At 37.4% G+C, this 72,089-nt stretch overlaps 4 protein-coding genes and 1 pseudogene across 4 annotated transcripts; 1 reads left to right on the forward strand and 4 right to left on the reverse strand.

Moving 5' to 3' along the window:
• Positions 1-3,519: 3,519 nt before the first annotated feature.
• On the reverse strand, positions 3,520-5,818 carry LOC112006579 (probable E3 ubiquitin-protein ligase ARI5). The gene is made up of 2 exons (XM_024038864.2): positions 5,669-5,818; positions 3,520-5,408 (listed from the first exon to the last, which is right to left on the reverse strand). The coding sequence occupies exon 2, from the start codon at positions 5,386-5,388 to the stop codon at positions 3,679-3,681; it is 1,710 nt and encodes a 569-aa protein (XP_023894632.2). The 5' UTR covers positions 5,389-5,408; positions 5,669-5,818; the 3' UTR covers positions 3,520-3,678.
• A 5,074-nt stretch (positions 5,819-10,892) lies between these two features.
• On the reverse strand, positions 10,893-12,417 carry LOC112017602 (L-type lectin-domain containing receptor kinase IX.1-like; annotated as a pseudogene).
• A 7,847-nt stretch (positions 12,418-20,264) lies between these two features.
• Positions 20,265-21,695, reverse strand: LOC136071189 (uncharacterized). The gene is made up of 2 exons (XM_065782188.1): positions 21,051-21,695; positions 20,265-20,924 (listed from the first exon to the last, which is right to left on the reverse strand). The coding sequence occupies exons 1-2, from the start codon at positions 21,693-21,695 to the stop codon at positions 20,265-20,267; spliced, it is 1,305 nt and encodes a 434-aa protein (XP_065638260.1).
• A 26,352-nt stretch (positions 21,696-48,047) lies between these two features.
• LOC112017603 (L-type lectin-domain containing receptor kinase IX.1) lies at positions 48,048-50,401 on the reverse strand. Its single transcript, XM_024050062.2, has one exon. The coding sequence runs from the start codon at positions 50,364-50,366 to the stop codon at positions 48,273-48,275; it is 2,094 nt and encodes a 697-aa protein (XP_023905830.2). The 5' UTR covers positions 50,367-50,401; the 3' UTR covers positions 48,048-48,272.
• Positions 50,402-68,239: 17,838 nt separating this feature from the next.
• LOC112017610 (L-type lectin-domain containing receptor kinase IX.1) lies at positions 68,240-70,488 on the forward strand. The gene has a single exon (XM_065782194.1). It carries the CDS (start codon positions 68,263-68,265, stop codon positions 70,426-70,428), a length of 2,166 nt encoding a protein of 721 aa, XP_065638266.1. The 5' UTR covers positions 68,240-68,262; the 3' UTR covers positions 70,429-70,488.
• The last annotated feature ends 1,601 nt before the right edge of the window (positions 70,489-72,089 follow it).

Raw genomic sequence — 72,089 nt, forward strand, 5'->3', positions numbered from 1 at the left:
ATGGATTTTGGGTGGGGTTGGATAGAGATAAAGCCACTTCGGCTGGTCCCAAATCCCTACTTCAAGGATAAGCAAGGGCATGGAAGTTACCCAAAATAAATAAATAAATATGGATTTTGTGACTCAGGTCTCTCTCTCCAAAAATGCAATTTTCTTCTAATTTAGATTTGGGCCACGATTTGAAGAAAGAGATGGACCCTTTAACAACGGAGAGGGATATTCCCCTGTCAAATTTTTAATATTTACTACCTTCCGAGTAAACAAATCCGCCACTACCATTAAAAATTTACTGTTTCTTTCCAAATCTTTTTCTTTGGGATTCTATTTATGTGTGTAAATTATATTTTTCCATTTTGTGTTTTGAGTTTACAAGATTCAAAAAATTTGTAGACCTGAGAAAAAGAAAAGGGCTTGGTTCACAGCGGTGGCCTTTTTAATTTCTTAGATTGGTTGGATTTGTAATTATTTTAAATTTCATCAAATTGATTTGTAATTGGCTTCTAATTTCTTAGACTTGTAGGCAAAAATAAATTTGGGCTTCAAATTTTTTTTTGTTGGGCCACGATTTGGGCCGCAGATGGGCCCAAATCTGGCAGAGCTTAATGGGTCCTGCGGGGCCCGGAAAAGAACCCGCTTAGTAAACGGGCCGGATCCGGGCCATGGGTCTTGGCCCACAGGTTGGATCTGGATATAAAAAAATCCGATCCAAACCCGACCCGTTGCCATTCCTATGTAAAACGTAGCCTTACAATGACTATGACCTGCTTTTCATTCACTAAATTTCTTAATTTGTTACTTTGCGACACAGTTCAACTCATTCCCACTTAGCATTATATTAATATCTTTACTTCTCAAAATGGTGAGATAGCTCACTTTGCAGCCAGATGTTCACTCACATTTTTTATTTCCTAGTTTGCTGGCCCTCATAGTCATCTAAAAAAAAATACTATAGGACCATTTTTTTTGTTTTTTAAACTCCTTTCATTATTGTAATTGCATCAAATCATCAACCATAATATAAGAGATGACATAAGAATGAATTGCTGCAAAAGCAGCTTCTGAACAATTCTGTTAGTGGGCCTATTTAATTGAGTTTTATAGACCTTTTTACAAATCTGTTAGGCTTATTGATTATTTAATTTAGCTACTGAACCGGTAAACCCTTAAATCTATGATGTACATACAATCAGATTTTCCTCATTTGTTATAACAGATAAGATCCCTTACCACCATACTGATATTTTGTTTTGGGAGGAGTAATCAATTAAAATATTTTTAAAGACGGCTAGTGCCATGATACATAAATTGGAGATGGCCCAGAACAGAGATTGCCTGATAAAATTGTCAGAACAAGTGTTTAATCCTAAGGATTGGGTCTGCATGTGTAAACAACAAACTGGCAGTAGTTATACTACCAGCAATTGGTAAGAAATAGTAAGTATATTTGCTACTGTGAATGACAGTGAGTGAAAGATCCTGTCCCTCATCTGAGGCCTCCCCTTTTCTTAAATTGTTTCATGGGAACTTTTACTTTTTATTTGTTTGTTAATTCAGAATTCAGTCAGATAATGTAAAATATAGATTATTATGCTTTAAATTTGAAACTGTCAACTTTCATTTTTCATCTTTTGGTTTTTTAACATCTTTTAGGACCTTTTTTGTGGACATTTACTGCCCTGATCATAGAAACTATTGCTAATGTTGAATTGCAGGTTCTCCTTGCACCTGCAAAATCAATTGCTTCTAATGCAGGTGTCGATGGAGAAATTGTTGTAGAGAAGACTAGAACTTGTAATTGGCAAACTGGATACAATGCAATGACAGGCAGATATGAAGATCTTCTCTGTGCTGGAGTTGCAGATCCTTGTCAGGTTTCAAGGTGTGCACCTCAAAATGCGGTGTCAATTGCTGGTGTAGTTCTTATCACTCAAGCTGTGTTGGTGGAAAAGATAAAGAAACCTAAGCCAGCTATGCCTCATGTTCCAGGCAAAACTCCTTAAAGAAAAGATTAGATGGAAAGCTAGTTGAAAGCTGAGAAAGGCCTGTATGTGTCACATTGGTTTGAAACAAAAAATTTGAATTTTCTTGGTTACTTGAGATGATGATTAAAAAAGCTTTAGAGTTTAGAAACTGAGAGGCCGGACAAGTCAGCTTTCAATCTGACTTTTGGATTGTGAGAGTATTAAAAGCCATACATAAAGAAAGGGATTTCATAACCAGTAGCTGTCAGCCTATTAGTCTTTGTAATCTCACTCAACACATGTAAGATTCCTTCATTTTTTTTTTTTTTTCAATTTTGTCTTTGGGTATTCTGTTTTTGGACTTAGTATAATACTGCAATAATAATGATGAGGGTATCTTAAAGAAATTTCTTTATTCTTTTTCCTTGATCTTTTGTTCAGAAATCTCCAAAACCTATTTCTGATTTTCTCCATATGTATGTTCCAACTTTGCTGTAGAAGTTATCACTAAGAACAATGCACAACTGGGCTACTAGGTATTGTTACAGATGTGGCAGTATAATTAATTTTGGAATTAAAGCAATATACTTCCTCCTTGATAAATCCAATTGTCTGCCAATGTTGCAACATCATCCAGAATATTGCGTGTGTGTATACACAGCATACAAGTGATTTTATGCCAAGTTTGTTGATTTGAGTGTTACTCCAGACGGGTAATTCTGTCCAAATGAAGTTTTAAGTAAATTCTAACACAATCTCACATCCAAGAGGGTGTAATCAATAATGCATTTACAATGCTTTGCTTGCATCTTATTTCATTGTTCTAAATACATAAGCTAAGTAAGGACTTGTCTTTCACAGTATTATGTCATGAAGTACAACCTACTGCTAATAGTTGAGAATGCTCGAAAACCAAGTTTCAACCTATACTATTGAAGAATTTTGACCAAGCCACATTTATGTGTATTTGTTTTACAATCTCAATTATTTTTTGGCAGAGTTGCCAGTTATATATGTTTAAATTGTGTGTATATTTTGAAAAGAAAAGAGAAAATTCTTCAAATTCCTATACAAATATCAAACAAATGAATGCATTTACAATGCTTTGCTTGCATCTTATTTCATTGTTCTAAATACATAAGCTAAGTAAGGACTTGTCTTTCACAGTATTATGTCATGAAGTACAACCTACTGCTAATAGTTGAGAATGCTCGAAAACCAAGTTTCAACCTATACTATTGAAGAATTTTGACCAAGCCACATTTATGTGTATTTGTTTTACAATCTCAATTATTTTTTGGCAGAGTTGCCAGTTATATATGTTTAAATTGTGTGTATATTTTGAAAAGAAAAGAGAAAATTCTTCAAATTCCTATACAAATATCAAACAAATGTAGGGTTTAAGGTAACTAAAAAATGGACGGATGCCCATTTTGCAAGTTCACATTGTATATGATCAAGATGTGAAAATTGAAACCTTATCAGGCAATGTCAATGATCTTGAACATAATGATCTAGTGACATAAGACAAGAATTACTACAGATTCCATAAAAATGATAAATATAAAATAAAAATAACTATAAATCAATCCAGAATGTGCTCGATTGATTACAAAAAATACTCAAACATATACCTGAAGTCATACGAAAATTGCTTAGTATTGTTTTTGGCTGGAATTTTTTGTTCAAAGAAACATATTCTATTGGATATTTTTGATTAATGTCTCCTCTTACCCTTAGTGCTTTCTCTCTTTATTGGTGTCCTACTCTTTATCTTGCTGCAATCCTCTTGAGAGCTGCAAGCCTTTTGAGAACCGCAAGCCTCTTGAGAGCTGGCATCTTCTAGGCCATTCTCCAATGCCTTAACTAGATTCTCAAAGTAATTCCTTGTCACTGTGGTAAGCCCGGATAGCTTTGCTCGGAAATTGTTGAATTCTTTGTCTGGACACTTTTTGTCACGGTAGTCATGTATATCCTTCTCTGCACAATGATGAAGCCTTTCCAAATTAGACTCTGCCTCCCCTTGCAAGTACTCAAAGAGCCCCCTTTTTGATTTTGCTTTCTTGTCTCCATCCTCAGGAAGGTAATACCCATATGCATATGTCCACTTAAGCACTCTCCTACATTCAATTATCTGCAGCCAGGCCTCTGTAATGAACCTAAGCTCAGCTTCAGTTGCCCCTCGTAGGTCACTAAGTCTTGCCATGTAGTCCTGTTGCATATGCTTTAAATCCTTAACAGCTTGTTTCCTTGATGATTCGTTGCCTGCCCATCTCTCATAATAATGAGTATACTTTTCCAAATGCTTTTCAGCTCTTTTTCTGATATCTTCAGCCTCATTATACTTTCCCTCTACCTTGTTCTTCTGGAATGTATTACAAGCATAGAATCCACCTGTCATTTCACCATGCTCCTTCCATGTTCCAAGGCACATCCAGCAAAACTCATGTCCACAAGGTTTCCGGCATGTCATGTGCATGCACCCTTGGTTCTTCTCAATGGGTTTTCCACACTTTGGACATGGCTTTGTATTGACTAACATCCATGCTGTATTCTCAGCCTCAGAACTATTCTTCAATTGCCACTTAGCCACAGTCTCACAATCCACTGGCCTATGCGCATCATCCATACAATTCCAACAAAAGCTATTGCTACAATGGCAACAAACATCATAGTACTCTTTGTCACCTCCTTCACAAAACTCCACCGCGTACTCACAATCCGCCCCTGGACACCACTTATACTTCTTATTAGCATTACACTCAACATAAGACCTTAACAAATACTGTGAATACCTCTCCTTATCTTCCTTTTTAGCAAACAAATCAATTGAATCACGATCCACCACAGCGTTACAGCGCGGTTCAGGACATCTCAATGTCAAACATCCAACCCCATCCTCAATCGCCACACTCACATACTTCTCCCAACACTCCCTACAAAAGGGATGACCACAACTAACCCAACCCATCATAGAGACGCGTACATTCTCATAACATATAGAACAAGTTAGTTCAACTTTTCTAAGTTTCTTGGGCAGCAAGAAAACCGGTTTTTCAAACAAACCTACTTTTTTTCTAATTCTCTCTTCATCAGCAAACCACTCATCTTGAACGTCACACACGCTCCATTTGTACTGAAGTAGAAGCGCCGTCGCAGCAGCTTTTGATATGGAAAGAACATTGGATACCTCGGCGATCTCGTTCTCTTGACGTTGTTGAATATCTGATTCTTTCAATACAACGTAACTTTGTTTTGCCTTCTTGTTACTTCTTGACTCGCCGTCATAGTCTCCAATAGCTATGTTATCCATTTTTTCCTCTTCTCCTTCTTCTATATTGTCATCCTCGTTGTTGTAGTCTTTGTCACTGTAATAGTCATAGTAGTCATCAGCGTCACTGTCGTACACGTAATCCTCGGAGTCCATGGCAGCTGCAGCAACAAAAACTAGAAGGGAATTAATATTAGGCAAATTATTTTTTAAATAATGAAATTTTTTTAGTAATCTCTCTCTATGTGCAATTAGGCAAATTAAATCAAAAAAAATTCTTAACAAATATAAACATCAAATAAACCAAACCACAAGCCAACCACTATTATCAAAAATAAAAATTGTAGATTTTTTTTTTTTTTTCAAGCCATAAACAACCATACATACAACTCAACTAACGACAGAAACACAAAACAGAGCTGAGAGAGAGGGATACCACTGGTCGTCAAGTCCGGCTAAAAGGGGACTCGGAGGCGATGCAGTGTTGTGTGGAGACCAGCAAGCGGCGTAACGTAAGACCAAATTTTTTTTATGTATAAACGGCAGTGACTTTGTGAGGTTTGGGTCGATTCTCAAAGTTGGGAAGTTTGGGTTGTGTTTTGTGTATTTATTCTGATTTTGGAGTCCTAATTTAATTAGGACTAGGAAGTAGGAATCCTAATTTACAAGGGGTTTGACTTTTTTTTTTTTTTTTAATTGTTTATGGGCCAAAAAATATGGGCTGAGTTTTTTAGAACTGATAAAATTAGGACTAGGAAGTAGGAATCCTAATTTACAAGGGGTTTGACTTTTTTTTTTTTTTTTAATTGTTTATGGGCCAAAAAATATGGGCTGAGTTTTTTAGAACTGATATTCTTAATATGTATTTTTTCTGGTCAAAAATCTTAGGGGACCGGTGATTAAAAGTTTTTTCTAATTTTTAAGGTTTTTTTTTTTTTAATATAAAAAATTTATTTTAATACTGCTATTTGGGGAATTTTTCAAAAGTCAGCTCCCTAGCTTCGCCACAATCTCTAGTGATACCCAAGTTCTTAATTAAAAAGAAAAAGAAAAAGAAAAGGTACCCATGTTATACATGCATGGATGTGTTCATTTAATAATGAGAATTAATATACCAACATAAGCTTGAAAATAATCCTAGCTTAATTATGTGTGTCTATAAATATTCATAATCACACATGCATGGTATTCATTATAGTCTTATAGAGACAAGAAGCATAAGAGCAATGAAATAAAAGGATTTATCAATTATACCCACAAGGGGAAGCTTGGATTTGATGAAGGATTATTTATCTGGAAAATTTCTAGAATAATTGGGAGAGAATTTAGGTATTTTCATGGTATTTTTATTAATATTTTTGAGTAGGAGGGATGATAAATTTATAGAACGAGAACAAAAATTTGCTCATACATACTATGAGCTTCAGGGTCAAAGAACATGGTATGTGTGAGCATGTGCTTTGGTTATTTTTTAGGTTAAAATGATAATGCATTAGAAATTAACTAGTCAAAGTAATTATTTTGGCTAGTTAACCCAGATGTAAATAGAATTCAATGAAATTTTCTAAATTATCAATCACAATGACTTAAAAGTTACTATCACCTAAAGAAGTACATCTTATAACTCCTACATCTCCCAATGTAGAATTACAATCTATTGACATATGCTTTCATGAAAATTTATGCTTGAAAGCTTAATGCATAGTCACAAATCACAAGGGCATATATATATTTCTTTTATTTCAAGCCCACTATTGTACACATTTAAAAAAAAAAAAAAATGCATCACCTTTGTTCAATGATTTTTTGCATGAGATTTCTCTTAATCTCAATTCATTTTTATTTTTATTTTTATTTTTTATAAAGAAACACACAGATTGCTCTACACTAGTAGTGAAATGGTTATTTAGAGCCCGTTTGATACATGTGTTTAAAAACTGAAAATTGTTGTTTAAAAATTTTTGTGGAAATACGTATGGGTGAAAAAGTGCGTTGAAATGCGTAAAATGTTGTTTGAAAACTAAAAATTGTTGTTTAAAATTACTTACCAAACACCCCCTTATACTTTTCTCTTAAGATTTTTTAGTATTTGCGATCAAAATATGTGATGTCGAAATCAAGATTTTTTTATCAAAACAAAGAACAGATCACTCATATTAAGCATAGAACAGATCACTCACATTAGGATGAGCCTTTTGAATCCACATGTTCTTAGACGTAGAAAGGGAGTTGGAGTTCCTTGAAGGATTGGATTGAAGATCAACTCTAGAATTAGCAAAAAGATTAAATGTCTTTACCAATTCTTGAATAAGTGTCATAGGATCTTATGCTTTTGACACTGACATTGTTTGCTTAGTTGCTTGCCTGCAACTTGAAACAATTTGGGTGAGTATACCTAGCTCCACCACAGAAATGACAAAACCATTAAGGATGAGGTTTGATTTTCTTTTTAGCAATAGGGTGAATAGACTGTTTTGGTTTGGTATCACTCAAGTCAACTCTAATTCTTCTAGTAGCAAGAATTTCTTCCGTATGAGCTCCCTCTACCGGTTTAGGAATAGACTTAGAAGAAGATATGATAAATTTTGTAGAAGAATTTTTAGAAGACAAACCACCTTCAATATACCCTAAACTAGTTTTATTAGAAGAGGATTTTTGAGCACTCAGCATCTCATCAAGTTTAGAGCTAGAAGACCTACCAAGTTGTTCTCTAGTGATACTTAAGTCATTTCTAGTTCTTTTAACCTTTTCACCCAAAAAAGATTTTTCAATCTTAACAGCATTCAACAACTCATTAGTACTGGTGTGTTTGAAAAACATCATGTCACAAAAATCTTATAAACAAATAATACGAGTAAAGAGAACTAAAAAAAACAGTCACAATTACAAACAAAAGAAGAGCTTTCACATAAAACCGAAACTAAATACACCCAAAGAATTCTCTCTTAAATACAAAGATTAGGATTTCAAATTGTAACAAGCGCTAGCTAAATATTTATATAACACTTTAATTGGGTTAAGAACTGCACAAGCAAAAAGATTCAAATGCCAAAAACAAAAGAGAAAGGGTTCTGCAAAGACTCTCCAAAGACGTGTGGGAATAGCATTCCTACACTTAAAAATTTGGTTGAGTTCATATCCTTAATGTAACTTTAATTCGATCACAATTACTGACCAAAAACTAAACCACATGACTGCAAACTTTCGCTTGAATTTGGTTAAACGTCACAAATGAAGCTATCTAAAGCTGAAAATAGCAATCAATTTCAAGCAATGTTTGAACTAATGCAAATGGACTGACTTATTGATCATGTCTATTGAACAATGCCAAGAAGAATTTTCCTCTAATCAACAGTTTCACAAACAAAATGGATCAGAATGTAAATGTACATTTGATCCTTGGTCATTGTATCCCTTATAAAATAAAAATACCTTTTGATCCTTTGTCAAACAAAAACTGATGATGCTGCAACTGCAAGCCTAAAAATTTGAGATAAATTATGCGCATGCTCCACCCCTTGATTTACTATCCATGCTCTTATCTTTTATTATCAAACTAGTTGCGGACCCGCACATTGTGTGTGATCTTATTAAATTTATTTATTAATTATTTCATTTTAGATTAATTTAATAAATAGTAATGTAATTTATAATCATATTTTAATTTATTATAGGGATAATCACAAATGTAATATATATATATATATATTATTTTTGTCGTACCAAATCAAAACAATATAATTTTTTTCAAGAATTCAAAAGGTAAGTTAGTGAAAATATTAATTTTTTAATAAAATTTATTTATAATATTTTGTGTATCATTAAAAATTATATAAAATTTGAAAATTTTCCTTTAGTTTTAAACAAACTTTCTCAAACCAGAAATTTTCTACCATACAATCAAAAACACCGAGAAACTTATCTAAAAAATTAATAAAACTCAACAAAACTACAATTCAAAAAAATAAAAATAAAAATAAAAGATTGCAACTCTTTTTTCTTGAAAAACAAAAAACAAAAAAAACCAAGAGTACAATTCCAAAGGGGAAAAAGTAGAGAAGTTTTTTTTTTTTTTTGAAAAAGGAAGTATTGTGTTAATGTTTTCATAATCTAATCTAACATCTAATCCAACATATGAAAAATGAATAGATAAATAAATAATTTTAAACACAAAATATAATTTTTTTTCTTAAAAACTCAAGAACACACTAATGGAAAGAAGATAAAAACAATATAAAATATTCTAAACATTTAAAACAATTACTTAAGCATCTAAGAACATCTATAATAAAGCATAACAATTTGCCACTAATATATTAAACTTAATATTTACAAACAGTGAAAAGAAACTACATAATGTGGTTTGGATTGCAAGTTTTGTTGCGGCACGTTTTGATCTTCATTTTTTTTTTTTTTTTTTTTTTTTTTTTTTTTTTTGGCCGGCATTTTTGATTGGGGGACAAAATTCACTGTTCATACATGTTCATATACTGTTACGTAGTTCACGCACACACAATATTAATTAAATATTTACACTTTAAAAATTATTTTGCTACAGTGTTTTCAGCAACAATCAGTTTTCAGCAACTTTCAGCAACAATAAGTGCTATCAAACGAACCCAAAGACTATTGTCTTCAATTACACTAACTATTCTTCATCAATTTGTCTAGATATCTTGTTTTTTTCCAAATAAATTAAAATCTAACAACATAAAATATGACATTTTATAATATGATTTTCCCCAATTAGATCAACATCAACACCATTCATTAAAAGTATTTAGTGTTGTAAATAAAATGATAAAAAAAAAAAAAAAAAACTTGATCAAGGAACACATATGAATTAATTAATAATGGACAATAAGGGAACGAACCTTTAGTGGGAGATCATCCTATGGGTAGTGATATATATATATATATTTTTTTTATAGAAAAATTTTAAAAAGTAGAATTCTAAAAAACAAATATTCATCAATCTAAGTAGAGATACAAGGAAAATAAAAAAAAAAAATCCAAAAAAATGAAAAAAAAATTGAAGAGAGAGAGAGAGAGAGAGAGAGAGAGAGAGAGAGAAATAACTTTTTTTTTGGTATGGGAAATATATGCATAGAATGTGATGAGTGGAAAATTTATAGTAAAATGATGGGAATAACAAGAGCAAAAAAAAAAAAAAAAAAAAAAGGAAGATGGAGAGGGCAAAATAATATGTAAAGTTAAAACCGCCTAAGATGAATATATATAGACAATAATTTTCTTTGATTTTTCATTGATTTATTATATATATTATAATATAAAAATTAAAGTAGATGAATATGCAAAGTTGAAACTGCCTAAAATGAATTTGTAAAGCCAATATATTTATATAGTAAAAAAATCTAAGGTAAAAAAAATAAAAATGAAAAAGACTAATTATGTGGCTAATAACGTTGGGATGAGGTGGCTCAATAAAGGCGTAGTAGCAATAAATGCTACACTTCAACTTTTAAATATATATAGATATAGATTATGCGCATGCTTACTAATTCTTGAATCCAGTGACCTTACCGTGCATTCCATAATTGAAAAAATCTTAGTAACTTACCCACGCTTTCAAGTTTATTAACAAAAGTATGATTCTAAAAAAGAAGAAATTATTACAAAAGTATGAATAATCATACATATTAATATGAAACTGAAGTTAACTCCACATCAGCTTTGCCTGAATTTAGAAGAGGTTTACTAAGGCCAACTGACGTAGATGAATTAGTAGAACAACTACTACACGAGCACAATGGCTGACCTTTGATTGATCCCAAGTGACTAGTTGGTGTATACGATAATCTACACATGTGCATTGAAGGCTCATCATACATTGGCAGTTGGCACCGGCAATTTTGATGAAAGAACGGGAAAAGGAGCTTCAAAATTAAGTACATTTATCACTTGCCTTATAGAGGGTCGGATAGTGGGATCAGGATGGCAACACCACAAGCCAACTACCATCAAGCACTCCATTTGCTTCTCATCAAATTCCATACTTAATCTTTTATCAACAGCTTCAAGGAGTTGGTGTTTTCCATAGAGGTCCCACACCCACTCTACAAGACTTACCTTGCTTGGTTCGGCCTGTAGTTGGATTGGCTTTCTTCCACATGTGATCTCAAGGGAAACCACCCCAAAACTATAGACATCAGATTCCTTGGAAGCCTTGCCAGTGATAGCACACTCCGGGGCTAGGTAGCCCATAGTGCCTGCCAAAACAGTAGTTTGTGAGCCCAACTCATGGTCTACAATCCTTGCAAGCCCAAAATCGCCTAGTTTGGCATTGAAATTTGAATCCAACATAATATTGCTTGACTTTATATCTCTGTGCACCACACATTGTTCCCATTCTTCAAGAAGGTACAATAGTGCAGAAGCCAATCCAAGAGCTATTTTATACCTCACAGACCATGTTAGCATAATCTTTGCTCCAAATAGATGAGTATCAAGGCTTCCATTAGCCATGAACTCGTACACAAGAAGTAACTTACCTTGTTCATGGCACCAACCAATGAGTTGAACCAAATTCCTATGTCTTAAATGGCTAATGGTCTTCACTTCTAATGTGTACTCCTTTTTACCTTGCCTTGATTTTGATCCTTTTGAGACTCTTTTAACTGCAACTCCTGTATCGGATTCTCTTAACAAACCCTTGTAAACACATCCGAATCCTCCTTGTCCGAGCTTCCCCCCTTCAGCAAAGTTGTTTGTTGCACGGATAAGTTCATGGTAAGTGAAACTTCTTGGGCCAGTTCCTTTTTCAAATTCATCATCGATAGAAACATCATCAGCAAAATCTTCTGTGTTCACATTGGCCCCTTTTCTCCAACAAATGAACCAAAGTAGACCTAATGCACAACTCACTCCAACGAAACTCACTCCTAAACCAATGATCAACGCCAATTTGTTTTTCATGTTCCAATTTTTTGTGTTCACATTAGCCCTTGTTCCCGTGTTGTTTGTCTGAGAAACCCGATCTACAAGCTCTGAGGTTGAATTGAATGACCAAGAAAGTACTGTATTTGCACCTGTTGCCGCGGATAAACCAACACTAACCCATTCCGGTAAAACAGTACTCAAGTCAACACTATATGAAAGACTAGAATTCCCGCTAAAGACTGGATTATCAGTGATGATGCTGAAAATATCAACAGTGAGTTGCATAATGCTCGTACCCTTGAAACGACACCTGCACAAAGAAAAAAGGACCTAACAGAGAGCACCGGTGTGGAGCCGACCAAATACCCTCCGAAAGTCAAGTTAGAACTTCTTTCAACTCTAGAGTGCTAGAGAGGGGTTAATTATGCGTACCTCGATTTGTAAAGGTATTGGGGCTTTTATAGTAGTAGGGGCTTTTATAGTAGTAGGGGGTTGACCTTTCTTCCTTGGAGCAGAAGTCTTTTCCATATAGGAATCCTTATGAGTGTAGATTGCGGAGTCCTTTCCTTATTGGAATCTATCATTGAGCGTGGTGGCCAAGTAAAGGTTTTATTGGAACCGTCGACCTCTTACCTGTCGGCTTGTCTTGTTCCCTACGTCAATAAAGGGCCGTCAGCCTTTTTGAACATAATTAGCCCTTAAACTTTTCTCGGATTTCCCTTACTGTCAACGTGTCTTTTTCCGTCAGCGTATTAGAGTCCTCAACGTCCGTCGTGACTGGCCCGTCAGCCTGAGCAGAAGCTGACGGGTTAAGCCTATGGTACTTGCTATGATTCTTCCTTATCAGTTGCCCCCTACTCTATATCTCTGTCAGCTATAACTGATGGGTTATGGAGTTTTCATTCGTCATTACCTGCTGCTTTGACCAAGGGAGAGAAAATAATTAAAAGCTGACACCCCAGTATTAAATGCTAGGACACGTGGCGTGCTCGGGTTGGTTCCGCGTCTGGATGAGGGCGTCGCTTCGTCTTCCGTGCATTTGCCATATATATATATATGGCCCACCTCTCCCCATTTTCACTATTTCACTTTCACTGATTCCTGGAGAGCACATCCATCGCCTATATTCCGTCAGCACTGCCAACATTTCTGTCGTCACTTCTTCAACCGTTACTCTTAGAAAACTTGTAAGTTTCCTTTCTTTCCTTGCACACTATTTCAATTATTTTCTTTAAAGTGAGGCCGTCATCCTAGGTGCTTAGTTTACACCCGTCACTTGTAGGTAGATGTCGAGTGACGCGTCGAGTGACCAGTCGTCGGTCCACGAAGGAGCGGGCTACGACGAGGTGTTTGGTTCGGGCTCAGGTAGTGAGTCTGAGAGTTCCTCCTGGTCGTCAGAGAGGGAGACGTCAGCCCATACTCCCGTCGAGGAAGTAGGAAGTCAGGGAAACGGCGGCCAGGAGGAAGAAGTAGGTGAGGAGGGTGAAGTTGGAGTAGGAGAGGGAAATAGTGACGGGGATGAAGGTGACGAGGAGTCTTGTGAAGGGGCTTCTGGAAGTCCTGGAGGCCGTCGTCCCTTCATCCTTCCCAAGGACTGGGCTGTGAATAAGTTCCTTCCAAAGATGACACTTAAAATTTTTAACGAATTATGCACCCGTTTCCAAATCCCCGACCATATTCCTATCCGTCTACCTAGGGAGGGTGAGAAATGTTATACGGGAAGAACTGCAGATGTTGGCATGTATGATGCCATGTTTGCCACCGGGTTGAGGCTGCCTCTGACGGCTTTACACCGTCAGCTGGCTGATTTCCTTGGTATATCCGTCAGTCAGATTGCTCCAAACTCGTGGAGAATCTTTATTAGTGCTGAGGTACTGTGGGGTCGTCTAAGTGGAGGCCACCGTCAGCTTTCCTTGGATGAATTTTTCTACTGCTACAGACCCCGGCACCTTTCTTCTTCAAAGGGGATGTATCATTTTGCCGTCAGGGAGAAGGAGTTGAGGCTGGTGTCTGAGATGCCAGATTCTAATAGAGCCTGGAAGAGTAGGTTCTTTTTTGTGGAAGGGACGGACTGGGTGTGCCGTCAGGAAGAGTGGGAAACGATACCCTTTGGTTGTTTTGACAATACTTGGGGGTTCGTTAGGGAGTCAGGTTTTAACCGTCAGCTTTTATCCTCGTCAATTTGCTACTTATTTCAATTTATTTTTGAAAAGGTACTAACGTAGCCAATTTATTCTTTTTCAGCTTTCATTCGTCCATCAATAACCGACGAGCAAGAAGATTTTATTCGTCGGGTTTTGGAAATACCTATAGAAGAGCGATCGTGCCGGGACTTGATTTCCCTCGACACTCTTCATACGTACTACAGGGGTCCCGAACCGACGCCTGAAGCTCGCAGATTGGAAGAGTTTTCCCGTCACCGTAAGTTCCTTGACCTATTCGCTACGTCACTCTTTGTATTTTTAGTCGTTAGCTTCCCTTATGCGTTTTTTGCAAAAATGGACGTAGCTAAGGAACAGATCAGAGCTGCCGCTGCCCATTAGAAGGAGGAAAGGAAGGCAAAGGGGGAGGCGACATCTACGTCTACCCCCCAAACCGTCGCTAAGGGTTCCCAGAAGAGGAAAACTGATGGGGTAGTCATTCGTCCGTTGAAAAAGCCAACCGTCACTCCTGGGAAGTCGGGCCATGGAGCAGGGAAGGGTGTTATGACCTCTTTTGGTCCCGTCCTGCAGGGACCCCATAGCCTGCTGACGCATAAGGATTTTGCCGTCGAGACTATTGAAGCCCTCATAAGACCGAAGGATATAGATCCTTGCGCTCAGCTGGGGACGGAAGAACTGGGGTCGTCAGCTTTGTTCGATCTCTCGCGGGTAAGCCGTCAGCTTTTTTGACTGACGTGCTTAATCTTTCTTTTTTGATAACTGACGGTTGTATCTTTTTCTAGGCCTTGGTTCATGTGAAGGCGCTACAAGACCGGTGCGTGGCCAAGGAGGGGGTCATCACTCGTGTTAGCAAGTATAATGCTAACATGCGAGACCAGCAGGCTCAGTATAAGCAGGCGGTGCGCACACTTGATAAGTGTAATTTTTACATGATTTTTATTATCCTCTTATTTATTAAAATTGTTAGTTTTCCTTTATTTCTTTTGATTTGATTTGATTTTTTTAATTTATATTTATCTATTCATTTGTGCTTTGAAGGAATGAGAAGAGCAAGGAATCAAAGGAATTTTGTACAAAATCCAAGTCCAATTCGGATTAGGATTCCAGCCTGCACATCAGTTAGTATTTTCAGTATAACTTTGGGCTCAGATATCCAATCGAGATGATTCAAGTTGGGCTGGAAAGTTAACTTAAAGGGATAGAGTCTTATTTGTTCCCTTTTGGTCCCACTCCAAGCCACATACTAAAGCCCAATTAGGAAGGCCCAAAAGGTTAGCCCAATTAGTTAATTAGATATATAGAGAGAAACATACAGATTTTATATAGAAGATGAACTGGTATGTAAGCGAGTGTTGGACACTCTTCAATTCTCTCTAGAACAAACTCATATATCTGATTGAGAGACCACACATCTTGGGTGTTAGTGGAATTGGAGTGAAGATTCAAAGTCTTCTCAAGTACTTCTAAATTTTTGGTTTTGAATTTCACTGCTTCAAGGTACACAATTTTATTCTCTAATTCTGAAACTTATATGGCACATGTTGACAATTGTGAATGAAGTAGATCCGTTAATATAATTTTTCTGCTGCCTAGACTCTTATTTCCATCAAATGGTATCAGAGCGGTCTTCAATTTCCAATCTATTTAACATGTTTTATGAGTTTGGAATTAGAGATAATAGTTTCATGATGTTAGAAGATTATATATGTATTTAATTTTTTGCATGTTTGTTGAAACTATGATTTGATAAAAATTGATATTGATGTTATGTTGCTGTTTAAATTTGAATTTAAGTATGTTAAATTGAACTTTAAGGCTATAACATATTTACATATTTAGCTTTACTTTACTTTTATACAATAAAGTACTCACATATCTACATATTTAACTTTACTTTTATGTTATTTTGTTACTGATTATATAATATCTTTGTGTTGTAGGTAACAAGGGCTTTACATGCAAAGTGGAGTTAGGCCAATTAAATTCAATTCCAATTGGAGCAAGAAATCAAAGGAAATTTGTACGAAATCCAAGTCCAATTCGGATTAGGATTCCAGCCTGCACATTAGTTAGTAGTTTTGGTATAACTTTCGGCTTAGATATCCAATTGAGATGATTCAAGTTGGGATACAAATTTAACTTAAAGAGCTACAACTTTGTAGTTTACCAAAAGTCCGAATTCTGAATTTAAATGGGCCAAAATCGTCGGTTAAATGAAGCCTAAAAATTTGGAATTTTCTTCAAACGGGAATTCAATTTGTAATAGGATTCCTTGACCTATTTAAAGGCTCTTTAGGGCAAAAAGAAGAGAGGAGAAACCTGAGAGGAAAAGGGGGCTGCCGCATAGAAGAATTTACTTTTGGGAGTCTTTATGAAGAGGAGGATCTGAGGACAAAGGCGAGAGCTTCATGTTGATCAACCAATGCAGATGAAAGACATAGGTTTTATTTGTTTTCTTTTCAATTTTATTATGAACTAAATTTTATTTTCTAGAGCAGTGATGTAGTCTAGCAATGAACACACAATTTATTTTCTGAGTTATTTTATTTTTAATATTTTCATGATTGAGTTTTTAATTCTTATTCTTAGTGCTTACTATTTTTTACAAATTATAGTTTGATCAATTGAAATACAATGAGACTGAGAGGTGATTTGTTATTTTAGTTCTAAAATTAAACACCATTAGTTGAATGAAAGTAGAGATGCTTTACCGCGACTAGTGTGATTTTTCAAAAAATTAAAAGTACGTAATGAGTCCCAAATTAATTAAATTCACATAGAAATATGGAATTGTTAGTTGAAGATATTTTTGATATTATTCTAGAGAAGAGATTGAATACTTAAGGAATTTTTAATCATCAACGGGAGATTATTAGAATTTAATAATTAAGAAGAATAAATTGTGTGGGATTTGTTAGGTGAAATCAACTGCTATAGATCTATTCTTATCATAATTTTACATTGTTAGGCTTTTTTACGCCTTGTTAATTCTTTTTATTCGTAGATTTATTTTTATTAAATAGTTTAATTTAATTTAGAGAATAGAACGTTCCATTTATTTTCAATTTTCCAAATAGTAATTAATTTAGTGAATTTCGGCATTTAATAACATAGTTAATCCTTGTGGGTTCGACATTCGTTTTCTAAAAACACTTTATTACTTGTTACGATTCTGTGCGCTTGCAGATTATTTTACGCGAACAAGTTGTTGGCGTCGTTGCTAGGGATTAAGTATTTGTTATTGACATTGATACTAGCTAGATATTTACTACTTTGGATTTTATTTCACTTATTCAAAAATTAAAAAAATTTTAAAAAATTTAAATTAGTGCATTTGAGTTTGTTTTCTTTCTTTTCAGGAATTAGAAGTGCATGGCCTGATCTAAACTATTAGAGCATACACTCTTTGATCCTAAAATTGAAAGAACCTTACGTCAGCTCAAGAAAGAAAAGAAAAAAGAGGCCAATACATCTCTATCTAATATGGCCGATCAAGAACAAAAGGTGTTAAGAGATTATGCTTCGCCCTCGGTAAATGGAGCTACATCGAGCATAAGGAGGCCAGCCATACAAGCCAATAATTTTGAGATCAAGCCGGCCATCATTCAGATGATACAGCAGACTGTCCAGTTATATTAAATAGTTTAATTTAATTCAAATAGTAGAACGTTCCATCTATTTTCGATTTTCCAAATAGTACTTAATTTAGTAAATTTCGGTATTCAATAACATAGTTAATCCCTGTGGGTTCGACATTCGTTTTCTAAAAACACTTTACTACTTGTTACGATTCTGTGCGCTTGCAGATTATTTTACGCGAACAACACTTAACCTCAAGCTGAAAGAGGTAAAGGAGAAGTTGGAAGAGGCGAGCCGTCAGAAGGGCGAGCTAGAGGGAGAGCTGACGGCCCTTCGTGGACAGTTGGAGACGGCAGGGGCTGACGCCGTTGAGAAATTCAAAACGTCAGACTCCTTCATCGATTCTTGTGGTGGCTATTATGGCATGGGATTCGATGACTGTCTCAAACAGGTTGCGTCAGCTTTCCCTGAACTGGACCTATCTGGAATTACCCTGGACGACGCTCAGCCTATGACGCCTGCTACTGATGCCGTTACTGCTGGTCTTGACGACTTGATTGATTCTCCCTCACATAGAGGTAGTGGAGTTGTCTTGGCCCAACCTATTGCAAACATTCCAACAACTGCCGCAACTCCTCCTGTGGTGCTGCTTGACGGAGAGGACCCTTCTGTTAAGTAGAAAATTTTTTAAGTGACGGTTTTTATTTTTGTAGCTCATGTTTTTCCCTTCTCTTTAATTTATGTAGCAAACAACTTTATTAAGTGCCCCTTGGGCCCCAATGTGTAATATTTTAACAGCTTTTTAAATGCCTTTTTGGGTTTTGATTTGTTTGCAACGCCGTCGCTCTTGATCACTTGTATGTAGCTACTTTTTAACTCGTATGTTTTGATTTGAAAGAACGAAATCAGGATTGTGGGCCCTTTTAGTTTAGTGTACCGTCAGTTTTGCTAAACCGTCGGTTTAAACTTTGAGCTTTCTAGTGTAAATCTGCTTAATAAATTCGTCAGTTTTTTTTTTGATCATTTCATTTCAATGATTGTAGAAATTTTTGGCAAAATCCTATTACCTCGTGACAAGGTCATCTGCCTTATAGACTTGTCCATTTGTGGACTGATAGATTTAGCCTTTTTTAGACCGTCAGTCTAATGGCTGACGTTATTGGTTTACGCACTCCGTCAGTCTTTTATTTAGACCGTCAATTTTGTCGTTTTGTCCATCTTGTGGACTTGATTATTTTTATACTGTCGGTTTAATTTGATTTTTCCATTTTATGGAATTGGTCATTTCTTAGACCGCCGGTTATTTGGTTCGACCGCTTTGCGGACTCGGTCATTTTTTAGACCGTCAGCTTTTTGGTTCGTCCGTTTTGTGGACCTGGTCATTTGTTAGACCGTCAGCTTGAGAGCTGAGACGATTGTGGACTTGCCCACTTTTTCAGTCTTTAGACCGTCAGCTTGAGAGCTGCGACGATTGTGGACAACCACTTTTTTAATTTGATTTGTCCATTTTATGGGCTTGGTCATTTCTTAGACCGTCAGCTTGAGAGCTGAGACGATTGTGGACTTAACCACTTTTACGGTCTTTTTAGGTTTTAAGGCCGTTCACGTTTTGTGAACTTGAACTTGTAAGTAGGTACTTCAGTAATTCTGAATAAACTCTTATCGTCATGCATTAATATAAAAGGTAGTCTGGAAACAAAATCTGCCCATTTTGGGCTTATTGTAGCAAAAACATAAGTAGAAGAAACTGGCCATTGGGCTTATTGTAGCAAATACTTAAAAAGGTAATCGATAAGTCTTAGTGTACCCCAAAAAAGGTGTTGTTGTTTTTCGTGTCATCGCCCCTACTGGTAGTACTTCCGTAAGTGTTCCGCATTCCATGGATGTGGTAGCTTCCGTCCGTCTAGTGTCTCTAGATGGTAGGTGCCCTTCCTTTGCCATGCCGTAACTCGGTAGGGTCCTTCCCAATTTGGGCCGAGCTTTCCTTGGGTAGGGTCCCTTGCTGCACCCATAACCTTTCTTAGAACGAGGTCTCCCACCTAGAAGTCTCTGTGTCTGACCCGGGAGTTGTAATGCTTGGCCATGCGGTCCTGGTACCATGCAAGCCTTTGTTCTGCTGCCATCCTGACTTCGTCCACCAGATCAAGTTGCAGACGTATGGCCTCGTCATTCCTCTTTTCGTCATGGTTGTGCACCTTGTAGCTTGTAAGGCCAACTTCGGCTGGGATGACTGCTTCGTTCCCGTACGTTAGTCAGAATGGTGTCTCTCCTGTTGGTGTCCTTGTTGTTGTCCTGTAGGCCCATAGTATGCTTGGCAACTTTTTAGCCCATATACCCTTTGCCCCCTCGAGCCGGGTCTTGATAATTTTTAGCAAGGACCGGTTTGTGACTTCAACCTGTCCATTGGCTTGGGGGTGGGCGGGGGAGGAGTAGTGGTTCCGTACCCCCAATTGCGAGCAGAAGTCCCTGAAAGAGTCGTTGTCGAATTGCTTCCCGTTGTCCGAGACTAAGATTCTTGGAATGCCAAACCTGTATATGATGCATCGCCAAACGAAGCTCCGTACGTTTTTTTTCTGTAATGGTGGCCAAGGCTTCAGCTTCCACCCACTTCGTAAAGTAGTCAATGCCGATAATTAGAAACTTCAGTTGTCGTATTGCCATAGGGAACGGCCCCATGATGTCCAACCCCCACTGAGCGAAATGCCACGGTGCCGTCATCGGGGTGAGTTCTTCGGGTGGTTGTTTGATGACGTTGCTGAACCTTTGGCATTTGTCGCAGGCCTTCACATAAGCCTTGGCATCCTTCTGCATTGTTGGCCAAAAGTACCCAGTTCGTACTAGCTTGTGTACTAGCGATCTTGATCCTGAGTGGTTTCCGCAGATTCCTTCGTGCACTTCTCTCATGACGTAATTTGCTTCTTCAGGACCTAGGCATTGTAGGTAGGGGCAGAAGAAACCTCTCTTATACAAAACATCTCTTATCAGCATGAACCTTGCTGCTTGAACCTTCAGTTTTCTTGCCGCCTCCTTATCATTTGGCAATATGCCGTTCTTCAAGAAAGAGGTTAACGGCGTGGTCCAATCATTTTGGGGGTCGAGCTACTGTACGTCGACAGCATTTATGAGTGGAGAGAGCTATGTGAAGGAGAGTATATTACCAATGGTGGCCATGTGTACGGCTGAGGCGGCTTTGGCCAAGCGGTCGGCTTGTTCGTTTTCTCCCTGGGGGATCTGTATAATTTTGACCTTCAGCTCGTTCATCCTCCTTCTTGCTTGGTCCAGATACTTCTTCATTCTTTCACCTTTGCATTCATACTCCCCACTTATCTGGTTGACTATGACTTGGGAGTCACAGTAAACGATCACTTTTTCGGCTCCCGCTGCTTTTACGAGGTCAAGCCCTGCTATCAAAGCTTCGTACTCCGCCTCGTTATTGGTGGTAGGGAATTCAAGGCGGACCATACACTCTACCGTATCTCCTTCGGGTGACTGTAGTACGACGCTGGCTCCGCCTGCTTGCCTGTTAGAGGATCCGTCTATATGTATGTTCCATTGCGGGGATTCTTCTGCCCCCCTGTCCTCACCATTCGTGAATTCTGCTATGAAATCTGCAACGACCTGCCCCTTAACAGCGGTCCGCAGGCGATATTGGATGTCAAACTCGCTTAATTCTATGGCCCAAAGTGCCAAGCGCCCGACAGCTTCTGGGTTGCTCATTGCCCGTCGCAAAGGCTTATCAATTAAGACAATAATCGTGTGGGCTTGAAAGTACGGCTTCAGTTTGCGTGCTGCTGTAACCAGCGTGAAAGCAAGTTTTTCCATGGGTGGATATCTTTCTTCAGCTCCTCGTAGCGCCCGGCTAGTGTAATACACAGGTTTCTGTACTTTCTCTTCTTCTCTGATCAAGGCGGCACTGACGGCGGCTGGGGAGACAGCGAGATAGAGAAAGAGTTCTTCTCCTGGTTACGAGGGACTCAGTAGTGGTGGGGAAGAGAGGTAAGCCTTCAACTCCTCAAACGCTTGTTGGCATTCAGTGGTCCACTCGAAAGACCTTTTTAGCGTGCGAAAGAAGGGTAAGCACTTGTCTGTTGCCCTGGAGACGAACCTATTTAGCGCTGCTATCTTGCCGTTGAGGCTCTGTACTTCCTTCACATTCTTTGGTGGTGCCATCTCCATTATAGCCCGGATCTTGTCTGGATTGGCCTCGATGCCTCTCTGGGAAACCATGAATCCTAAGAATTTTCCTGCCGTCACCCCAAAGGCACATTTCCCTGGATTAAGCTTCATGTTGTAAGAGCGAAGGGTGTCAAACGTTTCCCTGAGGTCTTCTAAATGATCTTCTTCCCTTCGACTTTTAACCAGCATATCATCTACATACACCTGGACGTTTCTCCCGATCTGCCGTGCGAACATCTTGTTCATAAGCCTTTGATATGTTGCGCCCGCATTTTTTAGACCAAACGGCATTACCTTCTAGCAAAATAGGCCTTGGCTGGTTACGAAGGAAGTTTTTTCTTGATCATCATCGTGCATCTTGATTTGGTTGTAGCCGGAGAAAGCGTCCATGAAGCTTAACAGCTGGTGTTGAGCCGTAGAGTCTACTAGAGTGTCGACTCTCGGGAGAAGGTAGCTGTCTTTAGGGCATGCCTTGTTTAGATCGGTGAAGTCTACACACATCCTCCATTTCCCGGAAGCTTTCTTGACCATACTACGTTTGCTAGCCAGTCGGGGTAGTAGACTTCTCTAATGAAATTTGCCTCTCATAGCTTGCGGACTTCTTCGGCTATGGCTTGATCCCGTTTTGGGGCGAAGACCCGTTTCTTCTGCCGGATGGGCGGAAAGGATGGTGATACATTCAGCCTATGCACCATGACGGAAGGGTCTATTCCTGGCATGTCCTCGTGACTCCAGGCGAATACGTCCTGATTCTCCTTGAGGAATGCTGTAAGTATTCGTCGGATTGTGGGACTTGCAAGGGTTCCAATCCTTGTTGTCTGGTCAGGTATGGAGTCGTTCAGGGGTATTTCTTCAAGCTTCTCGACTGGCTCCGTCGCGCTCCGGTGCTCTTCTATGCTCATGGTTTGGAGGTGATCATCCATTTCCATCATGGCCACGTAGCATTCGCGTGCGGCAATCTGGTTTCCACGTAGTTCTCCGACTCCGTATTCTGTTGGGAACTTGATCATTAAATGATAAGTTGAAGTTGCCGCCTTCCACGCGTTGAGGGTGGGTCGCCCTAGGATAGCATTACAGGCAGACGAATGGTCAACCACGAGGAACGTTACGTCCTTTGTGATTTGCTGGGGGTAGTCGCCTGCTGTCCAGCCAACGTGACCGCGCCCAGCGGAAACACCTTTGCACCTCCAAAACCGACAAGTGGGGCGTTTGTTGGAACCAGTTGTTCCCTGCTGATTTTCATCTGCTGGTATGCCGGGTAGTACAAGATGTCTGCCGAGCTGCCATTGTCGACCAACACCCGATGCAAGTTGTAGTCCCCAACCTGTAGGCTAACAACAAGCGCGTCGTCGTGCGGGTGGTGAAGACGTCGCGCGTCTTCTTTCGAGAACTCGATAACGGGGCTTTCCTTTCGGGCTACATTTTGCACTGGACCCGTCAACTGGACGTTTTGGACCATCCGGACGTACGTGTTTCGAGCCTTTTTGGACGGCCTGGTAGCCATCCCTCCTACAATAGTGTAGGGTGATAGCAATTCAATTTTGGAGGAATGAATATGGAAAATACCATCATCTTCGGTGTGATATTTTCAAGTTATGAAATTCCATAATCAATTAGATGTTTTGAAATTTCTTTCAAAAGAAAATCCGCCAATAATAAATAGGTATATATTAACACCTTAAGCCTAGGTGGCTACAAGTAAACGACATATTGGCCATTTATGAGAAACTTGTGACTCATTTTATCTTCATCGATTATATAGCATAACATATACTTACAAGGATGGCAACCTTATAAAATGATAAGAGAAGGTCATGATATGAAGGCATATACTTCACAGAAGGAAATCAGTGCAAACAAATAAGGGAATAAATTCTTGTATATATACCAGCCCATATGACATGCATGTGCATATTGGTTGCAAAGTCCATTTTGTAGCAATAAAGCAAGCAGAAATAGCCTACCATCTCATTTGATTTCTTTTTATGAAAAATGTTCCCTTCATCAGTTAACTATGAAATCAGGCAACAAATGTTTAACCGTATAGCATACAATTGTCCAACTCTTGGCCCTTGACATAGAAATTATCTAGACAATAGCAACTACTGTGGGGAAATAACTTACCCATAAATAATGTTGCTATTAGAATTTGCTCTATTCTCAGTAAAGCAAGTAATGTTATAATATAAATAAGAGGAAATTCAGTAGGGACCTGACATGGTAGGAAACATCTGCGACTGTGATATTCTCAACAATTATTATAGGTCCATGTCCATGACATTTTTTTGTTGGATGATTTATTTCATGTCAAGCTTTTTGCTAATCCATTTTTTTGAGCTTTACTAGGCTCATTCTGCTCCAAAAAATACTAAAAAATTATTTAATAATCTTGATTGTTCTCGAATAATGAATTTAATAAGTGTATACCCTTCAGGTACGTTTGAGTACTAACTACTTTAAGGAGCATTCACATGGTTCGTAACTAATTTCCGTTGAGAAACTAGGTGTAGAAAGATGTACATACTTATTGTCTTTTATTTTTTAAGAAACATCTTTGAAATCCTTAAATATAATTTTAAATTCTAAAAAGACAACCGAATAAATTCCAATTTTAATGCTTGAAATTGGGTTTTTTTTTTTTTTTTTTTTAAAACTTGGAAGGGCAATAAAATTTGACCCTACCATTTAATGTCCAAAATTATAATTTTGGTAAAATAATAAATATTCTCTAATATTCAAGCATTGTGATTGAGCAAAACTTAGGTACAGTACTTAAGTGCTATTCCTTAGGTTCCCCTTTTAAGATTCTGCCATGTGGATTTTTTTTTCCTCATGGGATATTTTTTGTTAAGTAGCCACATGGCTAAATCTTAAGAGGAGAATATAAGAAACAGCACCTAAGGTACTGTACTTAAATTTTGTCTCACTAAGATTTATTACCTATTGCAAGGCAATAACATGTTTACTTCATCTTTCCTATTTAAGCTAGATACGTTTAGGAAAGAAAAGGGGTGATAAACTGGTAAGTGGCACCATATGTGTCAATACCAACATAGGTGAATTATGTGCCAAACAAGTATGTCTAACATCAAACATGCAACTGAACAGTACATGTGAAATTGTGAATGATCAAAATGGGATTTGCACCACATTGGGTTGACTGTATTTATCTTAAGAAGCATGTATTGATGTGTGTGTATATATATATATATATGTGCACCATAAGTCTCATCAATTGTAGCTTAAATTTTTTTTTTTTTTTTTTCATATTGTTATTTTATAAAGCCTTTAGCTGAGGCTATGATTCCCATTCCTCCCATTTATATATCAACATGTATAGCAACTTTGGTATGATCAAATTTAGATCTAAAATAATTATAGAATGACAAAGCTGTGATTTGGGACTACCATTATTATTATTGACTTATTTGGAGTAGTCTAGGAATTTAAAATGATAGGCAAAACGTAATAGTATCACGAAGAAAAATAACTTTTGGGAGAATAAACCCTTAAACATACCTGAGCAATGATACTCAATGAATGGCTTAGTGGGTTAGGCCATGTATCTTTGGGGAAATTTTATCTTTGATCTCACTTCTTATTTTTTTTAATAAAGGTATAATAATTGACGAGTAGTGATCAAATGGTCATCCATTGAAATGGACAACTGTAAGTACATTAAAGTCAGGCATAACTCCACCAATCCAGCTGACAATAAGTAACGACAGCAAGACTGTTACAAGGGTCTTCATAAGCTACCTCCTAGGCGTTACAAACACCCATTTAAGGAGGGACTTCATTGCCATTATTGAATTAACTCAAGTGCAATGTCCAGAGGAGATCAATGGACAAATACATTAACTCTTGAAGTTGGCTATATAAAGCCAACTAGTTCAAGTAAGTAATCTCACACACATCATACTGCAATACATGCTATAGATTTCTAAAGAGAGATTATCTAACTTAAGCATTGAAGGGCCCCTGGCTAACACCAACCAAGTGTCTTTCATATCTACTCTTTTTGTTCTCAACAGGAAATCAGGATCGTCCATCAACACCGATAAGGAATGTACTGACGAGGCAAATTCGTGCTTCATCAGTTTGGCACCGTCTGTAGGACGACAAATTGCAACGCAATACAGCAAGTTATTGTATCTCTATCGACAAAGTTCCTTGAAACTGATGGATTCAACTATGACAACAACACCAGATCTGATGGTAATGGCTTAACAAATCTTGGCATTGACAGCTAATATGCAAAAGCTGATGAAATAGAAGGAAGACTTGAGGTGATGAGTATGATTAGAGGGCAGTAATACTTCCCTTCAACAACGTAACCGTAGCCACAATGACGATGAAGTTAACAACCTAGAAAATAGCAAAGGAAGAGACACTTTTGAGCACACAGAGCAGTAAACGCATTGCAATGATCAGATGATGAGAAATTTGAGGAGGGAGCTAGACGAGGTAAAGAACGCTATAAAAGGAAAGACAGCCACGAACCTTGATGGCATGATCAATAGGACAGACTCGCCCTTCACCACCAGTGTTCTGGAGTGCCCCTTGCCTCCCAAGTTTTGCCTCCCGCAATTGGAGTTCTATGATGGTACCAAAGATCCCTTCAACCACATAGGGGCTTTCAAGACGATATTGAACCTTTGGCAAACTCCAGACGAGGTAATATGCAAGTTTTTCCCAGCTATCCTTAGAGGAGCTACAAGGGTATGGTTTAGCAAACTACTTGCATCATCAATTGCAAACTTTGAGCAGTTAAACAATTCATTTGTCCGACACTTCATTGGGGGACAGTGACATAAAAGGCCCACTTCTTACTTGTTGACTATAAAGCAACAAGAGGGAGAGAGTTTGAGGGAATATGTGAAATGTTTCAACAAAGCTATTCTTGAGATTGACAAGGCTGGTGATCATGTCATTATGACGACCTTCCAAGCAGGGCTAAACAACCCCGATCTCGTCTTTTTGCTGGGAAAGATGCTAGCAACCTCCATGATGGACTTGTTATTCAAGGCTTAGAAGTATATGAATGGGGAGGATGCTTTGATTGCAAAGTGTCTAATTGGCAAGCAAAAGGAGGAGGAAAACAACAACTCACAGAATAAAAAGAAAGACCATTAAGATCACTTTTCAGACATTAAGTCCAGCAAGATCAATCTAGAGGTTTAAAAAAAAGGTTGAACTTCACTCCTCTAATGACACCTGTAGATAAGATCCTAATACAAATCAAAGACAATCCCAGCCTGAAATGGCCAAAGCCATTAAGTTTGTCTTCTAAGAAAAGAGACCCAAATAAGTATTGTCATTTTCATAAAGATCACGGCCATTACACTGATGAATATCGTGATTTGAAGAAGCAAATTGAAGAATTGATCTAGAGAGGAAAACTTCAGAAGTTTGTTAAAAATGATTATCAGTCTCGGTCAAGAATAGAAGACAAATCCAATGACAACTATAAAGCCGATGAACGATGTCATCCAAAACAAGCAATGGGAGAGATAAGGATGATCATTGGAGGGCTGGTCACTAGAGGGTCATACAAGTCCTTGAGAATGGCATACCAAAGATAGATCAATAGCGTCTACATCAAGCACCTTTCCGCGAAGTACCATCGTTCAGGCGTTGACGATATCACCTTCCTTGAACGTGATGTCGATGGGATCAGGCAACCTTATAATGACCCTCTCATCATTATGCTGGCAATAGAAGGATTTAACACAATGAGGCTATTAGGGTTCAGCAACTAGTTAATTACATAAGTCATGCCTTCCAAGCGGCTAAGGCAAAATATCCACGGATAGAGAAGCTGGTTTTTTCCTTAATAGTCATATCGAGGAAACTTCATCCATACTTCCAAGCTCATACCATCATGGTTATGGTGGACCAACCCATTCGGAAAGCCATGAGTAGGCTTGATGCAGCAGGACGGATGGTTCAATGGGCAATCGAGCTAATCTAGTTTAATATTGAGTATAAGCCACAGACTGCGATCAAAGCTCAGGCATTAGCAAATTTCGTTTCTGAGTTCACCCTAACGGATCCTGACCCAGGGGCAGATTACTGGACGTTGTATATAGATGGATCGTCTATTGCAGGCTTTAGAGGTGTAGGCATGTTCATCTTCTCTCCTAAGAAAGATACCCTTAAGTACGGAGTCCAAGTTTAGTTCCTATCTGCGAATGATGAAGCAGAATATGAAGTAATTCTCACCAAGTTAAGAATAGCGAAAGCTCTGGGAGCTAGAAACTTGAAGTTGAATACTAATTCTAACTTACCTGTTGGGCAAATAAATAATGAGTATGAAGCGAAGGAAGAAATAATGAAAAGGTACTTAAAATTGACTAATCAGTTGATTTCTTACTTTGATGATGTTAGCATTGAACAAGTACCAAGAGAGGGGAATTCAAAAGCTGACGAAGTCGCCAAGTTAGCATCATCCAACGATATCATGAAAAGGCCTAGACTATACATGGAAGTACATGTAGTTCCAAGCATAGAAGGGTTACAGGTCTTCCATGTTTAACCCACGAGTAACTGGATGGATCCAATCTTAAACTGTATTAAAGACGGGCAGCTCCCATCAAATCCATTAGAAGCCAGGAAGGTTAAAGTTAGGTCACCTAGATTCATTGTCATGAATGACAAGCTTTACAAAAGGGGGTTTTCACTACCTTACCTGAAGTGCCTAAACCCAGAGGATGCAATTTATGTGTTACGAGAAGTCCATAAAGGGATATGTGTTAACTACTCAAGCCCACGATCACTGGGGGGAAAGGTGGTATGAGTAGGGTTTTTTTGGCCAACCATGCAGAAAGATGCAGTTAAGGTCATCCAGAGGTGTGACAAATGGCAGCAGTTTGGGAATGTGCAGCATGTTCCAGTAGAGCACCTGACAAGTATCTCCTCCCCCTGGCCATTCTCAACATAAGGGATCAACATTGTTGGCCCACTGCCACAAGGTAAGAAGCAAGTGAAAATTTCTTTAGCAATGATCACAGAGGCCAAGAAAATTTCTTTAGCAATTTCTTTATCTTTGGGGCAATTTTATCTTTGATCTCGCTTCTTATTTTTTTAATAAAGGTATAATAATTGACGAGTAGTGATCAAATGGTCGTCCATTGAAATGGACAACTGTAAGTACATTAAAGTCAGGCATAACTCCACCAATCCAGCTAACAATAAGTAAAGGCAGCAAAATTGTTACAAAGGTCTTCATGAGCTGCCTCCTAGGTGTTACAAACACCAATTTAAGGAGGGACTTCATTGCCATTAATGAATTAACTCAAGTGCAATGCCCAGAGGAGATCAATGGACAAATACATTAACTCGTGAAGTTGGCTATATAAAGCCAACTGATTCAAGTAAGTAACCTTACACACATCATACTGCAATACTTGCTATAGATTTCTAAAGAGAGATTATCTAACTTAAATATCAGAGGGTCCTTGGCTGGCACTAACTCGGTGTCTTTCATATCTACTCTTTTTGTTCTCAATAGGAAATCAAGATCACCCATCAACACTGATGAGGAATGTATAGATGTGGCAAATTTGTGCTTCATCAAGAATGACCTCGGGTTCTTGACGTGAACCATCTCGTTCATGCCCAGGAACGTCGACCCACAGTAACATGATGACATTTTTTGTCAAATCATGTCAAGGTGATTTGATTTGGCCTCCAAATTCCATGTGCTCGTCCCTTTGGGTTGGGAATACACTGCAAGACTACTTTTGTCACAGATAGATATGCTACTGTTGGAGGATCTTTACATGATATTCCATCTCTGACTAAGACTGACTACGGTATCAGGGTGTTTATATCTTTTGAATGAACTAAGTGACCCTTTATCGCGGGAAGAGAATAATGACTTGTCTTTTCCCATGAACCAAACTAATGAAACCAAAAATCACCAATTGAGTCACTTGTCCAATTTAGAGCTTTTGACAATCTTGTAGGACCTGTAAGATAAAAAGAGTTTACCAAAGAGACCACCAGCATGTGCCCGGTGGGGGAGCCTCTGATACTTTGGTCAATATTAGCCCATATCTTTCGCATATAAATAGTAGTTTTGTAGTAGTTTTTGACATACCTTAGCGAGTGAGACAAATTGTCCCTTTTATAGGTGATTTAGATAGCTGTTGTACATAAATTAAGATGATTATTGTCCTAATTATAACGTTCTTTGTCATGATGAGAGTTTAACACCTTTGATGGTCATTATTGAATTTGTTGAGCAGATACTCATCTATCTTTAATAGCCTACTAATGATACAGTGATTGTCCATTAAGATGGACGACCTTAATGGTTCTTATGGACTCATCAGCTGGTATGTTGTAGAGAGCCATGATTGAACCTGAATACATAGAAGAACCCTAGGCTATATATATATATATATAGGGACAAAGCCAGGACTTTAAGTTGGGGGGGAGGGGGGGGGGGGGACTCTAACCTCTAATTTGGTGGCTTCTTAGCCGCAGAGGTTTTCTTTCTTTTCTTTTTTGAGTTTTAATGTGTGCATTTGTTGGGTAAAGACAAAATTATTCTATTTAAAACTTTTTAAAGGCCAGTTGTTTGTTTAAGTAAATTGGTTAATTGGACTTAATTCTTTTTAGCTTTGCTATTGGTGATTTTTGTTGTTGCACAAATGTTTTGGGCTAGTATATGTTGTTTTAGATTTTAGATCTATAAATTTTTTTAACAGCCTTTAAAATGAGGAAAGTGCTAGAGGTATATTGCTGATATAGTGAGTGATTATTGGTAAGTAAAAAAGTAATGCAAGTAATAGGCCCAGATGCGAACCAATAAGAATTTGTACCTCAATAGTTTATAAAAATATTGTAGATAAGTTTGTAATTGTAACGTTACTCTAAAAAGAATCAATGATATTGTTAATGAGACAAAATGTAATTTTATAAAATAAAATTGCTAAAATTAATGCATATATATATAGGGTTAGGTTCAAGTTACACCTGGTGTAACTCTAAGCAATGTTACACCACTCAATAACTTGTTATTGAATTAATATTTTAAAAATCCAACCGTTGAATTACATGTTCTATATGTTCTTAACATACATGCCAATTTTTATATCAATCGGATGCTATTTACCATTTGATCTATAAGCTCATTTTTTATACATTATCTTAAACTACAAAAATTTGAAATTTAACAATTGATTGATGACATGACTATTAATCTTTGATCACCTCAAAATTTTGCAAGCATAAAGAATATATGAAGATAATGTAATCTGATGGTGGATTTGTCAATATTCGCATCTAATTAAAAAATATTGAGTAATGTAACATTGCTTAGAGTTACATTAAGTGTAACTTGAACTCAACCCATATATATATATACACACTAATATATTTTTTTAAAAGTTTTTGGCAGGTGGGGGAATTGCCCCCGGTCAATTAATGCCTCTAACCCTGTAATATATATATAGAGAGAGAGAGAGAGAGAGTATTTCTATCTTCTTCTTTTTTTTTCTTTTTCTTTTTTTTTTTTTTTTTTAAATGTTTGTAGTTTGACAATTCGAATGCCTTTCCCTTGCGTTAAATTGACCTCGTCAATATTTACCAGGTCTACCAAATTACAAAATCTAGTACCCAATTTTGATTTTTTTCCCCCAAATTTGAATTAATTGACTTGACGAGGTTGACTTAAATCACCATGTGAACAAATCAATCTAACCTCCGTAGAAATTGGAATCCTCCTAGGCGAAAAAGAGAAGTTAGAATCTTCGATTGGGGTCACGTGTGACGTTTAAACAAATAGTAACGCCATGTGAACAAATCAAACAAACCTCCGTAGAAATCAGAATCCTCCTGGGCGAAAAAGAGAAGTTAGAATCTTCGATTTGGGTCACGTGTGACGTTTAAACAAATACTAACACTTGGATCCTAAGTCACGTACATGCATGATTGTTGCCTTTTCTACTTTGCTATACATCAACATCTATGTATCTTTTGTTCGACATTATTTTTTTCCTTGAATATATATGCTTGACATTATAAGTATCATAAATTTCAAAGTCTTATAAATTAATACATTACTTTTCTCCCATAAACAATTATTAATAAAAAAAATTAAAACTAATATCAAGTTTTTATTACAAAAAGTTTAAACGTGATAATAAATGTAATTTCTGCAATATCATTGATATCAACATAATAAATAAATTCCTTAATAACTTTTTTGCATTATATATTTTTTTCTTTTCTTTTTTAGGAGAGAATTTCAATCTATGGTTTTTGCTTTTGATGACAGTTATTAATTATTATATCAAGACTCTAGTCGGTTTTTTGTGTATAAATGAGAATTAAACCCTAGATTTTTTATTTAACTGTTAGAAACTTTATCAGTTGAACTAACTGAAACTCACTTTTTGCGTTGTGTTTAAATGTTAAAGGTTATATGCAGTAAAATTTATAATATCCAATGCATAATTCATAACTAGTTGACACATTTATTTATTATATTATAAAGAGACAACAATCTCATTCATTACTACCATAATTTGTAAATTTATTGCGGTAAAATTGCTAATAGTTTTAGCAATTTCTAGAATATATACACATATACATACACATGCACAATAAGGCTTTCAATTTTTATATTGGCTCTATAAAAGATTTCGATTTTAGCATTTTCTAGAATATATACACATAAATACACACATGCACAATAAAAACATTTTCTAGAATATATATACACATGTACACACAATAGAAGCTCTCTCTTATGGTGTTGTGTAAGCTTTTGAAAATGAATATACTTTCTATATCATCATTATAAAATATTGGCTTACAACCTTTCACACTATAAAAGCATTTTCTTGAATATATATATATATATATTTGACAGTCTAACACCCTAACTTAATTTGCCTAAAATTTAATTAAGTCCCTTAATTTCATTTTTATTTAATTCAATTTTCTAACTTTCAACTTTATTCAATTTAATCCTCCCATTATTTTTGCAAAATTGCGTTAATAGTGATCACTAAAAGCGATATAGTTTCAGAGTTCTGGCTATTACTTTACAAAATGACCAAAAATCATTTTAAATTATTTTTTTAAGAAAAATGGAAGGAAAAATAGTAATTAAACAGACATAAAACCAGATGATGTTCTTTTACAAATTTAAGAACTGAGTGCCCATCTCAAGATGATGTCACCTCCAACGATCATAAGACTCATAACAGTTGAAGATGTTAAATTTAGGATAAGAAAGGCCTGACGGTCTGCAACTGTGGGCCGATAGAGGATTGGCCCATCTCTTGTTGTAAACGGATCCGGTATGGACTGTCGACTGGTCCAAAGCCCATGGAAAAGGTAAAAAGGCCCTTAACATAGGATACTTGCGAAACACTTCATAGAGTCCGAAGGCAAGTAGAGTTCCTGCACAAAAAGGGTTCTATTAGTTGTTTCGTATAAGGAAACAACTTCAGCGCCAAGGGTTAGACGTGAACCCCCTACTACTATAAAAGCCCCAACACCCTCATAAATCAAGGTACGCATAATTTACCCTCTCTAGTACTCTAGAGTTGTGAGAAGATTTCTGACTTAACCTTCGGAGGGTATTCGGCCGGCACCACACCGGTGCTCTTTGTTAGGTTTTTCTTTTTTGTCTTGTGCAGGATCAAGTTCGAGCACGTAGGTATCATGTAGCTCATTGGTGAATTTCTTGGCTTCATCAGTTGGCGCCATCTGTGGGAAAGACTCAGTTGAGATTCACAAGCCATACAATCCTTTCCCAGACTAAAGGGTTGCATGGTACTCACTCGCTCGATGACGACCACTAACGACGTTCAAGGAGAGGAACAACCCGCGACTGCCCTCGAGAAACAGGTTCGAACTCTCGCATTCGCCATGGAACGTCTCACCAAAGAAAACCACGGCTTAGAAGAGCAGTTGCGCCAGAAGAACGTAGTACCGAACGACCAACAAGAAGATTAAGAAGGGACCAGCGCTGCAAGAAAAAACCAGGAGAAACCTGAAGGTAGCCACACCCCAAGCAGACCTGAGAGGCATAACTTGAGCATGCCATCCCTCACGGATGCAACTCTGCCACATATTGTCACAGAGATGTAGGCGATGAGGGAACAAATGGAGGTTATGATGAATGCATTCAAGGGGCGAGTTTCCAGTGATCTCGACGACTTGGTCAACCGTACCGACTCGCCTTTCACTGCGGCTGTGAACTCCTTCCCCCTACCCTATAAATTTCGAATGCCACACATAGACAGCTACAATGGCGTGAAGGATCCTCTGGACCATCTAGAAACTTTCAAGACCCTAATGCACCTTCAGGGGATAGCAAATGAGATCATGTGCAGGGCCTTCCCCACGACACTCAAAGGCCCCGTGAGGATATGGTTCAGCCGACTGACGCCAAACTCAATCAGCATTTTCAAGGAGCTGAGCGCCTAGTTCACTACGCACTTCATTGGGGGGCACAGGTACAAGAAGTCCATAGCTTTCCTGATGAGTATCAAGCAAAGGGAGGACGAGACGCTGAGGACCTACATAACGCGCTTTAATAAGGAAGCGCTCTCAATAGACAAAGCCGACGACAAAATACTGGTAGCAGCCTTCACGAACGGGCTACGGAAGGGCAAATTCTTATTCTCTTTATACAAGAACGACCCTAAGACAATGTCGGAAGTACTCTACAGGGCAACCAAATACATGAACATGGAAGACGCATTGTAGGCCCGAGAGGAAAAACCCAGGAAAAGGGAACGACAAGAAGAAGCACGACGGGACCAAGGGTCGAAGAGGCCAAGAACAGGAAACTGAAGGGATGAGCGGCGTCCTAAGCTATCAGGGGGGAGGTTCACGAGATTCACCCCACTGACTGCTCCAATAGAACAGGTCCTAATGCAAATTAAGGACGAGGAGGCTCTAACCTTCCCCGGGAAATTGAAGGGAGACCCCAGCAAAAGATCAAGAGACAAATATTACCACTTCCACCGCGATCATGGTCTCGACACGGCGGATTGCTATGACTTAAAGCAACAGATAGAGACCCTCATCAGACAAGGGAAGTTGCAAAAGTTCGTCAGGAAAGAAAGGATGGACCCGCCACCGCAGGAGCAGCAGCCCTGAAGAGATAATGAGCGTCCTAGACCCCCAATTGGAGACATAAGGATGATCTTAGGGGGAACATCAATTGCTGGGTCATCCAAGAAGGCCCGAAAAACTCATCTCCGAATGGTTCAAAATGTCTAGCTGACGGGCTCAGTACCAAAGATAACACGGAGAGAAAGTCCAATCATTGGATTCTCAGAAGAAGATGCACGACGTCTCCACCATCCACATGACGATGCGTTGGTTGTCACCCTACGGGTGGGAGAGTATAACATGCACAGAGTATTGGTGGACAACGGCAGTTCAGCAGACATTCTCTATTACCCGGCATTCCAACAAATGAAAGTTGATAAGGAATGACTAGTACCAACAAACAATCCGCTGGTTGGCTTCGGAGGAATGAGAGTATTTCCATTAGGGGTGGTCACACTTTCAGTGACAATCGGAGATTATCCACAACAGATCACACAGAATGTGATGTTCCTTGTAGTCGATTGCTCATCCGCATACAATGCTATCATCGGACAACCTACCCTCAATGCGAGGAAGGCGGCAACGTTAACTTACCACTTGATGATCAAGTTCCCTACAGAGTACGGGATCGACGAGTTACGGGGGAACCAGGTGGCCGCTTGTGAGTGCTACATTGCCATGCTGGAGATGGGAGACCAGCAGCAAACCATGAACATAGAGGAGGAATGGACGGTAGCAGAGCCAGGGGAGGAACTGGAAGAGATCACTCTTAATGAATCAAGACCTGAACAGACTACCAGGATGGGGACACTAGCCAGCCAGCCAACCCGTCAAGCCCTCATAACGTTCCTCAGAATGAATCAGGATGTGTTCGCTTGGAGCCACAAAGACATGCCTGGAATCGAAAGCTCAGTTATAGTTCACAAGTTGAACGTAAACCCATCATACTCCCCAGTCCGATAGAAAAAGCGAGTGTTCGCCCAAGAGCGAGACAAAGCCATAGTAGAAGAGGTGAAGAAGCTGCTGGAAGCAAACTTCATTTGAGAAGTCTACTACCCCAACTGGTTAGCAAATGTAGTAATGGTTAAAAAAGCTAACGGGAAGTGGCGAATGTGCGTCGATTTCACGGACCTCAACAAAGTATGCCCAAAGGACAGCTACCCGCTACCCCGGATAGACACCTTGGTAGACTCGACGACAAGACACCAACTTCTAAGCTTCATAGATGCATTCTCGAGCTACAATCAAATTAAGATGGATGAAGCTGATTAGGAGAAAACCTCCTTTATCACCAGCCAGGGGCTCTTTTGCTACAAAGTAATGCCGTTCGGACTGACGAACGCAGGCGCAACATACCAGAGACTGATGAACAAAATGTTTGAGCACCAGATCGGCCGGAACGTGCAGGTTTATGTCGATGACATGCTTGTAAAAAGCACACTCGAAGATGATCACCTGAAGGACCTCAAGGAGACTTTCGACACCCTTCGCTCGTATAATATGAAGCTCAATCCAAATAAATGTGCGTTTGGTGTGACGGTGGGGAAGTTCTTGGGATACATGGTATCCCACAAAGGAATAGAAGTCAATCCAGAAAAGGTTCGGGCCATCATGGAGTTGGAACCGCCAAAAACGATCAAGGACGTGCAAAGACTGAACGGCAAAATTGCTGCATTAAACAGGTTCATCTCGAAAGCGACGGACAAATGTCTTCCCTTCTTTAGAACACTGAGAAAATTATTCGAGTGGACGGAGGAATGCCAGAAGGCCTTTGAAGAGTTAAAGAAGTACCTCACATCCCCACCATTGCTTAGCCCCTCTAAACCTGGAGAAGAACTCTACCTCTACTTAGCTATTTCACAAGCAGCGGTCAGTGCGGCATTGGTAAGAGAGGAAGACGGATCTCAAAAACCCGTTTACTTCATAAGTCGGGCATTTCGAGGAGCAGAAGAGAGGTATCCACAAATAGAAAAGTTGGCCTTCGCGTTGGTAACTGCGGCAAGAAAGCTGAAGCCTTATTTCCAAGCCCATACCATCGTAGTCCTGACGAATCAACCCTTGAGGAAAGCCTTGGGTAGCCCCGAAGCAGCCAGACGGATGGCCTTGTGGGCAATCGAGATGAGTGAATTTGACAAACAATATCGCTCGCGAACTGCAATTAAAGGGCAAGCTGTGGCCGATTTCATTGCCGAGTTCGCGCAATCGGAGAGTAATGAGGACGAAGCAGCCTCGCAGTGGAGCGTCCACACGGACGGATCGTCAAACAAAAAGGCAGGAGGAGCTGGTATTGTAATCCAAACCCCGGAAGGGGACAAAATCGAGTGCATGATCTGACTCGACTTCACCATAACAAACAACGAGGCCGAATATGAAGCGCTGGTGGCCGGACTAGACCTCGTGAGGGCAGCAGGTGCTGAAAATGTAGTCGTATACTGCGACTCTTAAGTGGTAATATGTCAGATCGACGGGGGTTACGAATGCAAGAGTGAGAGGATGAAGAAGTACCTGGAAGAAGCGAAGAATCGGATCGGCAACCTCAAAATAAAATTCGTCCGAATCCCAAGGGAGGAGAACGAATGTGCCGACCGTCTTGCAAAAGCAGCCTCGGCAGAACTTATGCTTGTCCCTGAACAAGTATTGTCATTTGTACAGCTCTCCTCGCTTATTGATGACGGATCAAACGTGTAGGGAGTTAATTCTGAAAGCAATTGGACTATGCCTTTAATAGCGTACCTAAAGTCAGGAACTCTGCCGGAGGGGAAGAGGACGCTAGAAAATTAAAAGTACAAGCCTCACGATTTGTGTTGATCAGAGATGTCTTCTACAAGAGAGGGTTCTCCAGACTGTACCTAAGGTGTTTGAGCAGCGAGGAAGCAGACTACGTGATGAGAGAAGTCCACGAGGGTATCTATGGAAACCACTTGGGGGCGCGATCATTAGCTCACAAGATGATTCGAGTTGGTTACTATTGGCCCACTATGTTGAGGGATGCCCAGGCTTATGTTAAGACCTGCGACAAATGCCAGAGGTTTAGTAATCTAATCAGGCAATCATCCGAAGAGCTCACACCCATGACGGCCCCTTGGCCATTCGTCCAATGGGGATTAGACATCATGGGTCCCTTCCCGACGGCTGTAAGACAGCTGAAATTTTTAGTAGTTGGTATCGACTATTTCACAAAGTGGGTGGAAGCCGAAGCCCTAGCCACTATCACGGAGAAGAACATCCAAAGCTTCGTATGGAGAAATATCATTTGCAGGTACGGGATACCCAGGGTCCTCGTCTCCGACAATGGAAAACAATTCGATAATAGCGCATTCAGAGACTTCTGCTCGGAGCTTGGAATAAAAAATCACTACTCGTCGCCAGCACACCCACAAGCCAATGGGTAAGTCGAAGTCACAAACCGGTCCTTGTTAAAGATCATCAAGACCCGCCTCGAGGGGGCAAAGGGGATCTGGCCGGAGGAACTACCAAGCGTCTTATGGGCATATCGTACTACATCAAGGACACCTACTTGAGAATCATTGTTCCGGCTGGCATACGGATGTGATGCTGTCATCCCAGTAGAGGTAGGACTCATAAGCTATCGTGTAGAGAACTTCGACGAGTATAAGAACAGAGCGTCCCTGCGCCTTTAGCTAGACCTGGTGGATGAGGTTCAAGCAGCAGCAGAACAGAGGTTGGCACGATACCAGAATCTCATGGCAAAATACTATAACTCCAATGTGAGGCATAGAGACTTTCAAGTTGGAGATCTTGTGCTGCGGAAAGTCATGGGCAGTGCCAGAGACCCTTCACAAGGAAAGCTCAGCCCCAACTGGGAAGGACCATACAGGATCTCATCATGGCAGAGGAGAGGGACCTACCACCTCAAAAACCTAGACAGATCGAAGCTATAGCACCCGTGGAATACTGAGCACCTTCGGAGGTACTACCAGTAGGGATGACGTAAAGAGCATCAACGCCTCCCAGCTTCCAGTTTACCATTAAGTTTTTATTAGCTTTTACTTTAAACAATCTTTTCTACTGTTTGGTTTGGTTATCGCCAGTTTTACTTTCAAGCGATTATTCTTGCAAGTGCCTTTTTAAGCCCTAGGGGGCAGGCACTTTTTCTACATGCTTTTTCCTTTCAATAAGAGAATTATTTAGACACGACTATGTTGACTCTATACAAAAGTCCACAAAGTGGACGGACCACCCTAAGGGAGTGGTCATCTCAACAAGTCCACAAAGTGGACGGACCACCCTAAGGGGATGGTCATCTGTACAAAGTCCACAAAGTGAACGGACCTCCCTAACGGGATGGTCATCTCAACAAGTCCACAAAGTGGACGGACCTCCCTAAGGGGATGGTCAGCTATTCAAAGTCCACAAAGTGGACGGACCACCCTAAAGGGATGGTCATTTGTAAAAAGTCCACAAAATGGACGGACCTCCCTAAGGGGATGGTCATCTCAACAATTCCACAAAGTGGACAGACCTCCCTAAAGGGATGGTCAACTATTCAAAGTCCACAAAGTGGATGGACCTCCCTAAGGGGATGGTCATCTATACAAAGTCCACAAAGTGGACGGACCTCCCTAATGGGATGGTCATCTATTCAAGACCACAAAGTGGACGGACCACCCTAAGGGGGTTGTCATCTATTCAAAGTCCACAAAGTGGACGGACCTCCCTAAGGGGATGGTCATCTATACAAAGTCCACAAAGTGGACGGACCTCCCTAATGGGATGGTCATCTATTCAAGACCACAAAGTGGACGGACCACCCTAACGGGGTTGTCATCTATTCAAAATCCACAAAGTGGACGGACCACCCTAAGGGGATGGTCATCAATACAAAGCCCACAGAGTGGACGGACCACCCTAAGCAGACGGTCAACTGTACAAAGTCCATAAAGTGGACGGACCTCCCTAAGGGGATGGTCATCTCAACAAGTCCACAAAGTGGACGGACCTCTCTAAAGGGGTGGTCATCTCAACAATTCCATAAAGTGGACGGACCTCCCTAAAGGGATTTTCAACTATTCAAAGTCCACAAAGTGGACGGACCTCCCTAAGGGGATGGTCATCTATACAAAGTCCACAAAGTGGACGGACCTCCCTAATGGGATGGTCATCTATTCAAGTCCACAAAGTGGACGGACAACCCTAAGGGGGTGGTCATCTATTCAAAGTCCACAAAGTGGACGGACCATCCTAAAGCTGGTCATTGGTACAAAGTCCACAAAGTGGACTGATCTCCCAAACAGGGATTGTCATTTCAGTCCTCAAAGTGGACGGATCACTACACTAGGGATGATAAGATTCTAAAAAATCCACAAACATTATTATGACGGAAAAGGGAGGACGGAGTCCTTGAATACAAATAAAACATATTGGATCACAACATGAACGGATTCTAAAAATAAAATGGTAGCCCCAAATCACAGACGGACTTACCCCGTCAGGGCACAATAAATTAGAATATACGGACGGTATCCGTCTAAGTTCGCCCATGTGGACGGCGCATCCAAACTACGAAGCGAACGGATTAATTCCATACGACAGAATATGCCAAACCATTCAATAAAATAGGTAAAGCAAAAAGTTGAACATAGTAAATACCCAAAAATAAGTGTTTACAAAAAACAATAACATGACGAAGTCAAAAAGTTATTCTCCTAAATTCCTTACATAAGGGAAGGAAATAAAACTAGAATAAAACCTAATCTACGACAGGGGCTTCCTTTTCTTCACTCCGACGAGACTGACCATCTTTTGGATCACTTTCTATAACCACTTGGTCAAGAGGGACGTCGGGTGGAGCTTTGTCACCAAAGAGCTCGTCCGTGTCTTCGGATTGGGAATGAAGGACGGACGTTTGTTCCATAGCATTGATACTGACGGAGGACAAGTCCAGCTGAGGGTGTTGAGCCTTCACCTAATGGATTGCCTCATCAAAGCCGTCGGCAAATGACACTCCTAGCTCATTCAGAAGGGCGTCGGAATCCCTGTATTCAAGTACAGCAGCCTCCTTGGCCTGACGGAGCTCATTGTCTTTGTCTTCAATTACTTTTTTCATCTCCTTCGTCAGCTTGAGTAGTTGGCTACCGTTTTCCTCCGCCATCTTTAGCTTCTTGTCCTGAACGACCTTCCAGGCACGAAGCTGGGCCAGCTCATCCTCCGTCACCTTGGCCTTCTCACATAGGCAGCCCAAGGTCGTCTCATGGTTAAGCACCGTTCGAACAAACCCTTCATCATTACCATGGCCTGAACAAAAGAAAGAAAGTTAATCTCAGGTATTATAGGCATACGGAGGAGGTTCAGACGGATCAAGTTACTTGGGCAATGCTGAACACCCCTGTCTCACCCATCACCTCTGTCGAGTGATTGCCCAGATCCTCGTAGTCCTCAGATGTAATGATGGACGACAGTTTTTCCAAGGCATACTTGGGGTCATCTTGAAGAAGGGAAGGTGGCTTCTTACCGCTTGGAGATGGACCCTTCATAAGACCCTTCCCGGCTCCATGTTTTGTAGGGGTGACGGTCTTAGCACCCTCCGCCATAAGTCCCACGACGGGGTCTAGAGGGATCTTGGGCCTCTTTGGTTAATGGTCTCCTTTGGCGGGCTGCTTCCTTTTCATTAACGGATGGTTTGCACCCGTCTCTTTAGGATCAGCATCACCAGCCCCCCTGTTCTTAGCAGCATTTGCCCTTATCATGGACCCTCTCTTTGCATCGTCCATTTCTACAAAAGACGGACGGATATAGTTAATATTTGTTAATCTATTATCAATAGGTCAAACACATTTGAAATGACGGACTTATGTTGACGGATTCTTTTTTCGTATTTGATTGCCTCTTTTGATGGCTTAGGACCGTCACAATACCAATGGATTGTGTCGAGGTTGACGAGCTTTGCCCAGGTCCTTTCCTCCGGCGTAGTTTTGTTGAAAATCTTTTCTAAAAAACTGTACTCCTCAAGGCTCACTTGTGGGCGCCATCGTACTGCAAAAAAATAGACGGTTAAAACATCTAGAAATGGATGAATTAGTCTTTATATATTAGGACGGATACATACCAGCTTGAGACAATATGCCCCAAGTAGTGTCGACGGGCATATGCTCTGTATCCCCTGGACGACACATCCACTCGTCACCTTCTAAGAAAAAGTAACGACTCTTCCAGTCTCTGTTGGAGTCTGGGGTCTCATATATTACCTTTAACAACGGACTTCTAGCTACAAAACTGTATATACCCCTAGATTTGTCAATCTCGTCCGGACAGTAGCAGTGAAGAAATTCTCTCACCGTCAACCTCCTAGCTCCGTCGGACCATGCACCGTACAGGACCTCCATTGCTATGAAGACCCTCCAGGCATTGGGTGATATTTGATTGACGGATAGACCCAGATACTTAAGTAACTCGCGATGGAAGGAGCTCAAGGGAAACCTAAGTCCTGCCTTCAACAATTGCTCGTACACTCCAATGCTTGTACTCCGTCATAATAGCATTTCTCGGATTTATATGGCAGACGGATGGGAATGTTATCTGGGATCTGGTAGTTGGCTCTAAGTGTTTTGAAGTGGTTCTCCTTGATAGTGGATGTAAAGTCATTCACCGTCCACTCTGGAAGCAAAATGAACTTCCTTGGTCCATATGCTTCTAGGACGGGTCCTATTTGATCTCCGCCGTCAGAACCTTCCATTGCTTCATCCAACTCCGTATCCTTATTTGTTGAGGATGGAGAAGAGGAGGACGTACTCCTCTTTTCGCTTTGACTCTCTTGGTTTTTGTGACCTGACGGGTATACCTCTTCATAATCTGCCCCGTCATGGACAACTGACTGATTACTTGACGCATAAGACATTGCCTACAAGTGACGACAAAACCTAAGACTATGATGAGGCTAAGAATTGGTAACAGGTAAAGTTGAGCTATAAAAGTAATACGACGGTACAAAAATATGAAGGAATGTACTTACCAGATTAGCACGTGAACGGACGAAATTGATGATGACGGATGCTATGATTGAACGGTGTATTCTAACAAGGATGACGGACTGTGCTCTGACAAGTAATTTTCTGTTGAGAGTGAGGAAATGAGAGAAGAAGGTTTGATATTTATAAGAAAGGTGCACGGATGACAAAGCGACACTTCGAACCAATACAATGGCCAATGAAAAAGCGACACGTGTCACGCACATTAATGCTCTCAATTTTTGTTGGCACTGATGGTTGACGGAGTCTTGAGGCCGTCAACCTTACTAATTTGGAACCGTCAATCCACTGGCTTTTCAACCGTCACCCCCTTTAACTTGTGTCATCACCCTATGCTTCCTTCAAATAGAATGTGACGGACCTGTGGGGTGAGGGGGCAATTGAAGATGTTAAATTTGGGATAAGAAAGGCCTGACGGTCTGCAACTGTGGGCCGATAAAGGATTGGCCCATCTCCTGTTGTAAACGGATCCGGTATGGACTGTCGACTGGTCCAAAGCCCATAGAGAAGGTAAAAAGGCCCTTAACATAGGATACTTGCGAAACACTTCATAGAGTTCGAAGGCAAGTAGAGTTCCTGCACAAAAAGGGTTCTATTAGTTGTTTCCTATAAGGAAACAACTTCGGGGCCAAGGGTTAGACGTGAACCCCCTACTACTATAAAAGCCCCAATACCCTCATAAATCAAGGTACGCATAATTTACCCTCTCTAGCACTCTAGAGTTGTGAGAAGATTTCTGACTTAACCTTCGGAGGGTATTCGGCCGGCACCACACTGGTGCTCTTTGTTAGGTTTTTCTTCTTTGTCTTGTGCAGGATCAAGTTCGAGCGCGTAGGTATCGTGTAGCTCACTGGTGAATTTCTCGGCTTCATCAACAGTGAATTAACTCTTAAAACAACACCGTCTCCAATTTTTGGAATAGTGAAGATACCCTCCCAACAACATCGACTCCAACAGTGACAATGGCCAAATGTTTATTTCGTACAAAAATTAGAGAGAGATATCTAAGAATTCCAAAAAACATTAAGGGACCTTATGTTAGAATTATGGTTGAAAGATAAAATTCACCATTTTTAAAAAATTAAAGGGGCTGTTTGGTAGTATAATTAGAAAAACAGTTTTCAGTATTTAAATAACATTACACATATTTCCACATACTTTTTCACCCACACGTATTTTCAAAAAATACAAATAACGTTATTAGAATAACATTACCAAAAGGGCCCTAAGTTTTTTGAATAATAAAAAATTTAATATGGCATGTGACTTGTATTAGACGCATTTGAAAACTTTATTTAATGCAACAAGTATTTCTGGTGATTCAGATTGTATTGTCACTACAAAAAACGTGGCTTTAAGCCGCGTTTTTTAGCAGCGTTTTCGTAAAACGCAGCTATAGGATAGACTTTAAGCTGCGTTTTTGTAAAACGCGGCTCCCAACTAGACTTTGAGCTGCGTTTGTTAAAAACACAGCTAAAGCCGCAACCTATAGCCGCGTTTTTCAAAAAAACGCAGCTATAGCCAACATATAGCTGCGTTTTATAAAAAACGCGGCTTACTCATGCTTCTGGTGACGTTACCTATAGCCGCGTTTTCTGAAAACGCGGATATAGGTCCAACGTAATAAATACTTCAGTGACCTTAGAAACCCTTTTGTGACGTTACCTATAGCCGCGTTTTTCGAAAACGCGGCTATAGGATAACCTGAAGCTGCGTTTTCAAACGCGGCTTAGTTACCCTTTAGTGACATGACCTATAGCGGCGTTTCTAAAAACGCCACTACATGTAACAACAGGAAAAAAAAAAAAAAAAAAAAAAAAAAATCAAGTCAAAAGCTTCCCACGTGCCCTCCCTTTCCCACCTACCTACCGCCCACTTCCTTCTTTCCTTATTTCTACTTCTTTCTTTTTTGTTTCTTCATTCTTCACTTAAGTTCTTCTTTCTCTCTACATTTCTCTGTAAGCTCCTTCTTTCCTTTTTTTTTTTTTTTTTTTTTCTTCCTTCCTCATATCTGGTTGACTCTTTTTTTTTTTTTTTTTCCCTTTTTCTGTCTTCCTTCTTCACATCAGGTAACTCTTTTTTTTTTTTTTTTTTTTTTTTTTCACTGGGCAACGTTTTTTTTTCCTTTGTTTCTTTGGAGCTGCTTTTTTTTTTTTTTTTTTTCCTTTCTTTCATTATTTTCTTCATCTCAAGCACACTGATTTGTCAATAGATCTAGTTTTTTTTTTTGGTTATTTTATGTTTAGTTAGTAAGAAAATGGAGGAGATGCTATTGTGGATCTGTGCTTGAATTTTTGTTATTGTGTTGTTGATATTGTGATTACGTTGTAGATTTGTGCTTGATTGCTGATATTGTGTTGTTGATCTGTGCTTCAATTTGTGCTAGTAAGAAAATGGGTTTGTGTTTTTGAATTTCTGGGTTTGTGTTTGATTTTTAATTTTTTGGTTTGTTTGTATTGTGAATATCTTGCGTTTGATTTTGAACTTTTTGGGTTTGTGTTTGATTTTGAATTTTCTGGGTGTTTTTGTATTGTGAGAATGTTGTATTTGATTTTGAATTTTTTGAGTTTGTGTTTGATTTTGAAATTTTTGGATTTACGTTTAATTTTGAATTTTTTTTATTTGAATTTCAAATTTTGAATTTTCTGAAAAAAAAAAAAAAACCCAAAAATATATATATTTATTTTTGTTTTCTGGAAGAAAAAACCCGAAAAAAAAGTTTTTTTTTTTTGTTTTTAAAAAAACCTATAGCCGCGTTTGTAAAACGCGGCTATAGCTCCGAACCCTTAGCTGCGGTTATAAACGCAGCTCAAAGCTGGCCTATAGCCGCGTTTTTTAAAAACGCGGCCATAGGTCTGTTGCTGCGGTGTTTACGCCGCGTTTGCAAACGTGGCTATAAAAAACGCGGCTCTAGGCTATAGCTGCGTTTTTCGGATCTATAGCCGCGTTTTTGAAACGCGGCTATAGACCCTTTTTTTTGTAGTGTGTGGTTGTGTTTGATTATAGAGAGGCAGTTGTGATACTGCTGTGAATCTACAACGAAATTGTTGTGATCAAATTATGGAAATTCTGTTGTTGCAGGCTTCTTTGCAAACAGGATAAATGCTGTGTTTTTATAGTTACTGTAGTTAGAGCAAGTGTTTTTTTGTTATTTTTCTGCATACTAGGTTGACTGGAAAAAAAAAAAGGGCTGATAACATTGAAGGTTGTTTTTCCATTATAACATTAGGTGAAACAAATATTAGATGACAAAATTACTGTCTTGCATATTATTATTATTTAATAATCAAACTTATTGACGACGAAAGTTTTTGTTGCCTTTGTCGCTAGAACAATGGACGACAAACATTAGGCGACAACACAGGCAAAGAAAATGTTTGTCGCCAAATGTAATTGGCAACAAAACATTTAAGCATTTATTGTAGTCGGCATAGATCTTATTTGTTGTATACTGAGTTACTCGTAAGTTGTAACAGTTTGCATTTATTTGTTTATCCATATATAGCATGTACAGGTTTTGAAATAGAGCTAGTTAACAGTTTGCATACACAGTTTTTATATTGTAATGTGATTTTGCACCTAGATTATAGAATTAGATTGGCTGCTGGTGTAGTGTTATGCAAATTAAAATAACGTTTGTTATGTTAATTTCTTCTGGTGTTATGAAAGATAAACTATATAATTTTAATTATTATTTTTTAAATACAGTAATTAGATTGGCTGCTGATTAGATTTTATTAAGCTAAATTTGCTATTCTAAACCAGGTAGAATCTTCTAATTTTAAAATAAAAAAAAATAAAAAACAGTTAGAACCTCAGAGCAGTTGTAGCATATTTCTCATTTGTTTCCATGGGACTAATGTATTGTGCCAGATTTACTTTTTTATTTTTAATAATAATTCTTTATAAATCGTATTTTAAAAAAGAAACAATAAGAAAAAAAGGTACAACAACACCGTACAAAATCTATATGGGGCAAATAGTTGCTAAGTTCATATGTAATTTCATTAGATTATAAAATCCACCAGTACAAAATTGCAGCATTTCAGATTAGAAACACTGCATTACACAGTACAAAATCCCATTACACCATCACATGTTCTAACACATTACAAACTTAGGGAAAATAAATTCTTTTGTTAATCCTAATTTCCATTACTGCACTAAGTATGAGAAATGAACAAAACACATTACCTCTCAAAATAGTGGTTTTACTAATGATACTGTTCCTTTTAGATTGAGGGTTTTACATTTGGATTCATCACTTTTTAATCTATATAATATATAATAATGGAAGTGTAGCAATTAATTTTGTTAGTCTGTGCCAAAATTTTTCCTTCTTAAATGGTTTGGAAAATGAAATTAAATATGATTACAAAATAGTTTGATATATAAAAGAACGTTTTTACCCAAAAGCCTGCTGAGGAATCTGGTTGTGGAGGAGATGAAATAATGCTGTTGTGCGTCAATCATGGGTTACTTAGATGTGGCCATTAAAATGAATAGCTCTTGGGTGTACATTAGAATTCGAATAAAAAACTGATTACAATTAAAACAGTTTGCCATTTTTTTTATAAAGACAAAATTGCATGCTAATTGACTAGAATTACAACATACGCTTGAGTAACTATCTAGTTAAGTAACTAATTTATTTAGAATAAAAACAAGACTTATAATTAAGAATCTGTTACAAAAGCCTAAACACAAGGAAACAAAATGCAAGTTAGAATAATACGCTGCATCAATTAAATACGACTGAGTCACTCACTTTGTGTCTAGTCAACATTATGAAAATACTTCTTGTCTGCTGGAATTTTATCAACCGATACAACAAAATTTTAGGTATGCCATGCCTTGTCCGTTTTTAATTAATGTGCATAACCTTTTTCTTTTTCTTTTTTTGGAGAAAGTAATGTGCATTTCTTAGTATGTTACAAAAGAACAAAATAGATTCACTCCAAAAAGAATAAAATACATCAACCCAATATCAAATATTGTGTATAAAGCTATAGGTTTAATTCGGTTATCAATCTCAGTAAAAACACCCAACATTGAATTTAAAATGCCTTCAAAAAAAAAAAAAAATTGAATCTAAAATAATAAAAAATGAATGCTTTCAACTTTATTACAGAAATTTGAATAATCATGCATATCAATGAGTAATTGAAGTTAACTCCACATCAGCTTTGCCTAAATTCAGAAGAGGTTTGCTTGAGCCAGCTAACATAGATGAATTAGTTGAACAACTGCTACCTGAAAATTGTGTTTGATCTTCTGACACAGTAGGAATAGGTGACGTATTGGAGAATTCACACAGGTGCATTGAAGACCCAAAATACATTGGTATTGGAAACTTTGATGGCAGGTTGGGCAAAGGAGCTTCAAAATTAAGTACATGTATTACTTGCCTTATAGAGGGTCTAATAGTGGGATCGGGATGGCAACACCACAATCCAACTACCATCAAACTCTCAATTTGCTCTTTATCAAATTCCATACCTAATCCCTCATCAACAGCTTCAAGAAGTTTGTCTTTTCCATAAAGGTCCCATACCCACTCCACTAGCCTGACCTTGCTAGGTTCTGCTCGTGGCTCAACTGGCTTTCTACCACAAGCAATTTCAAGAGAAACTACCCCAAAACTATAAACATCAGATTCTTTTGAAGCCCTACCAGTGGTGACACACTCTGGGGCTAGGTAGCCCATAGTACCCGCCAAAACAGTAGTTTGTGAGCCCAATTCAGGGTCTACAAGTCTTGCAAGACCAAAATCACCAAGTTTGGCATTGAAATTTGAATCCAACATGATATTGCTAGACTTTATATCTCTATGTACCACACATTGCTCCCACCCTTCATGAAGGTATAGTAGTGCAGAAGCCAATCCTTGGGCTATTTTGTATCTTATTGGCCATGTTAGCGTAATCTTTGCTCCAAATAGATGAGAATCAAGGCTTTTATTAGGCATGTACTCATATACAAGAAGTAACTCACGTTGTTCATGGCACCAACCAATGAGTTGAACTAAATTCTTGTGTCTCAAACGGCTAATGATCTTCACTTCTGACATGTACTCCTTTTTTCCCTGCTTTGATCCTCTTGAGACCCTCTTAACCGCAACTTCTATATTGGATTCACTTAACAAACCTCTGTAAACGCCTCCAAATCCTCCTTCTCCAAGCTTCCCTTGTTCAGTAAAGTTGTTTGTTGCATGCAGAAGTTCACGGTATGTGAACCTTCTTGGCCCTGTTCCTTTTTCAAATTCAATATCCATATTGTCATCATCACCCAAATCTTCTGTGTTCCTACTGGCCCTTCTTCTCCGAAAAATAAACCAAAGTACACCTACAGCGCAACACACTACAGCTGAACTTACTGCTAAACCAATCTCCAATCCCAAATTATTTTTCCGGCTCCCATCTTCTACCTCTAAAGTTGAACTGAATGACCAAGAAAGTATTGTATGGAACTCAGTCCCCGCGCCTGTTGCAGCAGAGAAACCAACGCTAACCCATTCCGGCAAAACATCTTTCAAGTTAACAATATAAAAAAGACTAGTAGTATTGTTTGAGACTGAATTAATAGGATAAGTAAGGAACACGCTAAGATTTTGGGTTGTTGAGTTATAACTTACCCATGCATTTACTGTTTCACCGTTCGAAATAATGCTTCTGGGCCATGTGACATTTGCCTTCGATTTAACGGAATTGACATCGATTCCTACATGATTATCACTTAGATCATACCCATCGTTTTTGAAGGTGTCAAACTCAACAGCAACAATTTTTTTTTGAGCGCCGTTGTTACTTAATAGTCCGAGCTGCCCGCCTGTTGCATTTTCAGGGATGTCAGAACCATTTGGTGCGATGAAGAAGGCAAGCCCATCAGCAGACCAAATCTTATTAGTAGCTTCAATTTTAAAGGAGAAGTGAGTAGTGAAGTCTGTCAGCCTCCCTGTCCTATTTTCCCAAAGCCTCACCGGTTCCTTATATGTGGCACGACCAACACTTTGTGTGATATTCTCCTTACGTGTATCCTTTGTGACTTCGATTTGACGATATGAGTTTATGGTTGCATCACCTGTGCAGTTAATGTAAGTGTCGTTGAAACTAGTTAAGTTAAAGGAAATTGACAATACAGGGGGAAGTAGCAACAAAAAGAAGAAGAGAAGAGATTGGAGTTTTTGAGGTTGAAAAAGGCAAGAAGGTAGTGTGTTGGAGAGAGCCATGGTTGAACTTGAATACATTCAAGAGCTCTGTGCTATTTCTATTTTTTAGTAATTTTTTTCCCTTCTTTAAATGTTTGTAGTTTCACCATTTTGAATGCCCTTAATTTAAGTTGTCCTCGTCAATATTTACCGGGTCTACCAAATTACAAAGTCAAGCACCCCAAATTTGAATTTTTTTTCCCCCAAATTTTCAAATAATTGGATTGATTAGGTTGACTTAAATGACCATGTGAACAAATCAAACTAAACTCCTTAGAGCATTTACATCAGTCCATTTATAGTCTTCTAAAATAGGAGAAAGTGCAAATTTTACACATTTTGAAGCAAAAAACGCCTACATCAACCCATTTAAAAATGTGTAAAGTTGTCTGACTTATAAACGAGCTACAGTACCCGTGTAAATTTACACGGGCACTGTAGCTCGTGTATTTGATTTTTGATTTTTTATTTTTCTCTCTCCCACCTCTGACTCTCATCTCAACTCTCTATTTCTCATTTCATCAAAGCTCTTTCTTTCTCTCATCTCAACTCTGCTGTTGAAGTCGCCGATCAGCCTCTCCGATCATCTCAACTTGTTGTTCAACTCGCTAGTGATTCCGACGGGTTTGTTTTATTTGATCACAAACACAAACAACATAAAACACAACTGTCTCTCGCATCAAAAACTGAAACAAATGGAGCTAGTTCCATACACAGACCCAGAATCCAAAAACTCAAATTCATCGTCATCATCACCAACCCTCGCATGGCAAGACATGTTCCGATCGGCCTCAAACCTCAAACCTTCTCCAACACCACCACCCCCACCAACTCACGTGCCACCACCAAAACCGAACCCAGATCAAAATTCTCTCTCAGGCGACCCACAAGTCCGTCTTGCCCTCTACATCGCTATGGCTCACGCAGGCCTCGCTTTCACCATTTTCATCCTCTACTTCGTTGCAAAACTCCTCGGCGAATATCCTTGCCCCATCCAGTGGGCAATTCTCTGTTCTATCCCTTTCAGAGGCATTCAACAAACACTTATTTTGTTTTGGTCTGAACCTCTTCAACTTGGCCTCAAAGAGACTTTTCTCGTTGTCCTAGTTGCGGTGGTTGTAGCTCGACGGAGAAGACGGTGGCTGGCGGCTGGGTGTGGGTGATTTTGGGTTTGCATTGGGTCTGTGAGAGGGTTCCAGAGAGGTGAGAGGAGAGGGAAGGAAATAATAAAAAAATGTAAAAAGATTGAATATTTTATTGAATAAATGTGTAGAATAGATAAACTGATGTAAGTGTTTTGTAAGAGTGAATGTGTAAAATAGAAAAAGTAGATTTTTTTGTGTAAAATAGACAAAAAATTTAAACGGACTGATGTGAATGCTCTTAGAAATTAGAATCTTCGAATGGGATAATGACTAGTCCTATTTTTGACTTGGTGTATAAACAAATACTATTACTAACGCTTAGATCCTAAGTCACCTACATGATTGTTGCCTTTTCTACTTTGCTATACATCATCTATATATGTTTTGTTTTACACAAAGTCGGACCTAGAATTTTAAACTAGTGGAGGGTCGGAATATAAATAAAAAACTCTATGTGCTATTTCTATTTTTTAGTAATTTTTTTCCCTTCTTTAAATGTTTGTAGTTTCACCATTTTGAATGCGCTTACTTTAAGTTGTCCTCCTCAATATTTACCAGGTCTACCAAATTACAAAGTCAAGCACCCCAAATTTGAATTTTTTTGCCCCCAAATTTTCAATTAATTGGATTGATTAGGTTGGCTTAAATTACCATGTGAACAAATCAAACTAAACTCCTTAGAAATTAGAATCTTCGAATGGGATCATGACTAGTCCTATTTTTGACTTGGTGTATAAACAAATACTATTACTAACGCTTGGATCCTAAGTCACCTACATGATTGTTGCCTTTTCTACTTTGCTATACATCATCTATATATGTTTTGTTTTACACAGGGACGGACCTAGGATTTTAAACGAGTGGAGGTTGGAATATAAATAAAAAACTTCCACATTCATATAATATTAAAAAATTATAAATACATAAAATCGTTGTATCTAAATACATTAAGATGCAATTATCTACCAACAAGACAAAAACAAAAACAAAATAAATTTTTTTATTTATACTAGGCTAGCTACATATACACACAAGCACAATAAAAGCTTTCAATTTTTTTATTGGCTCTCTCTTAGGCTGCTGTGTAAGCTTTTGAAAGTCAATATATTTTCATATCATCATTATAAAATACGGGTTTAGATTAAAATTTTCACCCTCTAACTTTACTTAAAATTGAATTAAATTCTATAATTTCAATTTTATTCAGTTCAATTCTCTAGCTTTCAATTTTAATTAAACATTCTCAAAAAAAAAAAAAAAAAAAAAATCTTCAATTGACTCCTCCCATTAGTCAGCGTTTGCGTTTTTTTTTTTTTTTTTTACTTTTCAGCTTTCCCAGCCGGCTTTTTGTACTATTCATTACTGTTGCGGCTACTGTTTATTGAATAGTAGCCGCAACATTTGACTTTTCCATACAAATTTTACTGTTCACGAACTCACAAATTTCACTTTTCAGTAACTTTTTCATTAAAAATGAGTCTCATGATATTATTTACACATTTAAAAATTATTTTATTACAGTATTTTCAGTTTTTAGCTATATCCAAACGAACCCGTAGTTTTGTATTTTTGGCTATTTTCTTTACATTAAATGACCAAAAATCATTTTCAATTATTATTTGAAGAAGAAAAAAGTAAAAAAGAAGTAATTAAACATACATAAATGCAGGCAATATTGTTTTTCAAATTGGGAAAAATGCCTAAATGCCACCTAAATTTTGAGCTAGTGCTATTGTACCCCTTAAACTTTTATTTTAACTAATTTATTCTTTAAACTTCACACATGTGCCAAATTAAGCCCTACGTTAGTTTTCAGTTTAAACCAACTAACATCAGTCACAGTCATGTGAAAATTAAAATTTCCCAGTTGCAACTGAGATAGAGAAATTGAGAGGAGAGAGGATCTGCACTTTGGGCGTTCGTGGTCCTGCTGTTTGACAGCCAACATTGGTTGAACATGTCACTAATCTAGGATTTTGGGTTTTATTTTTTCTCACCCTTTTTCTGTCATTTCCTCAGCAAAAAAACAGCCTTTGATTTCATATTTCTTTTATTTTCTTGGTAAACAAATAGGCCTTTGTTCTGGGCAAATAATCAGTGTACTTTGTCTTTGATTTACACCCTAAGTTTTGCAGAGCATGCTTTATGATTCAGTGCATCATCTGACACACGAAGTGTAGTGATAAAATGAAGCTTAAAGGAAAAATTTGATTAACTCCAGGTAGTGCAAAAGCACCGAACGAGTTTCAATTTATTAAACAAACAAAAGAACAAAAAGAAAGTCAAAAGGGTTTCTTTATATCAAAATTGGCAAAGGTTTTGGAGAAACCCTTTCATGAAATTGAACCAAAATAAAAAACTAAAATTAAGGTAGTGCAAAAGCCCAAAACTCCAATATGTTTTCTCTTTTCCTTCCGGTTATTCTCCGCAACCAAACACAAAGAAGGGGATAGAGAAGGAGTGGAACATATGAAGACCACGAACGGTGAGATTGGCGACCCCAATTTTTAGATCGGCGACGGCAGTTCTCACTTTGGTGATGCCATGGTTCTATCTCCTCTGAGTTTCTCTCTCTATCAAACTGAATCTGAACCTTAGTTTCTCTCTCTCAATCGGTTACAGCTGGGGAATTTAATCATTTATCACATGATTGACGTTAGTCAGTTTAAACGGCAGATTAACAGATGTCTCAATTTGGCACATAGGAAAAGTTAAAGCAGTAAATTGGCTAGAATAACTGAGTGCTGAGTAAGGGAGGCAAAATTTGACACGATCTGCAAACCCGACACGATATAACATGAAATTAACAGGTTATGAGTTGAGACTTAACAGGTTCGTGTCATATTCAGGTTGATATGGCTGACCCGTTTAATAAATGGGTTGGGTTAGTGTTGAACACATAGAACCTGTTTGATTCGTTTGACCCGTTTAATTAAATGACATTTTACTACTATACCCTTCAAACTCTAGGTATATAAACTTATTAGTTGTTGTGATTTATTTTCTTTGACATATTGTGATTGATTATTTGTGATATTGTGATATGCTTTAATTTTGAATAATTATTTGTGATACAGTTACTCGTTAATTTTGAATTTTATATTAAAAATATTTATTTGTTTGTTTTTTCATAATTTTTTTTTTTTCATTTTGATAAAATCTGATAAACAGGTCGACATGACTGACCCGTTTAATAAATGGGTCATGTTAGGGTTGAGGAATCTTGACCCGTTTAATAAACATGTCGGGTTAGTGTTGACCTATGTAGTTGAATACTCATGACTTGACACGACACGAACCCGATACACGAACACAAATTGCTAGCCCTAATGCTGAGTGCCCACCTCAAAATGATGTCATCCCCAACGGTCATAAGACTCATAACAGTGAATTGACCTTCAAACAACACCGTCTCCAATTTTCGAAATAGTGAAGATACCCTCCCAATGATGTTGTCTCCAACGGTCACAACAGCCAACTATTATATTTCGTAAAAAAAAAAAAATCATAGAGAAAGAGAGAGAGATCCAAGAATCCCAAAGATTATTAAGGGAGCATGTGTGAAATTATTATTAAGTGGTTAAATTCAGTATATTTCAACCACTTAAGTTTTTTGAGTAATCGATAATTTAACATGTGACTTGTGTTTTAGTGCTTTTGAAAATTTTACTATTAATGCAATGCATGTGTTGAGAAATTATTAGGTCCACCAGGAGGATTGCTGAAGTGATCCTCCCAACTAATGAAATGATGTCACCTATATAAGTGAATGAGTCAACTTTTTAATTAGTATAAAGAAACAAAATAATAAATCATTAGGTGATAACAACATTTTATTGGTTGGGAGAACCAAAAAAGACCATTTCAACAATCCTCTTGATTGACCTAATAATTTCTCGTAGTGGCCTGAAATTATCTCACCTGTTCTTTGTAGATGATAGCTTGATTTTCTACAAAGCCTCCCTGCTAGAATGTGATGCCCTCCAACAAATTCTAAAAGTATATGAACAAGCTTCGGGACAGCAGCTGAATGGGGCAAAAACATCCTTGTTTTTCAACAGGAACACCCCCTATGAAATCCAAGAGGAGATAAAACAACGGTTTGGAGCTCAGGTAATAAAGCAGCATGAGAAATACTTGGGCTTGCCATCGTTGGTGGGAAAAAATAAAAGGAACATGTTCAATGAGATTAAGGAGAAGCTTCGTAATAAGTTAGCAGGGTGAAAGGAGAAGCTGTTGTCCAAAACTGGTAAAGAGGTGCTAATTGAGGCGGTGGCCCAAGCCATACCAACTTACACCATGAGCTGCTTCAAATTACCTGATGCTTTATGTGAGGAATTGACAAGCATGATAAGAAACTTCTGGTGGGGACAGAAGAGTAATGAGAAGAAAGTAGCTTGGCTAAGCTGGGAGAAATTGTGTGAGCCAAAGCATAATGGTGGAATGGGTTTCAAGAAGCTTAAATAGTTTAACATGGCACTCCTAGCTAAACAAGGGTGGAAGCTCCAAACAAACCATAACTCTCTGGTTTACCGGGTGCTCAAGGCAAAATATTTTCCACAGTGCGATTTCGTTGAGGCTTCACTTGGAAACAACCCCTCTTTCTCCTGGCGTAGTATAATGTTTGCCCAAAAATTGGTGAGAGCGGGTATGTGGTGGAGAGTGGGGAATGGTAGTGATATTCGCATTTGGGAGGACAAATGGTTACCTTCACCATCCACGTTCAAAGTTGCTTCACCCAGACAGTTTCTGCACCAAGATACACGAGTTAGTGAGCTAATTGACTACGCTACGGCAAGCTGGAAGTCTAGTATACTGGATGCTCTTTTCCTCCCCTACGAAGCTAAGTTGATAAAAGGAATTCCATTAAGTTCTCGCCTTCCTGCGGACAGGCTGATATGGGCTGAAGCTTTTAATGGTAAGTTTAGTGTCAAGAGTGCCTATAATGTAGCACTGAGACTCTCAGATGATGGTAAATAGGGTGCCAGTTCTGATAATAGCCAAGTGAGATTGTTTTGGAAAAACCTGTGGGCCCTACCTTTACCCCACAAAGTGCGTCACTTTGCACTGAGGGCATGTAGAGACAGTCTTCCTACGAAGGTCAATCTCATGCGATGTAGAGTGGTACAAGACCAAATATGTGATGCATGTAGGAGGGATGCTGAGACAACGGGTCATTTGCTATGGTCTTGCCCAAGTGCCAAAGAAGTGTGGTCTTTTTCAAAAATAGCTGTGGCCTCATGGTATGAGAGAGTACAGTCTTTCTACGATTTATTGTGGGGTGTGATGATGGAGGAAAGAGCTGAAGTGGACGTGGTAGCCAAACTAGTGTGCACGGCATGGGCAATATGGCACAATCAGAATGTGACAAGGCACGGCGGTACGAGACAGAATGGTAAGGAGCTGGTCAGTTGGGTAGTGCAATATACTGAGGAGTTTACAGAAGCAAATGCTTGCATAGAAAGCACATTATCAGTGGCTGAAGTCAGGAGTACGTGGATCCCACCTCCAAGTAATGTTTTTAAGGTGAATGTGGATGCGGTGGTTTTTACAAGTCAACGAGCAGTGGGAGTTGGCGTGATTATCAGAGATGATAAAGGTAGGCTGGAGGCTGCAATGAGCAAGAAGATTCAAGCACCATTGGGAGCCGTGGAGGCAGAGGCAATGGCGCATGAAGTGGGTCTAATGTTTGCAAAGGATATAGGTATCCACAACTTAATCATGGAGGGTGATTCACTTATTATCCACAGGGCTTTAGGTGAGACTTCAAACCCGCCCTCCTCTGTGGCTTCTATTATTCAAGGAGTGCAGGAACTGTATAAAGATTTTCACGGGGTTGAGTTTTCCACGTTAGGAGACAGGGTAACAGACTTGTCCATCTACTCGCCAGACACGCTTTAGGCGTTGTTGATTTTATTACTTGGATAGAGGACAATCCTTGCTTTCTTGAGCAAGCTCTTGCCAATGATGTTGTTAGGTTCTAAATGTTTAGAACAATTAGCAAATCGTGAACACAAACTTGTCTAGATATAGATCTTAGAGTCTATAGGTTTTATTAGACAATGCTCAAGGTGATTCAAGTCAAGATTCAAGAACATACAAGCTACAGGAAGAAGACTTCATATTCTGCCTAGTTCGATCGATCGAAGAACAGGCTTGATCAATCGAAAATCGTATCTGCAGAATTTTAAGTCGGCACAAACAGCAGCTTAAGCTTATTAGGATTAGGGTTTTAGATCTACTTCTCCCACTATATAAAGGAAATCCTAAGCCACGTTTTTTGAGACTTTTGAGAGAGAAAAGAGAGTGCCTCTTTTGTATCTAGGGTTTTGTACCAAAACCTCTCTAAGTCTTTGTTGCTCATATTTGTGATTTATGTGAATCTCTTGTGAGATCCTTGAGGAGTTTTTCTTCACATAAACTTAGGGTTTTCAAGGTAGAGATATTATCTAAATCTTGAAGATCAATAAGGTTGCTGCCATTGGAGTTTAAAGAATAACAAGCGTGGGTACTTGTAGCTGATTGGAGAATTTAAGAAAGAAGGAGTCCGTGGATTCGGAGCTTGCACATGGTCGTGTCAGTAAGTTCTACTAGTAGGTAGCATTAGAAAGTCAAGCAGGGAGCTTGTAAGTCCTTTTGTATGAATTTCGATTCTTTCGCATAGTGGATTCAGGTTTGTCTTGAGGATAGGTGGGTTAAATCCTCCCCAGGTTTTTACCGTGTGGTTTCCTGGGTCATCATATCTTGTGTTATTTATTATTCTGTTGCTTTATATTCTTGATATGATTGTGTGATTGTGATAACCTAGATTTGCATAAATTGATTAAGTTAATCACTTGCCTAATTAACTAGGTTAATCTGATTGGTTTAAGGGGTCTAAATTTCTATCAGATGTAATAAGTTGTTCCAGCTCTTAATAAAGTTCAGTATTTTGAATCAAAATAAATAAATAAATAAATACTGCATCAAATGTTGTGTTTTTGTAGTTTCTATAGTTACAAAACTTATTGTGTCTCAAAATAATGGTTTGACTGATGACATTGTTCCTCCTAGATGGAGAGCTTTGCATTTGAAGTCGCTACTTTAATTTTACTCTATATAATATCTAATAATGGAAGCTTAAAAATTAATTTTGTTAATCTGTAACTATGCCAAAATTTTTCCTTCTTAAATGGGTTGGAAAATGAAATATGTTTACAAAATAGTTTGATATATAAATGAACGTTTTAATTCAAAAGCCTGCTGAGGAATTCTGGTTCTGGAGGCGATGAAATAATGCTGTTGTGCGTTAATCATGGCTTGAGTTACAACATAGGCTTGAGTAACTATCTAGTTAAGTAAGTAATTTATTTAGAATAAAAACAAGACTTATAACTAAGTCTGTTACAAAAATCTGAACACAAGGAAACGCAATGCATGAATTAATTACGACTCAGTCACTCGCTCGTGTGTGTATAGTCAACATTAAGATTTTTTTATTTATTTTTTTATTTTTTATTTTTTAATTTATTTATTTTAACAATGGACTTGTTCAAACATTGACTATACTTAATAGATAATGATATGCTCAATGTAACACTCGAACTTTTTCTTCTCAAACTCAGGTGATAAATCTAAAGCAAAATGCCATTTAATGTTGACTTTAAATCTTAATGGTAATTATATTTATAAATTATAAATTATTCATTAAAAAAAGTGTTGTTTCAATACAGTGTAATTTGTGTATAAGTTAGTTCAAATTGGTGATATGCCTTTTAATTTGGTAGACCTGGCAAGCTTAGTCGAGGACAAATTAACGTGATGACATACGAATTGAGTAATGTAAATAATAATAATAATAATAAATAATTAAATAACGAACAAACCCAAACCCAAACCCAAACCCTTGAACAATGTCATCACAGCTCATAACATGGTATAGAAGCCTTCCAGTGAAGTCTTGATGGGACAAGTATCAAAAGAAACAAACTCAAACCATCAAAGTGGAAGGCTAAGATACAACCTAAGAAGCTATATAAGGCGGAAAGACCTCTGTAGCAAGGGGACAGTGACATTAGAGAAAAAAAATGCAATACAAGAGTGTGATTATAATCTAAGAACAAGTGTAACCAGTATCTCGGACCAAACCTGAGGAACATAATATAAGCCTCCTGAGGCTCTTTTTGACCAACTCTCATCCTATACACTTATGCTTAATGTTGATCCTTTCATTTGTAGTTAATCCAATACATGCATTTCAATAAGGGTATTAAAGGTTGATTAGCATCCCATCTCTAAAAATTAATTGTGTGAGGAAAAAAGCAAGTCTGACTTATTTTTGCCCATTATTGTAAAAATATTGTGTGCGTAGCACATTATATATATATTTTTAATTTCTCCCAGATTTCAGCAACCACCTTTTTTTTTTTTTTTTCCTCCCATTTTCAGCTATGGCATTGCCATAATAGGCACAAAATTTTCCCCCCTATTTCGGCAATGCCATTGCCACAATTGCTTTCCTTTGGGCACTTCTCACACTCACTCGATCAGCGTTTTGGGAAGCAGGAATTTCGGTAATACCATTGCCGAAATTCAACATTTTCTCTCTCATACTTTTGTTGGAATTTCGGCAATGGTGTTGCCGAAATTCCCTCTCTCTCCTCATTTTTCCAAATAAGTTGGAACAGTGCACATAATGCAAATAAATTCCGAATTCAGCAATATTCAGCCAAAAGACTTTACTTTTATGTGTCCCTCTCAAAAAAAAAAAAAAAAAAAAAAAAAAAAAAGAAGTTACTTTTATGTGGCCATCATACTTTTATTTTTTATTACTCTCTCATTTGAGAGAGTAATAAAAAATTGATAAAAAAATAATATTTATATAATGTAATGTAAAGTAAATAATCTAATATAGGTGTTTGTAGTGGTTATGTATAATAAAAAAAGTAGATTCTTATATATGTTAAAATGGACAAGAATTGCTTCAATTTTTGTTTCCTGTTTTTTTTTGTTTGTTTGTTTTAGAATTCAATTGAGACAGTTATTTACACTGATGCTGTGTGATTATTTAAACACATATATCAACTATATAAGAACATTTTTTTCAACACTGATATCCAACTACTGATACTACAATAAAAATTAATTGTGAAAGATATATAAATAATAAAAAATGGAAAGTAGAATCAGCCAAATTAGGAAAAACATACTCTTTGATGGAGTTTGGATCTCTATTTCTAATAGCATTGGAAGTTGACACATGAGCAAACAAACTGAATCCTCTACATTAAGCTTAGCAACCGCAACAGTAGACTAGCTTTGAATTTGAACTAAATCTTCTGATTTAGTGTTATTCAGTTCCAAACCCATTGACTTTTCAGGTATAAATTCTTGTCCACCAACTGCCTGCTTGTCCTAATATGGTCTACTCCTATAATGTGGACAGTCAATCCACGATCATTGTCTTTGCACTTCAGAATTTAAACAATCACAACAGCATGAAATATTACATCTTTGTCCATCTTATGATCAAAGAATTTGATCACTGTTACCATTAACAGTGATCAGTCGGAATAGCACTTGACAGCAAAAAAGTAAAATTCAGGAATAGGTTCTCAGATTTTGGGTACTCTTTTGTTTTGTTATGTACCAAAGTCCACACATTCAGTAGCAATAGCAAATCAAGTATGAAAATTCAAACATAATGCATAACAAAGGAATCAGATAAACATTACATGAATATTCCAATCTATGTAATACAATCTGTCCATGCATGTACACAAACAGGAGAGAGAGAGGAGGGAAGAGCGGGAGTGTGTGTGTATGTGTACTAGAAACTCTACGAGCCTGGCATATTTTAATAAATCATATGTATCAGAACCTAAGAAGCACAGACACGAACAACAACACAGAAAAGTAAGACATGGTCACAGCAATTCTTGAAAATTAGGACATGGCATGATGGGGATACAACAATTAATTAATAAATAAATATATATAAACATATTTTAAGTTTATTTGAAGTTGTATCTAAAATCAAATAATTTTCTTTTAATATTTTTTTTTTTTTTGCGTAAAAAAATATCGCTTTCCTCATGCAGGAGTGTCCCAACATGTTTGGCAGGGACATGCCGATTTGGAGTGCCCATGCTCCTTAGATCAGAACTCCATAATAGTTCACAAAGTGATAAACCAAAATACCATGTATAGAAACGGGGCTTTTCATATAATAAACAAATGCCAAAAGTTTTACAAGAATAACCATTTAAAATAATCTCTCTTTGAAACATTGGCTTTACTAAAATTTTGACTAAAATTATCATACTTGCCAAAAAAAAAAAAAAACAAAAAAAAAACAAAAACAAAACAAAAGGAACACAAGACATAAACCTAGGTACCTAGCTTTAGTAGGGGTGTGCACAAAACCGAGAAACCGAAAAAACCGGTCGAAACTGATCGAACTGTTGCCAAAATTTCGGTTTGGTTTTGGTGCGGTTTAGTTTTGGTTTTCATTTTATAAAAACCGAAAATTTCGGTTTCGGTGTCCCACACAAATACACTGACCCAACTGAAACCAAACCGAAATATATTAAAAATTAATTTGTACAAATAATATCAAGAAAGTTCCTGGTATCCTAGTGGCAAGGACACGTGTTTTCACATTTTTAACTCAGGTTTGACCCCTAATAAATGCAATTTTATTTATTCTCTCCTTATTTTAAGGAAACTACATCGTTTTGGGTTTGTGTATAACCCTACTAACCCTAAGTTTTATCTCTTCTCTCTCATTTCAAGCTATAGCCGTTCTCCCCCACAACCTTCTTTCTCACTTCAAGCTGTAGCCGTTCTCCCCCACAACCTTCTTTCTTCTCCATTTCTTTTAGTCTCTCAGAAACAAAGTTCAAGAATCCCAAAAATGTTTAACCAAAAAAAAGAAAAAATAAATACAATCTTTTTGATTCTGAGTATATGTTTCTTGTGTTTGCTTGGCGCTTGGTGTTTGGGTGCTGAGAAAATGTGGGGAAGCAAAGGGAAATAGGTTTTTCCTTACTTTGGTATGTTCTCTAAATATATACATGATTTTGAGTATATTTTTTGTGTTTGCTTGGTGTTTGGGTGCTGAGAAAATGTGGAAAAGCGAAGGGAAATAGGTTTTTTTTTTTTCCTTTGATTTCTTTGGTTTCTAAGAAAACACGGCGTGATGTTTGCTTAATCTTAGCTTGTGTTTTATGTTTTTTTTTACTTGAGTTGCTCTGTATTCTGTGTTGAAAACAGAGTTTGTGTTGGTTTCTTTTCTTGTTAGTTTTTGTACTAATTTTGTCTTCCAATATTATCTCTGTTTGATGAAAAAAAATTCTTCTTTTCTATTTTTTTTCTTGCTTTTTTTTTTCTCACATACCAAACACCGAAACCCGACCAAATGGAACCAAAACCAAATGCAATTGGTCGGTTCGGCATTCCTTCCTTACAAATTGGTTTCGGTGCTCAATATGTTAAAACTGAGATTCTCGGTTCGGTGCAAAAACTGTCTTCAACACCGACCAAATCGAACCGATTACACCCCTAAGCTTTAGCATACAAACATAGCATCGTGAATAACCACCAAAACACCGAACAAGTTAATTTGCAACATATATCATGCACAAAGAAGTTGGTGCTGTATCTGATTCCTTTGTTATGCATAAAAATATCACGATAGCAATAGCCAATAATAAATTCAAACATAATGCAAAAAACCCATGAAATCAAATTTTGGGTACTGATTTCCGTTGATGACCGATGTTCTCAGATTTCCTCCACAAGTGGTTGAGCCATGGCTTAGGGTTCAAAAAATCTGGGCAGATCATTTTGTGAGAGAGAGCTGCGTCGATTTTGTGCTTCCCTGCCCATTGTTTTTTGATGAGAGAGAGAGAGTGTGAGGAAGAAAGAGAAAAAAAGCCAAAAACGAGTAAAATCCAATTCATAATCATAAGACGCTAATTCAAACTAATCAATAAGCTTCCACAAACCCTAATTTCAAAGAAAAAAAATCAACACTTAAACAGCAAAACCCAAATTCTAAAAAAAGTTTCGATGGTGATGGTGGTGACGAGTACCTGAACTCCTGAGCCTCTCGTATCACGTATTTTGGCCTCGTAGTTCGTGATGCAACCCACGACGGCTGATTCGGATCGATTGACAAATCTACGGCCTCGTAGTTTCGATGGTGATAGTGGTGACTAAGAGAGGTTAAGAGTGAGAGTGACAGATAGAGGGTGAGAGCTTGAGATCAGAGAGTGAGAGTGAGAGATGGGACCTAGAGTGATGCGTTTGGTGAATAAAAGGTCTGATAAGATTTTTTGTAGTAATATTTATACCAACCCTAAAGTTGTGTTTTTAAACCATGGCTATATGCAAAGCTAAAGCCGCGTGTTTAAAATGCGGCTATAGGAAAGCTATAGCCGCATTTCTTAAACGTGGCTACAGACAAAATTTATAGCGCGTTTACAAAACGCGGCTATAGGTAAGCTAAAGCCGCATTTGTCAAACGCGGCCATAGGTCTAATTAAAAAAAAAAAAAAAAAAAATTGGACTTGGTTAGTCCTATTGCCACATGTTTAAAACGCGGCAATAGGTCGTAACCAAAAAATGCAGCTATAAACACCTAAAAACATGGCTGTAGACGTATCCTATAATCGCGTTTTAAACACGTGGCTATTGGTGAATACTTTAAGCCATGTTTACTTAAAACGTGGCTATAGCCCACCTATAGCTGTGTTTTGGCAAACGTGGCTAAAAAAACACGGCTATAACCCGCGTGTTTTGTAGTGGCTACAACCAATTAATTGACAGTAAATCAAATATTATATGCGGCTGCACCCAATTAATTGCAAAAAAAAAAATATGTCTCATTCATATAATAATTTTAATAGCTTATCACACACAAAATAATGGTAGCTATTTAATATATGAATATCTATTTTACTAATAATTTCTTAGTACTTATTTGTTAAATGCAATATCCACTCACTAAAAACTTCTAAGAATGATAATGAATATCATCATCATCCAATAATAAGCAACTGGGTTTTACTAAGACATTCTCACAATATTTAAATTTTTGTAATGAATGATGTTATATGCTACAATTGAATATTTTCATCAAATACTTTCAACCATATATAATGAAAAATTTTTCATTATTACTTTTTTCTTTATCATTCTACATGAGTCTAGGTGCAATACTTAGCTTACTTAGCTTTGAATGAACACCCATTTTAGGCAAGAAAAAAAAAAGGCATGTGTCATCGAATTTCCCATTATATAAATTATAAGTTTTAAAGATTTAAATCTAGAAAATAAATGTTCTTTAGGTAATAAATATAACACCTTATATTACCATTCCAACTTTCTAAGCATTATTATGTACCATCAAAACTCAAAATACGTGAAAATTTTTTTGGAATATTAAAATTTAGTTGGAGTATTTTAGACATTACACAATATAATATTTTAAGAATCATAAGCTTTCATTAGGGTTTAACTAAGAGAATAACAATATAACTTATTTGCTATTTTTCAAAATATTAAGGGAAAAATTGCTTCATTTTAAAGTTTAAGGAGGAATTGTAAACTACCCCAAACATAAAGGATGAAAAGTGCATTTATCCTAAGTTTTTTTATTTTATTATTTTTTGTGTAAAACTATGTGTTTTACTTAAAATGGTGCGTAAAAATAAAAATACAATAAGAAATACAAAAAGAACTGTATGTGAAATAGTGAATTTTGGCTCAACAAAATTGACTAAACCCAAAAAAAAAAAAAAAAAAAAAAAAAAAAAAAAAAAATTCTAGAAACACAACATAATGGTATAACATTTTTGTAATACCTTTATAATTTTGTTATTTTTATTTTGACTCGTAAAGAATTGAAACTTTAGTAGCCGCGAAAATATTATGATGACAACAAAATGTCTTAATATTTTCACAAGAGAAATGCAATACTCACAATATTTTCATAACAAATCATAAAGTAGTAGGTAGTTATGGGTAGGCAAAAAAGTAATTTCATTGTTAAGTTTAAATTAGGAACAATAACAATTTACTATCTATGATTTGTTATAAAAGTGTTGTGAAAAATGTTGTGGATGTCGCACTTTTATTTTTCACAATACCTTTATTTTTAATTGTGATTGGTTCTATAATGATATTATTATAATTATTATTTTATTTTAGCCTATAAAGAATTAACACCTCAACTATTGTGAAAATATTGTGGCAATTTATTGTGATAATATTTTATTTTTTTAGGGTAATAGCTCATATGTAGATAAATAATAATAATAATAAAAAGTGTGTTCAATAGGTGATATTTCCCCAAAAAAAAAAAAAAAAAGAGAAGAAGAAGAAGAAGAAGAAGAAAGCTAGTTTTCACAAGAAAAATGTTATGTTCACAACATTTTCACAACAAATCATAAAGTAATAGGTTGTTACAGGTTGTTATTGATAGGCAAAAAAGTATTTTCATTGGTAAATTTAAATTAGAACTAATAATAATTTATCACCTATGATTTGCTATAAAAATGTTGTGAAAAATATTGTAGATGTCGCACTTTATTTTTCACAATATCTTTATTTTTTGTTCTAGAAACACAATATAATGGTACAACATTTTTGTAATACCTTTATAATTTTGTTATATTTTATTTTAACTCATAAAGAGTTGAAACTTTAGTAGTTGTGAAAATATTATGATGACAACAAAATGTCTTAATATTTTCACAAGAGAAATGCAATGTGCACAATATTTTCATAATAAATCATAAAGTAGTAGGTAGTTACGAGTAGACAAAAAAGTAATTTCATTGTTAAGTTTAAATTAGAAATAATAACAATTTACAATCTATGATTTGTTATGAAAATTTTGTGAAAAATGTTGTAGATGTCGCACTTTTATTTTTTACAATACCTTTATTTTTAATTTTGGTTGGTCCTATAATGATATTATTATTATTATTATTATAATATTTTAGTCTATAAAGAATTAACACCTCAACTATTGTGAAAATATGGTGGCAATTTGTTGTAATATTTTATTTTATTAGGGTAATAACTCATATGTAGATAAAAAATAATAATAAAAAAAAGCTTGTTCAATAGGTGATATTTCCCAACAAAAAAAAAATTAAAAAAAAAATAAATAAAAAAGAAGAAGAAGAAAATTAGATTTCACAAGAGAAATACTATGTTCACAACATTTTCACAACGAATCATAAAGTAATAGGTTGTTATGGGTTGTTATTGATGGCAAAAAAGTATTTTCATTAGTAAATTTAAATTAGAACCAATAACAATTTACTACCTATGATTTGTTATAAATGTGTTATGAAAAATATTGTGGATTTCGCACTTTATTTTTCACAATATCTTTATTTTTAGTTGTAGTTGGTTTAGGATGATATTATTATTTTTTTAGCCTATAAAGAATTAATAGTATTAATTTAATACCTCAACAATTTCGAAAATATATATTGTGGCAATTTTTTGTGATAATATTTTATTCTTTTAGGGTAACAGCTCATATGCAGATAAAAAAAATAAAAAAATAAAAAAAGTGTGTTCAATAGGTGATTTTCCAAAAAAAAAAAAAAGAAAAAGAAAAAAGAAGAAGAAGAAAGCCTGTGAAACTATTTGGATTGAATAAATCAAAACTACCGTATCTTTGAGCATTGACCCCCTTTTTTATATATAGAGGAGTTTAAATTAGAATTAACAACAATTTATCACTTATGATTTATTATAAAAATGTTATGAAAATTATTGTAGATATAACACTTTTTTTTTTACAATACTTTTATTTTTAGTTATGATTAGTCCCAGTATAATATTTTTATTATTTTATTTTGCCCTATAAAGATTTAACACCTTTAACAATTACAACTTTAACAATTACAAAAATATTATGACAATTTGCTGTTTTAATAGAGTTCAAAACTGGCGATATTTAACAAAAAAAAGCTAGCGGAACAGTGCCTTTTTATATAGATAGATAGAAGTCGTGATTGTACTTTGTTAATTTCAACTTTTGTAGTAGGTAGCTACGAGCGTATGATATAGGAGCAATAAATATCATTTGTGTGGTGCCGTAGGAATTTGGTCTTTATTAGGAAATCCAAGTTCAACTTATTGGACAGTGCGTGAAGCAACCGACTCTATTGACCAAATAAGTGGCGATGGCAAACCCAAAAACTATAGTATATATATTGAGAACGAAGGTTTCCAGAGTTCATTTGAATATCAGAGTTAAAAAAAAGGCAACAATCATGTATGTGATTTATGATCCAAGTGTTAATCTTTGTTTGTACAGCTGGGTGGAGGTACTACACGTCAGAAAATTGAACAAGTTGTGCGTTCACATGGGGATTATTGATTAATCTAGTCTAAAGCCATATATAGACTATAGTAGGCCAAGTCAATCCAATTACTTCAAGTTGGTGCCATGCTTTATAATTTGGGGATTGAGTCACAAATTTTTTTATATTTTTTACTTTGTAACTTTTTTTTTAATATATTTTATTTAGTGGTTAAGATTAAAAGTTGAAAAATTCAACTTTCAATCTTAACCATTAATTACAACAGGCTGAATATATAATTTGGTAGACCTGGCAACTGGCTAGTAGACAAATTAACATGATGACTTACGAATAGACCAATATCCCAAAATAATAATAATAATAATAAAAAGTCCAATTTAACCATGGCTTACAAATATGTACTTCCATCTAACAATCTAACTGACCTTCACTCATTCCTCTCTGCATTCAACGTTAACCATGGCGCTCTCCAACAAACCTTTTGGCCTTGTTCAACCTCCTCAAAAAGTCCAATTTGTTTTCAATCAGCTCTTCATCTTCTTTTTGTTGCTACTTCCCAATGCAATGTCAATTTCCTTCAACTTCCCTAGTTTCAACACAGATAACAGTAACCTAACCTTACAAGGTGATGCATTCACGAACTCAAATGGTCTCCAACTCACAAAGGATACTCTTGACGGCTCCATCAACGAAAGGGTTGGTCGTGCCTTATATCATGAACGAGTTCACCTTTGGGATAATAGCACAGGGAAGCTTAAAGTTACAGACTTCACCACGAACTTCTCCTTTATCATTAAAGCTGTTGAGAATTTAGCTGCTGATGGGCTTGCTTTCTTCATCTCACCATTTGATTCTATGATCCCTAACAATTCAGCAGGCGGGTATCTTGGACTGTTCAGTAATGAAACCGCTATCAACGGCACTCAAAATCAAATTGTTGCTGTTGAGTTTGACACTTACCGAAACCCATGGGATCCAAGTGCTCCTCATGTGGGAATCGATATCAATTCCATTGTCTCAAACGTAAGTGTGACTATGCCACCAAGCATTAATTTTACTACGAATAAGTCAACAACAGATGTATGGGTAAGTTACGACTCAACATCCCAAAAACTTAGTGTGTTGCTTACTTGTGCTACTGGACCAGCATTCAGTTGGAGTTCTAGTCTTTCATGTATTGTTGACTTGACTATTCTGCCGGAATGGGTTAGCGTTGGTTTCTCCGCTACTACAGGTGTGGTGACTGAGCTCCATACAATACTTTCCTGGTCATTTAGTTCAACTTTTGAGGCTGGAGATGTGTCTACTCAACCAAACAAGACAGGAGGTGGATTTACTCAAACAAACAACACGGGAAATGGGAGCACGAAAAACAAATTGGGGTTGATCATTGGTTTAGCAGTGAGTACCGGTGTAGTGAGTTGTGGTATAGGTCTCCTTTGGTTTTTTTGTTGGAGAAAAAGGGCAGGTGGAAATGCAGAAGATTCGGGTGATGATGACAATATGGATGATGAATTTGAAAAAGGAACAGGGCCAAGGAGGTTCACATACCGTGAACTTCTCAATGCAACAAACAACTTTGTTGAACGAGGGAAGCTTGGAGAGGGAGGATTTGGAGGAGTTTACAAAGGTTTGTTAAGTGAATCCAATGTGGAAGTTGCAGTTAAGAGGGTCTCAAAAGGATCAAAGCAAGGAAAAAAAGAATACAAGTCAGAAGTGAAGATCATTGGCCGTTTGAGACATAGGAATTTGGTTCAACTTATTGGTTGGTGCCATGAACAGCATGAGTTACTTCTTGTGTATGAGTACATGCCTAATGGAAGCCTTGATTCTCATCTATTTGGAGCAAAGATTATGCTAAAATGGCCAGTAAGGTACAAAATAGCTCAGGGATTGACCTCTGCATTACTCTACCTTCATGAAGAGTGGGAACAATGTGTAGTGCACAGAGACATAAAATCTAGCAATATCATGTTGGATTCAAACTTCAATGCCAAACTTGGCGATTTTGGCCTTGCTAGACTTGTAGACCATGAGTTGGGCTTACAAACAACTGTGTTAGCTGGGACCATGGGCTACCTTGCCCCAGAGTGTTTCACCACTGGTACAGCTTCTAAAGAATCTGATGTTTATAGTTTTGGGGTGGTTTGTCTTGAAATTGCATGCGGAAGAAAGCCAGTCGATCCACGTGCGGAACCAAGTAAGGTTAGGCTAGTAGAGTGGGTGTGGGATCTCTATGGAAATGGTCAACTCCTTGAAGCCGTTGATAAAAGATTAGGTATGGAATTTGATGAAGGGCAAATAAAGGGCTTGATGGTGGTTGGATTATGGTGTTGTCATCCTGATCCCACTAGCAGGCCGTCTATAAGGCAAGTAATACACGTTCTTAATTTTGAAGCTTCTTTGCCCAACCTTCCATCAAAGTTGCCAGTGCCAATGTATGTTGGGGCCCCAATGGACCTATGTAAATTATCCAATACTTCATCGGGTTTCGCCAGATCTAAAGATCAAACGCAATGTTCATGTAGTAGTTGTTCTACTAATTCGTCCATGTCAACTGGCCCAAGCAAACCTCTCCAATATTCAAGCAAAGCTGAAGTGGAGTTAGCTTCAACCATGCATTAATGTATATGATAATTCAAACTTTTGTAATGAACTTGAAAACATGTATGTATCATGAATGTAAACTTTCATTTAAAAGTGTCTTTCCTGAATTGTTTGAAAAATGAAGTACGTTTACAAAATGGTTGATAAAAAATTCACATTTTACCAAAAAGCTCGCCTGCTAACAACTTTCATAGGAATTCTAGTTGTGCCTTAATATTGGGAAATTAGGGCTTGTTTGGTTCACATGTTCAAATACATGTTTTCAGTTTTTAAACAACATTACACGTATTTTCACAAATTTTTTCACTCACACGTATTTCTAAAGAAACTAAAAATTGTTGTTTAAACCCATTACCAAACGGGTCTTGATGTGCCATTGGAATGAATAGCTCTTGGCTGTACTTTGGATTTCAAATGAAAAATAGATTACAAATAAAATAGTTTTGCCTACTTTTATACAAAGACAAAAATGGATGCAATTGACTAGCTAGCATTTCAACATAGGACCTGAGTAATTAACTAGTTAATAAGCACTTATGAAAGTTAGAATAAACACAAGACTTAAGTATTTGTTACAAAAGCCTATACACAAGGAAACACAATGCAGCTTAGAATACTACGCTGCATCACTTTACCACTCACAAATGTCACTTACTCTTGTATGGTAACATTAAGATTATTTTCTATTTATTGTTTTTAACAATGGACTTGTTCATACCATTGACTATACTTAATAGATGATGATATGCTCAAACAGTCACACTTAAACCGTTTCTTCTCAAACTCGGGTCATAAATCCAACCCAAAAAGTGATTTGGATGGGTCCCCCGGTCGGTTGGTATCTGTATACCAACTTTCACTTACACATGTGAACAAGCAGTGCCTTTTTTCTAGATCTTGTTTATTTAAAAAATAAACTAAATAAATAGATTAGTAGTGACTTATGTCATCATGTGAGAGACAAATTGATAAAAAAATATGACACTTGTATCTGGTAGTTATTTCTTACACAATTTTTTCAGATTATTTGTGTGTAATGGACCTAAATTTGGAGAATAATAGAGTTCTTTGGTGGAATACGTCACTTGTCCACTATTTTACTTAAAAATCTTTCACTTATTTAAAAATGCTAAGTCAGTAATTAATTTTTGTTTAAAAAAATTTTCTACCTAACAATTTTAAATAAGTGACAATTTTTTAGTGGAATGGTGGACCACGTCACTTATATATCCACCATGTAGATCTTATAATTTCTCCTAAATTTGCTTATAAACTTTAATATTTCACTATAATAGGCGTTAGGAGACCTGAATTTGTTTGTAAACTTCAATATTTCACTTCAATATTTCACTATAATAGGCGTTAGGTGCGTTAGGTGCACCAAACGCCTATTATAGTTAAATATTGAAGTTTACAAACAAATTCAGGTCACCTAACACCTATTATAGTGAAATATTGAAGTTTACGAGCAATTCAGGTCCAATACACACAACTAATCTGAAAAAATTAGATTTCTTTTCCAATTAATGGAAAGATAATTTCATGCTTGTAAATGCACATTATCTAGCATGAATTATCTAGGAGCAGGCTCGTTAACTTTGGAGTATTGTAACTTAAGGTATGCTTTGTACTTGTGGAATCTTGTAATTTGATATTTGTAATTTGTTACAATATTAATA

This window comes from Quercus suber, unplaced genomic scaffold, assembly GCF_002906115.3.
Source record: "Quercus suber isolate HL8 unplaced genomic scaffold, Cork oak 2.0 scaffold_293, whole genome shotgun sequence".
NCBI lineage: Eukaryota > Viridiplantae > Streptophyta > Magnoliopsida > Fagales > Fagaceae > Quercus > Quercus suber.

Excerpts from the sequence above, each read along its gene's own strand:
- LOC112006579 (XM_024038864.2), bottom strand. The coding sequence starts at position 5,388 with ATGGACTCCGAGGATTACGTGTACGACAGTGACGCTGATGACTACTAT.
- LOC136071189 (XM_065782188.1), bottom strand. The coding sequence starts at position 21,695 with ATGGAAAAACTTGCTTTCACGCTGGTTACAGCAGCACGCAAACTGAAG. Across the intron at positions 20,925-21,050 it reads TGGCCAAAGCCGCCTCAGCC|AACGGCATATTGCCAAATGA; the intron begins GTACACATGGCC and ends TCTTTCTTGAAG.
- LOC112017603 (XM_024050062.2), bottom strand. The coding sequence starts at position 50,366 with ATGTATTCAAGTTCAACCATGGCTCTCTCCAACACACTACCTTCTTGC.
- LOC112017610 (XM_065782194.1), top strand. The coding sequence starts at position 68,263 with ATGGCGCTCTCCAACAAACCTTTTGGCCTTGTTCAACCTCCTCAAAAA.